The 71,301-nt window shown below is 46.9% G+C and overlaps 2 protein-coding genes and 1 pseudogene across 6 annotated transcripts; all 3 read left to right on the top strand.

Annotated features, from left to right (window-relative positions):
• Positions 1 to 21,724: 21,724 nt before the first annotated feature.
• LOC123079528 (beta-glucosidase 2) lies at positions 21,725 to 31,348 on the top strand. Of its 2 annotated transcripts, XM_044502304.1 has the most exons (27): positions 21,725 to 22,175; positions 22,300 to 22,834; positions 22,922 to 22,985; positions 23,301 to 23,359; positions 23,434 to 23,509; positions 23,597 to 23,668; positions 23,817 to 23,904; positions 24,010 to 24,268; positions 24,648 to 24,763; positions 24,857 to 25,071; positions 25,443 to 25,471; positions 25,623 to 25,773; positions 25,812 to 25,899; positions 26,053 to 26,254; positions 26,964 to 27,020; positions 27,595 to 27,658; positions 27,997 to 28,055; positions 28,130 to 28,205; positions 28,293 to 28,364; positions 28,566 to 28,653; positions 28,800 to 29,058; positions 29,421 to 29,536; positions 29,651 to 29,865; positions 30,056 to 30,084; positions 30,273 to 30,375; positions 30,453 to 30,540; positions 30,691 to 31,348. In XM_044502304.1, exons 2-27 carry the CDS (start codon positions 22,688 to 22,690, stop codon positions 30,920 to 30,922), a joined length of 3,024 nt encoding a protein of 1,007 aa, XP_044358239.1. In that variant the 5' UTR covers positions 21,725 to 22,175; positions 22,300 to 22,687; the 3' UTR covers positions 30,923 to 31,348. The 2 variants fall into 2 exon arrangements, with proteins under 2 accessions (XP_044358239.1, XP_044358237.1); XM_044502302.1 differs by lacking the exons at positions 21,725 to 22,175; positions 22,300 to 22,834; positions 22,922 to 22,985; ... (10 more) ...; positions 26,053 to 26,254; positions 26,964 to 27,020 and adding an exon at positions 27,032 to 27,496.
• Positions 31,349 to 33,415: 2,067 nt separating this feature from the next.
• Positions 33,416 to 40,134, top strand: LOC123079525 (beta-glucosidase 2). Of its 4 annotated transcripts, none has more exons than XM_044502301.1 (15): positions 33,416 to 33,877; positions 34,431 to 34,528; positions 34,630 to 34,996; positions 35,081 to 35,144; positions 35,613 to 35,671; positions 35,757 to 35,832; positions 35,919 to 35,990; positions 36,139 to 36,226; positions 36,355 to 36,613; positions 37,103 to 37,218; positions 37,312 to 37,526; positions 38,986 to 39,014; positions 39,222 to 39,324; positions 39,423 to 39,510; positions 39,654 to 40,134. In XM_044502301.1, the coding sequence occupies exons 3-15, from the start codon at positions 34,859 to 34,861 to the stop codon at positions 39,883 to 39,885; spliced, it is 1,539 nt and encodes a 512-aa protein (XP_044358236.1). In that variant the 5' UTR covers positions 33,416 to 33,877; positions 34,431 to 34,528; positions 34,630 to 34,858; the 3' UTR covers positions 39,886 to 40,134. The 4 variants fall into 4 exon arrangements, with proteins under 4 accessions (XP_044358236.1, XP_044358234.1, XP_044358235.1 ...); XM_044502300.1 differs by lacking the exon at positions 33,416 to 33,877 and adding an exon at positions 33,921 to 34,269; XM_044502299.1 differs by having other exon boundaries at positions 34,431 to 34,996.
• Positions 40,135 to 42,379: 2,245 nt separating this feature from the next.
• LOC123079527 (beta-glucosidase 2-like) lies at positions 42,380 to 53,293 on the top strand (annotated as a pseudogene).
• The last annotated feature ends 18,008 nt before the right edge of the window (positions 53,294 to 71,301 follow it).

Raw genomic sequence — 71,301 nt, 5'->3', positions numbered from 1 at the left:
CCAAGTGAGGAAAGGATGATGGAGGCTATGATTCCCCCACAAGTCGGGATGAGACTCTGACAATGAGAGAGAAAAAAGAAAAAAAGAAAGAAAGAAAAAGAAAAAAAGAAAAAAGAAAGAAAAATAAAAAGAGAGAGAGAAGGGGCATGCTAATTCCACACTTGTGCTTCAAAGTAGCACCATGTTTTTCATATGGAGAGTCTCCTATGTTGTCACTTTCATATACTAGTGGGAATTTTTCATTATAGGATTGGATGCACACCCACTTAGTTTTCATATTGAGCTTTCATACACTTATAGGTCTTAGTACATTCATTGCATGGCAATCCCTACTCCTCACATTGATATCGACTGATGGGCATCTCCATAGCCCGTTTGTCGGTGGAAACGACACCTATGGGATCACTGGAATCCCTTCTATGGTTGGCGGGCGCGGGGTTGTGCAAAGAGCAGGTCTAGAAGCCAGCACAAGGATCGTTTACCCAGGTTCGGGCCGTGAGGATGCGTAATACCCTAGTCCCGCTTTGGTGTATATTTGAGTGTTCTTGAGCTCTTGAAGTAGCTACGGTGTGTGCGTCGTCCAAAAGATCCGAATCCCCCCTCAGTACGTCGCGGGCCTCCTTTTATAGTCAAAAGGGGCTGCCACAATGGCACATAGGAGGTGGAAAGGTATACAGTGTACAAGCTTATCGCCTGTCATTACAGGACAAGGCGCATTAAATGCGCTACTTAGGTGTCCTCTCGCTTTATTGGGGATGATAACGAGGCCCGTTCCGTCCGTCGCCACTCTGTTTCACCCTGACACGCGTCCAGGCCAACAGAGCATGCAGTGCCATGTAGGCTGGCAAGCTGCTGAGTTGTCGTGGTGGTAGGGTCTTCACGAAGATCTGCATGCCACCACGTAGGTGCTTGACTAGTTGGATTAGTACCCACGTACCGCCACGTGGGTACTTGCTTTAGTTGGTGGGTCGGCCGCTGAGCTAGGGCGGCGATGGGGCGGCAAGGCCTTGCCGCGGTCTTGTGTATATTCCCGGCAAGGGTCTTGTCGGGGCCTTGCGAGCGCCCTCGGCAAGAGCCTTGCCGAGGCCTTGCGGGTGTCTTCGGCAAGGAGCCTCGTCGGGGCCTCGTGGGCATCCTCGTCAAGGAGCCTTGCGGTTGTCTTGTCTTCTGGTTCTCATCTAGGCTTCGTAGGCCTTTTGTCTTCACAAAGATCTGCATGCCTCCATGCAGGCACTTCCCAAGCCTTGGTTCCAACGTTGTCGATGGTGTCGGAACTCTCAGGCTCAAGGGTGGCTGTGATGTTGGCATTGGGTAGCTGCCCCGACAAGGGTCTTGCCGGGGAGAAGCCTGTTTTGCTGCTCCGTCTTCTGCGCCCCTGGTTGGAGCGCTGCTCTGGTATTCTTGTGCCTTTGCTTCCCTCTTCTGCCCTGCTAAGTGTGGTCGCAAGTGCGGCTCTGACTGCTCGTGTACAAGTAAAGGGGTACAAAGAGAGCCCCTACTTTTGTACACCGACAGGAGCCCCCGAGCCTGGGCCACACATAAGCGCAACACATTGTTGGGCTAGGCCCAGAACGGTGCACGGGCATGTGGGGTGCTACCTCTTGAGCACTGCGTTGGTTTTCCCTTGAAGAGGAAAGGGTGATGCAGCAAAGTAGCGTAAGTATTTCCCTCAGTTTTTGAGAACCAAGGTATCAATCCAGTAGGAGGCCACGCACAAGTCCCTCGCACCTACACAAACAAATAAATTCTCGCAACCAACACAATAATGGGTTGTCAATCCCTTCACGGTCACTTACGAGAGTGAGATCTGATAGATATGATAGGATAATATTTTTGGTATTTTTATGATAAAGATGCAAAGTAAAATAAAAGCAAAATAAAAGGCAACAAAAATAGCTAAGTGTTGGAAGATTAATATGATGGAGAATAGACCCGGGGGCCATAGGTTTCACTAGTGGCTTCTCTCAAGAGCATAAGTATTTACGGTGGGTGAACAAATTACTGTTGAGCAATTGACAGAATTGAGCATAGTTATGAGAATATCTAGGTATGATCATGTATATAGGCATCACGTCCGAGACAAGTAGACCAACTCCTGCCTGCATCTACTACTATTACTCCACACATCGACCGCTATCCAGCATGCATCTAGAGTATTAAGTTCATAAGAACAGAGTAGTGCTTTAAGCAAGATGACATGATGTTGAGGGATAAACTCATGCAATATGATATAAACCCCATCTTGTTATCCTCGATGGCAACAATACTATACGTGCCTTGCTGCCCCTACTGTCACTGGGAAAGGACATCGCAAGATTGAACCCAAAGCTAAGCACTTCTCCCATTGCAAGAAAGATCAATCTAGTAGGCCAAACCAAACTGATAATTCGAAGAGACTTGCAAAGATAACCAATCATACATAAAAGAATTCAGAAGATTCAAATATTGTTCATAGATAAACTTGATCATAAACCCACAATTCATCGGTCTCAACAAACACACCGCAAAAGAAGATTACATCGAATAGATCTCCACGAGAGAGGGGGAGAACATTGTATTGAGATCCAAAAAGAGAGAAGAAGCCATCTAGCTAATAACTATGGACCCGAAGGTCTGAGGTAAACTACTCACACATCATCGGAGAGGCTATGGTGTTGATATAGAAGCCCTCCATGATCGATGCCCCCTCCGGCGAAGCTTCGGAACAGGCCCCAAGATGGGATCTCACGGGTACAGAAGGTTGCGGCGGTGGAATTAGGTTTTTGGCTCCGTATCTGGTAGTTTGGGGGTACGTAGGTATATATAGGAGGAAGGAGTACGTCGGTGGAGCAACAGGGGGCCCACGAGGGTGGAGGGCGCGCTTGGGGGGGTAGGCGCGCCCCCCTACCTCGTGGCCTCCTGGTTGAAGTCTTGACGTAGGGTCCAAGTCCTCTGGATCACGTTCGTTCCGAAAATCACGTTCCCGAAGGTTTCATTCCGTTTGGATTCCGTTTGATATTCTTTTTCTGCGGAACTCTGAAATAGGCAAAAAACAACAATATTGGGCTGGGCCTCCGGTTAATAGGTTAGTCCCAAAAATAATATAAAAGTGTACAATAAGGCCCAATAATGTCCAAAACAGAATATAATATAGCATGGAACAATAAAAAATTATAGATACGTTGGAGACGTATCATGGGGCGGAGTTTTTCCTGCAGTAACTTCCTCGTCTGTTGCACTTCCCCACGACCCGCGTTGAATGCGTGACGTGGGGGTTGTGCGTGGGGCGGTTGCTGCCTGATACGTCTCCGTCGTATCTACTTTCCCAAACACTTTTGCCCTTGTTTTGGACTCTAACTTGCATGATTTGAATGGAACTAACCCGGACTGACGTTGTTTTCAGCACTTTCCATGGTGTTATTTATGTGCAGAAACAAAAGTTCTCGGAATGACCTGAAACTCCACGGAACATATTTTTGGAAAATATTAAAAATACTGGAAGAAGAATCCACGTCAGGGGGGCCTCCACCTGTCCACGAGGGTGGGGGCGCGCCTGCCCCCCAGGGCGCGCCCCCCTGCCTTGTGGGCCCCCTGACGCTCCACCGACCTCAACTCCAACTCCATATATTCGTGTTCGGGGAGAAAAAAATCAGAGAGAAGGATTCATCGCGTTTTACGATACGGAGCCGCCGCCAAGCCCTAAACCTCTCGGGAGGGCTGATCTGGAGTCCGTTCGGGGCTCCGGAGAGGGGAATCCGTCGCCGTCGTCATCATCAACCATCCTCCATCACCAATTTCATGATGCTCACCGCCGTGCGTGAGTAATTCCATCGTAGGCTTGCTGGACGGTGATGGGTTGGATGAGATTTATCATGTAATCGAGTTAGTTTTGTTAGGGTTTGATCCCTAGTATCCACTATGTTCTGAGATTGATGTTGCTATGACTTTGCTATGCTTAATGCTTGTCACTAGGGCCCGAGTGCCATGATTTCAGATCTGAACCTATTATGTTTTCATGAATATATGTGAGTTCTTGATCCTATCTTGCAAGTCTATAGTCACCTACTATGTGTTATGATCCGGCAACCCCGAAGTGACAATAATCGGGACCACTCCCGGTGATGACCATAGTTTGAGGAGTTCATGTATTCACTATGTGTTAATGCTTTGGTCCGGTACTCTATTAAAAGGAGGCCTTAATATCCCTTAGTTTCCATTAGGACCCCGCTGCCACGGGAGGGTAGGACAAAAGATGTCATGCAAGTTCTTTTCCATAAGCACGTATGACTATATTCGGAATACATGCCTACATTACATTGATGAATTGGAGCTAGTTCTGTGTCACCCTATGTTATGACTGTTACATGATGAACCGCATCCGGCATAATTCTCCATCACCGATCCAATGCCTACGAGCTTTTCACATATTGTTCTTCGCTTATTTACTTTTCCGTTGCTACTGTTACAATCACTACAAAACCCAAAAATATTACTTTTGCTACGTTACCGTTACTTCCATATTACTTTGCTACTAAATACTTTGCTGCAGATACTAAGTTATCCAGGTGTGGTTGAATTGACAACTCAACTGCTAATACTTGAGAATATTCTTTGGCTCCCCTTGTGTCGAATCAATAAATTTGGGTTGAATACTCTACCCTCGAAAACTGTTGCGATCCCCTATACTTGTGGGTTATCAAGACTATTTTCTGGCGCCGTTGCCGGGGAGCATAGCTCTATTCTTTGAGTCACTTGGGATTTATATCTGCTGGTCACTATGAAGAACTTGAAAGACGAGAAAACAAAAATTTATCCCTCAACTACGAGGGGAGGTAAGGAACTGCCATCTAGCTCTGCACTTGATTCACCTTCTGTTTTGAGTAAGCTTGCGACACCTAAACCTGCTTCTGCTATTAATTCTGATATGTCGCATGTTATTGATGATGCCACTTCTGCTATGCATGATACTTATGATGAAACTACTTCTATGCTTGATACTACTGTGCCACTTGGTGAATTTCTTGATGAACAACTTGCTAGGGCTAGAGAGAATGAAATTATTGAAACTGATAATATTGAAGATAGTGATGATGAAGACTCTCCCCCTAATAAATATGAATTACCTGTTGTGCCTGAGGGTTATGTTCTGGATGAAGAATCTGCTAGAGCCATTTTAGCTTGCAATGATAGAAGTGATCTTAAGAAGTTATTAGCTAAATGGAAGCAGCAATCTCTTAATGCTAGAATGAAACCTGACCCTGCTTTTGCTACTTCACCTATCTGTGTTACTGATAAGGATTATGAATTCTCTGTTGATCCTGATATAATTACTTTGGTTGAATCTGATCCTTTTTATGGCTATGAATCTGAAACTGTTGTGGCACATCTTACTAAATTAAATGATATAGCCACCCTGTTCACTAATGATGAGAGAACTCGCTACCTTTATATCCTTAAAATATTTCCGTTCTCATTAAAGGGTGATGCTAAGATATGGTTTAATTCTCTTGATCCTGGTTGTGTGCGTAGTCCCCAGGATATGATTTATTACTTCTCTGCTAAATATTTCCCTGCTCATAAGAAACAAGCTGCTTTAAGGGATATATACAATTTTGTGCAAATTGAAGAAGAGAGTCTCCCACAAGCTTGGGGGAGGCTTCTCCAATTACTTAATGCTTTGTCTGATCATCCTCTTAAGAAAAATGAAATACTTGATATCTTTTATAATGGACTAACCGATGCTTCCAGAGATTACCTGGATAGTTGTGCTGGTTCCGTTTTCAGGGAAAGAACACCGGATGAAGCTGAAATTCTATTGAATAATATGTTGACAAATGAAAGTAATTGGACACTTCCTGAGTCAACTCCTGAGCCTATTCCTAAACCAACTCCGAAGAAGAGAGGTGTTCTATTTCTCAGTCCTGAAGATATGCAAGAGGCAAAGAAATCTATGAAAGAAAAAGGTATTAAAGCTGAAGATGTTAAGAATTTACCTCCTATTGAAGAAATACATGGCCTTAATTTACCGCCTTTTGAAGAAACATATGATCCTAATCTATTACCTATTGAAGAAACTCATGGTCTTGATAACCCGACACAGGTAGTAAAGGTAAATTCTCTCTATAGATATGATAAAGCTGAAATCCCTCCTACTAAGTTTGCTAGCCAATGTTTGGATGAGTTTGATAACTTTATGGTTAAGCAAGAAGATTTTAATGCTTTTTTGGTAGACAATTAAAACAGAATGCTTATATGATTGAACACTTGAGTGATTATATGTCTAGAGTTAAAGGTGAACTTAAACTCATTAGTAAACATGCTTCTATGGTTACCACTCAAGTAGAACAAGTACTTAAAGCTCAAAATGATTTGCTCAATGAATTAAATAGTAAGAATAATGATTATGCTGTTAGAGTGGCTACTAGAACTGGTAAAATGACTCAGGAACCTTTGTATCCTGAAGGCCACCCTAAGAGAATTGAGCAGGATTCTCAGAGAAATAATATTAGATGCACCTAGTCCTTCTAAAAAGAAGAAAAAGAAAAATGATAGGACTTTGCATGCTTCTAGTGAACCTATTGCTGAACCACCTGAGAATCCAAATGATATTTCTATTTCTGATGCTGAAACACAATCTGGTAATGAACATGAACCTAATGAAAATGTTAATGATAATGTTCATGATGATGCTCAACCTAGCAATGATAATGATGTAGAAATTGAACCTGCTGTTGATCTTGATAACCCACAATCAAAGAATCAACGTTATGATAAGAGAGACTTTGTTGCTAGGAAGCATGGTAAAGAAAGAGAACCTTGGGTTCAGAAACCCATGCCTTTTCCTCCCAAACCATCCAAGAAAAAGGATGATGAGGATTTTGAGCGCTTTGCTGAAATGATTAGACCTATCTTTTTGCGTATGCGTTTGACTGATATGCTCAAAATGAATCCTTATGCTAAGTATATGAAAGAAATTGTCACTAATAAAAGAAAGATACCGGAAGCTGAAATTTCCACCATGCTTGCTAATTATACTTTTAAGGGTGGAATACCTAAGAAACTTGGAGATCCAGGAGTACCAACTATACCATGCTCCATTAAAAGAAACTATGTTAAAACTGCTTTATGTGATCTTGGAGCCGGTGTTAGTGTTATGCCTCTCTCTTTATATCGTAGACTTGATTTGAATAAGTTGACACCTACTGAAATATCTTTGCAAATGGCTGATAAATCAACTGCTATACCTGTCGGTATTTGTGAGGATGTGCCTGTTGTGGTTGCAAACGTTACTATTTTAACGGACTTTGTTATTCTTGATATTCCCGAGGACGATAGTATGTCTATTATTCTTGGAAGACCTTTTTTGAATACTGCAGGGGCTGTTATTGATTGCAACAAAGGCAATGTCACTTTTCATGTTAATGGTAATGAGCATACGGTACACTTTCCGAGGAAACAACCTCAAGTCCACAGTATCAATTCTATTGGAAAAATTCCATCGATTATTTTTGGAGGTTTTGAATTTCCTCTTCCTACTGTCAAGAAGAAATATGATATTCTTATTATTGGGGATGTGCATATCCCCGTTGAGGTAACATAGTGTCATTCGAAATTTCTCCGGTTCCATGTTAGTCGGAATGAGTTTGTTAACAAGACCTGATCAACCTTGTTAGTGGATTCCTTTTGATGAGCATGAGATGGATGAAATTAGAAAGCACAACCTTCTGTACCCTCCTTTTACTTTCTGTTATTTAGTTGAAATAAAGTAAAAATAGCATTTTCCTGTCTGTTTCTGAATTATCCGTGCAATATAAAAATACCCCGAAAATAAAAGTTCTCCAAATGCCCTGAAAATGGAATATGATTTTTTCTGGAATATTTGAGAATATCTGGCACTGAGAACACAGCAGGGGGAGCAAGCACCTGGCCACGAGGGTCCAGGGCGCGCCCCCTGCCTCGTGGGCCCATGGTGGCTCCCCTCCACTTATTCCTGCACCCACACACTTCTTCTTCCTCCCAAAAAAATCACCATCCAGCTCAAGCACGAGTTCTAGCTCATTTTGCTGCGATTTTCGATCTCCTTGCTCAAAGCACCTCTCACAAAACTGCTTGGGGAGATTGTTCCTTGGTATGTGACTCCTCCATTGGTCCAATTAGTTTTTGTTCTAGTGCTTTATTCATTGCAAATTTGTGCTGCCTAGGTGACCATGTTCTTGAGCTTGCATGTCAAATTTATATGGTTCCAAGTAGTTCTAATGCATGATATAGTCTCTAGGCACTTGTAGGAGTAGTTGCTATCAATTTTGTTGAGCTTGGTTCACTTTTATTTGAAGTTACTAAAAATTTCAGAAATTTTTCAGAGGAAGAAATATGCTTAGGAAAATATACCAAGGTGGTCCTTCAAGGAAGCAAGGACCCAGGCTCGCAATGCGCGATGCCGATGATGAGCCACCAAGGAACGCTCCAGTGCGGCCTTGTGAATGGCCTTCAGAAGGCTTTATGGATCGAGCGGGAATCAAGGAAGAATTTAACGCGTATTTGCGTAACGCTGATCTTGTGAGCTTCGAGGGAGAAAAGTGCCGCCAGTACCACTATCTCACTAGTTCCTTTGTGAGGAGGTTTGAATTTTCATCTTCACGCAATTCTCAAACTGTCCTGTTTGATCTCTATGAAAAATCTTACACTATGGACTTAGAGGATTTTACCACTGCTTGCAAACTTCCACAATGGGGTAGTACTAGTGAACCCCGCAAATCTGAATTTAGAGAATTTCTTGCTAGTATAACTGTGGGGGAATCTAGAGACATAACACAAGCTACCATAGGGAGCATTCATTTTCCTGCTATACATTATTTTGCTCTCTTCATAGGTAGGTGCATAAATGGTAAAGATGAAGCATGTCACATGTGTGTCCCTGACCTCAGTATTCTTAGGAGTGCTGTGTTAGGAGATAAATCTTATAACTTGGGAGCCATTGTTGCACGTAGGTTGCATCATAATAGATTTAATGGAGATTTCTTTGGTGGAATTTATGCAACCCGCTTAGCTGATTTTCTTGGCGTAACCATACGTGATGATGATATTGAACTGCCTCCTACTTATCTAGACTTTAATTCTATGGTTCATCATCAGGTTGTCGAGAGGAATGAACCACTTCTCTAGTACAGACTAATCTTTGACAGGCGTCACACCGTCAATATTGTTCTTCCTGCCCCTACTCTCTTTGACTTTCAGGAAAAGGGAGACATTACATAACCAGAGAGGAGGCGGAGGAGTATAGGAGGAGGGCTGAGATAGCTCGCCTCCAAGCTGCAGCACATGATGCAATGACCTCTGCATCTCAGTACGACCCCGGCTACAACTTTGGATATCCGCCAGGCCATCCGTGGCAATAAACCAACTTAGGCCAAAAGCCTAAGCTTGGGGGAGTACGTATTTCTCACCGACATTACATTCATGTTCACACACTCATTGCTAGTTGTCGGTGCTCATACTCTTTCACTGTAATATCCATGCTAGTTTATTTTCCTTTTTCTTGCTTTCTTCTTGTGTGTTTAATAAACCTTAAGAAAAACCAAAAAAATTAGTTGTAGCTTTTAGTTAGTTTACTTTCTTGCTGTAGTAGTAATAATTAAAAAGAAAACCCAAAAATATTTCCCGTTCTTCTTTTGCTTGTTGGGAGCTTTCCCGTCTAAATAGTTTTATTTCTTTTCTTTTCTTTGGGGGTCGATAGGAGAAGACCATGATTAAATTGTTGAAGTGGCTCTTATATGCATTATTGTTGATTTAACCAAGAGCCCATATTGCCTTGTCTTCTCCTGTTTATTGAATGCTCGCAGATTCCAGCTTAGTCCAATGCACGTGCACTCTTATTATTTTCACATCGTTCGGTCGTGCAAGTGAAAGGCAATTATGACGATATATGATGGACTGACTGAGATGAGAGAAGCTGGTATGAACTCGACCTCTCTTGTTTTTGTAAATATGATTAGTTCATCGTTCCTGATTCAGCCTATTATGAATAAACATGTTTGCAATGACAATTAGAGATCATAGTTGCTTATGCCATGCTTGATTAGCTATGAGTTATAATGGTTTACCTTGCGTGCCAACATGCTATTAAAATGGTTGTGATGTGGTATAGTGGGGTGGTATCCTCCTTTGAATGATTTAAGTGACTCGACTTGGCACATGTTCACACATGTAGTTGAAACAAATCAACATAGCCTTCACGATATTTATGTTCATGGTGGATTATATCCTACTCATGCTTGCACTCAATGTTTATTAATTTTAATGCATGTTCATGACTGTTGTCGCTCTCTAGTTGGTCGCTTCCCAGTCTTTTGCTAGCCTTCACTTGTACTAAGCGGGAATACTGCTTGTGCATCCAATTCCTTAAACCCCAAAGTTATTCCATATGAGTCCACTATACCTTCCTATATGCGGTATCTACCTGCCGTTCCAAGTAAATTTGTATGTGCCAAACTCTAAACCTTCAAATGAAATTCTGTTTTGTATGCTCGAATAGCTCATGTATCAACTAGGGCTGTCCGTATCTTCCATGCTAGGCGGGTTATTCTCAAGAGGAGTGGACTCCGCTCCTCACTCACGAGAAAATGGCTGGTCACCGGGATGCCCAGTCCCATGCTTTATGCAAACTAAATCAAAATAATTGCAAACAAAACTCCCCCTGGGACTGTTGCTAGTTGGAGGCACTCGTTGTTTCGAGCAAGCCATGGATTGATGCTTGTTGGTGGAGGGGGAGTATAAACTTTACCATTCTGTTTGGGAACCGCCTATAATGTGTGTAGCATGGAAGATATCGCCATCTCTTGGTTGTTATGTTGACAATGAAAGTATGCCGCTCAAAATATTATTTATCTCTACTTCAAAATCGAGCTCTGGCACCTCTACAAATCCCTGCTTCCCTCTGCGGAGGGCCTATCTATTTACTTTTATGTTGAGTCATCACCCTCTTATTAAAAAGCACCAGCTGGAGAGCACCGCTGTCATTTGCATTCATTACTATTAATTATATTGGGTATGACTATGACTGGATCTCTTTTACCATGAATTACAATGTCTAGTCAGTCCTTGATCTTTAAAGGTGCTCTGCATTTATGTTTTGCGGTCTCAGAAGGGGCTAGCGAGATACCATCCTGTTATATCATATTATGATTGTTTTGAGAAAGTGTTGTCATCCGAGATTTATTATTATTGCTCGCTAGTTGATTATGCCATTGATATGAGTAAACATGAGACCTAAGAGTTATTGTGAATGTGGTTAGTCATAATCTTTGCTGAAAACTTGAATGCTGGCTTTACATATTTGCAACAACAAGAGCAAACAGAGTTTGTAAAAGTTTTTCTTTATCACTTTCAGTTTATCAACTGAATTGCTTGAGGACAAGCAAAGGTTTAAGCTTGGGGGAGTTGATACGTCTCCGTCGTATCTACTTTTCCAAACACTTTTGCCCTTGTTTTGGACTCTAACTTGCATGATTTGAATGGAACTAACCCGGACTGACGCTGTTTTCAGCAGACTTTCCATGGTGTTATTTATGTGCAGAAACAAAAGTTCTCGGAATGACCTGAAACTCCACGGAACATATTTTTGGAAAATATTAAAAATACTGGAAGAAGAATCCACGTCAGGGGGCCTCCACCTGTCCACGAGGGTGGGGGCGCGCCTGCCCCCTGGGCGCCCCTCCTCGTGGGCCCCCTGACGCTCCACCGACCTCAACTCCAACTCCATATATTCGTGTTCGGGGAGAAAAAAATCAGAGAGAAGGATTCATCGCGTTTTACGATACGGAGCCGCCGCCAAGCCCTAAAACCTCTCGGGAGGGCTGATCTGGAGTCCGTTCGGGGCTCCGGAGAGGGGAATCCGTCGCCGTCGTCATCATCAACCATCCTCCATCACCAATTTCATGATGCTCACCGCCGTGCGTGAGTAATTCCATCGTAGGCTTGCTGGACGGTGATGGGTTGGATGAGATTTATCATGTAATCGAGTTAGTTTTGTTAGGGTTTGATCCCTAGTATCCACTATGTTCTGAGATTGATGTTGCTATGACTTTGCTATGCTTAATGCTTGTCACTAGGGCCCGAGTGCCATGATTTCAGATCTGAACCTATTATGTTTTCATGAATATATGTGAGTTCTTGATCCTATCTTGCAAGTCTATAGTCACCTACTATGTGTTATGATCCGGCAACCCCGAAGTGACAATAATCGGGACCACTCCCGGTGATGACCATAGTTTGAGGAGTCCATGTATTCACTATGTGTTAATGCTTTGGTCCGGTACTCTATTAAAAGGAGACCTTAATATCCCTTAGTTTCCATTAGGACCCCGCTGCCACGGGAGGGTAGGACAAAACATGTCATGCAAGTTCTTTTCCATAAGCATGTATGACTATATTCGGAATACATGCCTACATTACATTGATGAATTGGAGCTAGTTCTGTGTCACCCTATGTTATGACTGTTACATGATGAACCGCATTCGGCATAATTCTCCATCACCGATCCAATGCCTATGAGCTTTTCACATACTGTTCTTCGCTTATTTACTTTTCCGTTGCTACTGTTACAATCACTACAAAACCCAAAAATATTACTTTTGCTACTGTTACCGTTACTTCCATATTAATTTGCTACTAAATACTTTGCTGCAGATACTAAGTTATCCAGGTGTGGTTGAATTGACAACTCAACTGCTAATACTTGAGAATACTCTTTGGCTCCCCTTGTGTCGAATCAATAAATTTGGGTTGAATACTCTACCCTCGAAAACTGTTGCAATCCCCTATACTTGTGGGTTATCACTGCCCACCCGCATCACATTGCGATTAATGGAAAAGAGGCGGCCCGCGCCTTCCCCATAAAAAAGGGAAAACTGCAGGCGCGCTGCTCATTTACCCTCCATGTCTCTTCAATCTCGGAGCCGTCGTTCCTCCCTTCTTCCTCAAGCGAAAAAGCCGAAGCTCCCGCCTTTGTCAGCTGCCGCCGCGCTCCCATTGCCCTCAATCTCACCTCTTCCCTGGCCGCCATGGCACCCAAAACTAGCAAACGCAAGGGAGTGGCCGAGGAGCTAGGGTGAAGGAGGTGCCGGAGAGCGAGCTGGCGGTGCTTCGGACGCAGCTTGCCTACTTCCCCTCGACGGTCGATGCGGTCCACCTCAGGGATTACTTCAGGCCTTTGTGGGGGAGGAAGACGACGGGCCATCTAGCCACGCACATCATCCCCGCCGATTTCGCCAAGGCCGGCCCGAATCGGTACCCCTTCTTCGTTGACTACTTCTCCTACGGGCTCTGCCCCCCTTTTTCCGATTTTTTCAATGATGTCATGCACACCTATGGCTTCCATCTCCTTGATTTCACGCCAAATGCGGTGGTGTGCATGGCTTTCTTTGCCCACCTCTGCGAGGGCTTCGCCGGAATGCTTCCCAGTACGGCGCTCTTCCGCCACTACTTCTATCCCCGCATCTAGGCGGGGGGTGCCATCTCCGGCTGCATCACCTGGATCCCACGGACCCAGGAGAATGGGACATATCCGGAGGGCGCCCAGAAGGAGAGGTGGGAGGAGTGGCAGAGCCGGTGGTTATGGATCGAGGAGAAGGACCCACCGGAGTTCTGCCGGGTTCGCCAGAGTCCGTCGGTCCGCCGCAAGGATTGGGGTGACGTCGATGTCAATGAAAAGAAGCTCACGGTCGCCACCACTAGGATCCACCGTCTCACCAAGGCCGGGCTCACCCTTGAGATGATTGTGGCTGATTTTATCCGTCGCCGAATCGCCCCACTGCACAACAAGGGGAGGTCGGCTTGGCTCTTCAGGAATGCGGCTGATATCATGAGGCTTCGTCCTAGCCTGAAGCACAACTTCACAGTGATGGGGCATGCCCACTTCTTTTAGAGGCTCTTTCAGCTCAATGTGGATGATGATGGCAGGACTGAAAGGACCGGCAAGGCCGTGAAGATCGGCAAGGCCGTCAAGGGGCCTCTATTTGGGTTGCCGGCGGGAGTGGTCCCGCTAAGCAACAATTCTCGCCAGTCCGCCATCATTGCTATGATGCCGGAGTTCAACGCTCATGGCCTTGACCTTGCCTGGGCTGAGCCGCCAGCGAAGAAGGTGCAGGAGTTTTTCGACAACTTGTCGGAGGGCTATGTCCGCGACGAGCCGGTGCTCATCCGCGACACCACCAAGGAGGAGCTGGACGACATTGCCGCCAGGGTGGCAAAGGCGGCGTTTGCCACGTGGAGGATGAGGCCGACACGGTCGCGGAGGAGAAGGAGCTCGCCGGATGGGCGGAATCCGTTGGGGAGGCCAACAACGCCGGTGCCGGGGATCCTCTTATTGAGGATGTGGTCGAGGAGTCGACCGAAGAGGAGGCCGAGGCCGACGACCCCCCGGCCACGGAGAAGAGACGCGTCCTGCGGCGGGCTAGCTCCGGCGAGCCGGTCCGGCCCGGTAGGATCGTGTAGCGGCAACAGGTCCCAGAGGAGTCCGTGCGCCAGACGAGGGCCGCGGCAGCGAAGAAGGCGGTGAAGGTCACAGTGGTGAAGAAGAAAGCGACTGCCTCTTCTTCGTCCAAGCGTCGCCGGACTCTATCCCCTTCCCCTCCTCCCACAGATGTCGACCTGGAGGTCGACTTCGATCTTGGGTCTCTCAGCCCAAGGAGGAAGAGGAAGGCAGCGGAAGAGGAGGTGGAGGATGAGTAAGCACCCTGGCCTTCATCATCCCCGATCCTTCAGACTGTGCCGTTTTTCTTGACTTGCTTTCATCTTTGCAGGGACAGGGAGACGTTGGCCCAGAGGGTGGCGAAGAGGGCCAAGTCCTCGATAGGCGGCCAGCCCCCGGCGGGCACTTCGCGCACGCTGGTGGTGGTGGAGATCAGTCCGGACAGCAGCCCCCGACACAGTCCCCGTCTCAGCCCCCAGCGTGCATTCATCACCCACTCCCCATCGACGTGCATTGGGGTACGATTCCTTGGTGCTGACCTTGCCGTGATTGCAGGAGGAGGACGGCGGCAGGAGGAGCCGCCGAGGGCCACACCCAACACGCCGCCCCCATCAACCACGCCGCCCTGAGGGGCGTCCCCGGCAAGGGCGCCAAGCACCGAGCCCATGAGCACGGAGGAGGAGGAGGCGAACTTGGGCGGCTCTGTCCCGACAATGAAAGTTGGCGGGGAGGGGAACACTTCTTCCCAGCCCGGCACGGGTAAATGGACGGCTCTTCATCCCTATCTTTCCTCCTTTTTCTCCCTCTGTGCTATAATTTTGACCTCATTCCATCCTTTCTTCTGGTCTTCAGATCCTCCCTCGATGGACCAGGAAGATGTTGACCGCGTCATCGAGGAGGTCGCCAAGGACGCTGAGGCCGAAGCTGACAAGATCGCCGCCGAGGAGGCCACCCGGACTGCCACTGAGGAGGCCGCCACGGGGCCTACCGGAGAGGCCGGCAAGGCTGCTGTCGGAGGAGCCGGCGAGGCTGCCGCAGGGGAGGCGCCGCAGGGGAGGCCGGCAAGGCTGCCGTCGAGGAGGAGGAGGTGGTCGACGACCAACCCCCTTTCCCTCCGGCCTCCGCCCCAGGCATGTACCTGAAAGTGGGCGATGGCCTGTTCGTTCCCCTCCCAGGGGTGGCAGGCACCAGGGCGCCGACCGAGGGGGAGGTGTTTGACGACGAGGTGCTCGCCACCGCTGGCCTTCAAGTTGTTGACGAGCCGAGCCCCGGTGATGGCGGTTCCCAAGAGGAGCAGCTTCTCCGGGCCATGAACGCTAACTTCCAGAAGCTCCAGGCGCTCCACCATGCGCGCTCCGACAAGGCGAAATACAAGATGGCAGTGGTGGACAAAGCGGAAGCAGATTTCAAAGAGCGCGTCACTGAGACGCAAGCCTGGCTCCGCGACACCCACCAGGAACTGAAGGATATCAAAGGCGAGCTGGCTGAGCACAAACAAGAGCTCCTCCTGAAGCAGGCTAACATCGAAAGGGGCCCAGGAGCTGGCGAAGGAGCAGGCCGCCAAAGATGAGGCCGCTCGACAATAGCACCAGGCTCTGCTGAACTCCCAGGAGGAGGACCTTGCCGCCCGTGAGGAGGCGCTTGCTGCCACGCTCCGCGGCAAGGATGAGGAGATCGAGAAGCTCGTTGTACAGCGGACCCAAGAGCTGGAGCAGAGGCACAAGGAGGCACTCAATGCTCAGGCCCTGGTCCACGCCGACAAGGTGAAAGAGCTGGAGGTGGAGCGGGACGGGCTGAAGGAAAAGGTCCTGGAGCTGACGAAGGAGAAGGACACGCTCAACGACGCTTTGGTGGAGGCGTAGGCCGCAGTCCTCAACAAAGCCGAGCTGCTCTCCAAGGCCAATGATTCCATTAACGATCTGAAGATGAAACTGGATGGCTTGGAGGGAAAGCTCTCGGAGGCTAGGGCCCGCGAGGAGATCCTGAGCAAGGCCCTGGAGGACGAGAAGCAGTTGCGGAGCAACGACGCCGCCAAGCACGAAGATTATGCAAAGGGCGAAAACCTCTGGATCGGCCGCCTTGTTGGCATTGCGGAGAGGCTCACCACGCAGCTGGCCACCATGGGCATGCCGAAATTCAGGTATTCCTCTGAAGCGGGTGGCAGCCCTAATGCCAGGCTGACCCTGTTCTTCGAGGGCGTTCTTGAGGCCCTAGAACAGCTCCGTTCCAACAGAGCAGCCTCTCTGGCCAATGAGGCCCGGAGGCTTTGCCGGGGTGCCCTGACCAAGGTCCTCACCAAGATGGCGTACTGGAACCCCAACATCGACTTCGACGCTGCGCTGGAGAGCTTGCCGGAGGGTGTGGACCTCGCGGCGCTCGAGGAGCGTATCGAACCCATCATCAGCCGTGTCGACGGAGTTCGGAGGATCGAGGGCCAGCGCCGGGACTAGGCACCCCGTTTCTCATCGCTGCTGCAGGTTCATGACCAAGCCAATTTTTATCTTTAGTTAGGACCGCAACACCATTTGATGTAATATAACTCTGCAGTACCCTGAAGCGATGCATGTTACTTTCCTGTTTGATCTCTCTTTGTATGTTCACCCTACGTTTAATTAGATAGGCTTGCCGGCGCGCAAACCCAAGCCGCGGCGCCTTGAGGACGGATCCTCAACAGCCTGTCGAGTGTGCTTGCTGCCAGGCAAACCACCTTACCGCTCTCAGCGCGGCTGCTTGAACTGTTGAGTGGACTCGAAACAGGGCAAGAGCGTTGCCAGTAGCGGAAAGGCCACCCTGCCGATCTCGACGCGGCCGTTCGAACTGTTGAGCGGACTCAAAATAGAACAAAGGCGTTGCCAATAGAGGAAGGGCCCCATTGCGTACAAGTTTCCCATACAAAGAGCAAGATCTCCGAGGAGAATAACCTTATATAAAGGGAATTACTCAAAGTTTTATGTGACTTAGCTTCTCTGTCGCCATACGGGTGGTTGTTGCGTCTGTAGATGATGTCGCTCGCTTGGTCATCTTCTTCCTTGGAACCCATGGCGACGAAGAACCGCCAAACTAGATGCTAGGCCGGATTTCCACAACTGCGCCCCCTACCTGGCGCGCCAAAGATGTCGGCGGAAACTACACCTATAGGATCACTGGAATCCCTTCTATGGTTGGCGGGCGCAGCGTTGTGCAAAGAGCGGGTCTAGAAGCCAGCACAAGGATCGTTTACCAGGTTCGGGCCGCGAGGATGCGTAATACCCTAGTCCTGCTTTGGTGTATATTTGAGTGTTCTTGAGCTCTTGAACTAGCTACGGTGCGTGCGTCGTCCAAAAATGCGAATCCCCTCTCAGTACGCCGTGGGCCTCCTTTTATAGTCAAAAGGGGCTGCCACAATGGCACACAAGCGGTGGAAAGGTATATAGTGTACAAGCTTATCGCCTGTCATTATAGGACAAGGCGCATTAAATGCGCTACTTAGGTGTGCTCTCGCTTTATTAGGGACGATAACGAGGCCCGTCCAGTCCGTCGCCGCTCCGTTTCACCCCGACACGCGTCCAGGCCAACGGAGCATGCAGTGCCATGTAGGCTGGCAAGCTGCTAAGTTGTCATGGTGGTAGGGTCTTCACGAAGATCTGCATGCCACCACGTAGGTGCTTGACTAGTTGGATTAGTACCCACGTACCGCCACGTGGGTACTTGCTTTAGTTGGTGGGTCGGCCGCTGAGCTGGGGCGGCGATGGGGCGGCAAGGCCTTGCCGCGGCCTTGTGTATATTCCCGGCAAGGGTCATGTCGGGGCCTTCCGAGCACCCTCGGAAAGAGCCTTGCCGAGGCCTTGCGGGTGTCTTCGGCAAGGAGCCTTGTCGGGGCCTCATGGGCATCCTCGTCAAGGAGCCTTGCGGTTGTCTTGTCTTCTGGTTCTCATCTAGGCTTCGTAGGCCTTTTGTCTTCACAAAGATCTGCATGCCTCCATGCAGGCACTTCCCGAGACTTGGTTCCAACGTTGTCGATGGTGTCAGAACTCTCAGGCTCAAGGGTGGCTGTGATGTTGGCATTGGGTAGCTGCCCTGGCAAGGCTCTTGCCGGGGCTACGTAGGCCGCCCCGGCAAGGGTCTTGCCAGGGAGAAGCCCGTTTTGCTGCTTCGTCTTCTGCACCCCTGGTTGGAGCGCTGCTCTGGTATTCTTGTGCCTTTGCTTCCCTCTTCTGCCCTGCTAAGTGTGGTCGCAGGTGCGGCTCTGACTACCCGTGTACAAGTAAAGGGGTACAAAGAGAGCCCCTACTGCTGTACACCGACACCGTTGGTTAGCCGCGTCGATGTGAGACTTTCTTACTTTTTTGTCTTCTCTATATTTACCACTATCATCATACTCTATTCCACCCATAGTGCTATATCCTTGGCTTGCGCTCATGTATTGCGTGAGGGTTGAAAAAGCTAAAGCGCGTTAAAAAGTATGAACCAATTGCTCGGCTTGTCATCAGGGTTGTGCATGATAAATACTTTGTGTTAAGAAGACAGAGCATGACAAGACTATATAATTTTGTAGGGAAAGCTTTCTTTAGCATTGATATTTTGAAAGACATGATTGTTTGTTGGGATGCCTGAGTATTGATGTCTTTATGTCAACTTAAAGACTATTGCTTTGAATCACTCGTGCTTAATATTCATGTCATGATAGACATATGATCAAGTTTATAGGTAGCATTCCACATAAAAAATTATCTTTTTTATCATTTACCTACTCGAGGACGAGCAGGAATTAAGCTTGGGGATGCTGATATGTCTCCGTCGTATCTATAATTTTTGATTGTTTCATCCCAATATTATACAACTTTCACATATTTTTGGCAACTTCTTATATGATTTATTGGACTAACCTATTGATCCAGTGCCCAGTGCCAGTTCCTGTTTGTTGCATCTTTTTTGTTTCATAGAAAGTCCATATCAAATGAAGTCCAAACGCGATAAAAATTTACGGAGAATTATTTTTGGAATATTTATGATTTTTGGGAGGTAGAATCAATGCAAACGGGGGCCCACAGTGACCACAACCCACCAGGGTGCGCCGGGCACCCCCTGGCGCGCCCAGGTATCTTGTGCCCTCCTCGAAGGTCGGTTGGGGCCCTTCTTCTAGCGCAAGAAAGATAGTTTATGGAAAAAAATTGTGTAAAAATTTCAGCGCAATCGGAGTTACGAATCTCTGGGAATTTAAGAAACCATGAAGGGCCAGATCTGGGGAACGCGAAACAGAAGAGAACAGAGAGGGAGATCCAATCTCGGAGGGGCTCCCGCCCCTCCGCCGCCATGGAGGCCATGGACCAGAGGGGGAACTCTCCTCCCATCTAGGAGGGAGTCCTAGGAAGAAGAAGAAGGAGGAGGAGGAGGAGGAGGAGGAGGAGGAGGGGGGACTCTCTCCCCCTCTCTTCCGGTGGCGTCGGAGTGCCGCCGGGGCTAGGATCGTGACGGCGATCTACATCAACAATCTTGCTACCGTCAACACCAACTCTCTCCTCCTCTATGCAGCGGTGTAACACCCCTTCTCCCCGCTGTAATCTCTACTTAAACATGGTGCCCAACTCCATATATTATTTCCCAATGATCTATGGTTATCTTATGATGTTTGAGTAGATCCGTTTTGTCCTGTGGGTTAATCGTGATCTTGGTTGGTATGATTGTACATTTTATTTATGGTGCTGTCCTACGGTGCCCTCCGTCTCGCGCAAACGTGAGGGGCCCCCACTGTAGGGTGTTGCAATATGTTCATGGTTTGCTTATTGTCGGTGTTGCGGGGGTGACAGCATCCTAAACGCGGATAAGTGGGTTATGTCGTATGGGAGTAAAGAGGACTTGATACTTAATGCTATGGTTGGGTTTCACGACCTTAATGATCTTTAGTAGTTGCAGATGCTCGCTAGAGCTCCAATCATAAGTGCATATGTTCCAAGTAGAGAAAGTATGTTAGCTCATGCCTCTATCTCATATAAAATTACAAGAATGATTACTGGTACTTGTTATCGATTGCCTAGAGACAAATGACTTTCTTATTGACAAAAGCTATCTACTTTTATTACCTTGCAATTTATTCGTAGTTTTATTCTCACAAAGTACTTGTAGTTTTATTCTTGCAAAATAGTTACATACTTGTTCCAGGTAAAGCAAACGTCAAGTGTGCGTAGAGTTGTATCGGTGGTCGATGGAACTTAAGGGAATATTTGTTCTGCCTTTAGCTCCTCGTTGGGTTCGACACTCTTATTTATCGAAGAAGGCTACAAACGACCCCCTACACTTGTGGGTTATCACCAAGCATCTCTGGGAAGTCTCTGCTGACATTCATCGCCAACAAGCAGGAAGTATCTTCAGCATTTGGCTCTCTCAAGTACTCAGGGCCAAACACTACAATCACAGCCTTGTAGAACTTGTACATGAAGTCTAGGCACGTAGACTCGCTCATACAGACGTATTCATCAATGAGATCACCAGGCACTTCGTATGCAAGCATCCGGATAGCTGCAATGCATTTCCGATAAGAGGATAATCCAATCTTTCCAAGGGCATCCTCCTTGCACTTGAAATACTTGTCTTATCCGACCACCCTCTCCCGAATACGGTTTATAACATGCCTAGCCATACGAAAACGACGCCGAAATTGGTGATGTTTGAAGAGCGGGTTGGGTGTCTCAAAGTAGTCCTTCCAAAGAAGGAAATTGTGGAAAAAGAACTCGTCGGCGGAGTCTTGTACCTTGGGGGCAAATTGTCGAACAACTTGCGGACGTCGTCGAAGAAGCTGGTCGACGAAGAGACGCACGCCTCCCCTGGACCAGGTAGCTGGCCTGGCGGCGTCCGACGAGCGTGGTGGCGTCGCTGGGGGCACGGGGGGCGACTTCGTGCACGCGGCGACGTCGGGCGATGGGGGGAAGCTGTGGTAGCTCAGTGACAGGCTGGTAGTGGCGGCGACATGAGAGGTGGCGGCGTGCGAGGGAGGTGTATGGGCGCAGACTATTGACAGGGGCACCGGAACTGGATGGCGGCAGGGGATGGGGCGGGCAAGGGCTTGTCGTCGATGGAGTGGAAGAGAATGGCCTATGTGCCATCGATTGGCGGGCCAGGGAGGAGTAGGCGGGCGTCGCGCGCGTTCGCTTCGTGTCCGCGCCGACGCAAATGAGGCCCAGAATTAAACTAGAAATGGGTCGCCCGACGAACGAAAAGCAGGCGTGTGTCCATTTAAACCGACTACCCATGAACGAAATGGGTCTGCGCGTTGCAGTTGCTTTTAAAACGCGCGAAAGAAAACAAAAAGCCTGACGCCTCATGAGGATATCTCGAGCGGCCCAACACAAGCGTGGAATCAGGGAGAGTGTGCGTGCTCGTGCCAACAAATCACCAGACGGCTCGACGGTGTCTTCTCAGTCGACCGGCGGGGTCATCGACTCATCGTCTCTCCTGCGGCGGCAAGATCAGAAGCTACTAAGCTAGCGACGGATCGCCTTTTCTCCTCCGCACAAGTTAAGCATTTCTTCCTCCGCTCCACCCGGGGGCCTCGATTCCTCCGTTAAACCATGGGCTCTTCAATCTCGGCGGCGGCGCCGCCGCCAAGCTCTCCGTTCCCCAGCTGGCTGCAGCTTTCCATCTAGCCGGAGGCGCTATGGACGCCGATCTCTTCCACCGGTTGCTTCCGAGATTCCCTCAGAGCCCACTTAACCCGGGGAAGAGGGGCGGGTCCTGAACTGCTGATGCTTCTCGGTACACGGCCCAAGCCCAACTGTGCAGCCTCATCATTTTTCCTGCCATTCTTGTGGCATTAGTTTCCAAATAAGCACGTCTTTTCTTAATTGGATGCTGTCGCTATTCCGTGTTTATCCATCAGATCTGTGGCGTGTTTGGCCAAGTTGCTGATGCTGAAGGGAGCAGTTGAACACGCCCACCTCAGAGCGGCAAATAAATGGGATGCTGAAGGGAGCAGTTGAACACACCCACCTCAGAGCGGCAAATAAATGCAGTACAGTATCAAGAAAGACCCAACTGTATTTATTGGAAAAGGAAATGCCATGTGCGTTCAGATAAAAATGTCTCGATCGAAGCGTGCAGGCATTGTAGCTGCACATGTCCACGAGGATCGCCAGGTCTGACTGCAGAGAAACATTATTAAGTCTTGTTGCGTCCCATGAAAGAGGTTGCTGCTGAGATTAATTCGGGCATAAATCCCCTCGCAAGGGAGCGAGTCAACGACTATGCACACAAAGGCACAAGCATAGATGGGTATGGGTGCTACTGCCTTCTTCTACCTCCTGCTGTCCCTCTGGCTCTGGGTTCAGGATGCTGCTGCTGCGACCGGTCTTGGCTTCACAAGAAGTGATTTCCCACGGGAATTCGTCTTTGGAGCTGGAACCTCGGCATACCAAGTAAGTAATCTTTATCTTGTTTGGGCTGAAGTTCATCGGGTGCCGTCGCCAGTTTAATCAATCTTGACTTGTTTCTTTTGCGTGCAGTATGAGGGTGCTGTCGCTGAGGATGGCAGGAGCCCAAGCAGTTGGGACACTTTCACTCACGCAGGTTGGTTCTAAATTTGTCTCTAGTTTTCCAGTGCTGCAACTACATTTTCTTTTAGCATGGGTGCATATGACCTGACCATGGATATTTCACAATGTGTAACAAATGACACCTTGAGCAATTTGTGATCAGTTTTGCCTGGTGCGTCGAGTGGATATTTGAGACGACTGCCCTCTTGGTGGAACAATTTACACAACATTTATGTTGCTGAGCATAACTAAATTTAGAGTGTTATTGGCAATAGCCAAGACCTGAACCTCATGTGGTTGACCAATCACAGTTAGGTCAATTTTGACAGCTAGATTTTTTACATTGCAGGCAAAATGCCAGACAAAAGCACGGGAGATGTTGCTGCAGATGGGTACCACAAATACATGGTAAATAATATGGGGCCTTGCAAAATCTTGAGCGTTTCTCTTATGAAAGAAATTTGGCTTATCTGATTTTGCAGGAGGATGTGAAGCTCATGTCTGAGACGGGTCTAGAGGCCTATAGGTTCTCCATCTCCTGGTCAAGGCTCATTCCAAGTACAGAAACTATCATGGCCTTCATCAGAACAAATTGCTTTAGTTTTCTAATTTATCTCGTTGTTTCTGGAAATTTCGGGTTTGTAGATGGACGTGGAGCTGTCAATCCCAAAGGGCTACAGTACTACAATAACCTCATTGATGAGCTAGTGAATCATGGCAAGTATTTTTATTAGATCTTTGAGCATTTAAATGTTTAACTGCAATCAATTTTTAGGTTCATACTTCATACAATCGATGTTCCTTCTCAAGAAATACATGCAAAATAAAAGTTTGAACCCTCTGGTCTCCGTGCTATTTATCCCAGGAATTCAAGTCCACATCACACTTCACCATCTAGATCTTCCCCAGATTCTTGAAGATGAGTATGGTGGATGGTTAAGCCCCAGAATTATGTAAGTGTACATATGATTTCACTGCAGTGGCGATTTTATATGGCATTGGCATACTTAGGACATAATCATTTGTTCTATTCATATTTTTGAATCTACAAAATGCAGCGAAGATTTCACAGCATATGCAGATGTTTGCTTCAGGGAGTTTGGAGATAGGGTTGCATCTTGGACGACAGTGAATGAGCCAAACATTGGTATATTGGCCTCTTATGATGTTGCTATATTCCCTCCTGGCCGTTGCTCGAATCCATTTGGAGCAACAAAGTGCACCGCTGGGGACTCTAGTGTCGAACCATACATAGCAGCTCATAATACAATTATGGCGCATGCATCGGTTGCCAGTCTGTACAGAAAAAAATATCAAGTGAGTGGACGATCTTGTATTTACAGTTTTGGTGATGCTTATTGTTCATGAACTGTGATATTATAAACCATTTTAGCTTTCCTCAAGGGTGGAGGCACCATTTCAGTCATTATGCATTAACCACATCGTAATTCATCTATTTCATAATACATTGTTTCAGCATTGGCTACACACTGAGGGTAGTATTTCTTGGGGGAGTATTCGATTTATTTTGTTTAGGTTCCTGGGCCTGTCCCCTTTAAAACAGGAACATCATGTACGTAGACGCTTGTTCTCCGTTATCTAAAAAAGATATTACATTCTTCTTATTTCCTTGTCATGGTGCAAATGTTTCCGAAGTATAGGCTCATAAAAAAGTAAGGAACCTTTTTGGATGTAGGCCATGCAAAAAGGAGTTATTGGCATAAGTATCTACTCCTTCTGGAGTTATCCATTGACAAATTCCACTGTGGATTTAGATGCAACTTGGAGATGTAAAGATTTCTTCTTCGGCTGGTATGATATTGTGCCTCCATTTTGTCACTGGAAGCATTTAACCTGCATAATACGTGCATTGTTGAGATCTTAAGTTAAGTGTGGTACTGGCAGGATACTAGATCCATTGGTGTTTGGGGACTACCCACAAGTAATGAAGAAGAATGTTGGGTCTCGCCTTCCACCCTTCACGGAAGTTCAGTCTGAACTTATCAAGGGTTCTTTAGATTTTATTGGAATAAATCACTACTACTCTCTCTACGTGAATGATCGCCCTCTAGAAACAGGCGTTCGAGACTACAGCGCAGACATGTCAGTTAGTTTAAGGGGTAAGTATCTTTTCTGGATAGTGATACTAGGATTGTTGCTTAACTGCTCATAGTTGTGTACTATATGTGGATGTGCAATTCGATTAGTTTTTGGAGTCCCTTTTTCTAGGATATGCATTCTTCATGTAACGGTTAGTTATGTGGTTGCACTAGAAATTGTGTGCAACAGTAGGCCTGATATTCATTTTTCTGGCAACGGTCACACAAGCAAACAAGGGGATTCCTGCATCCTGCTTACCAAAAACAAAGGAGGGGGGGGGGGGGGGGGGTATTCTTGATATGCGACATCTGAAAGCATGCTTTTCTACACCAATGTAACAGAGAAGAGTTGAACGTACTGTACTAACTAGTGATTCCTTTGTATGATGCAGGTTCTAGGATAGACCCACCATCTAGTCAGGTAAAAAAAACGCCGTCAGTGTTTTACAAAAGAAGTCGCCAGTTTTTAGCTAAAAATGCAGTTTCAAGAGACTAGAAAAGAAATACCCACTTAAAAACTGATGTCAAAAGCTTGACAGTAACTGTCAAAGATGATCTTGATTGGAGTGCAGGGCTTCCCAGTAAATGTTCCAAGTGATCCCAAAGGGTTGCAACTTCAACTGGAGTACCTGAAAGAAACCTACAGGAACCTTCTGGTCTATGTTCAAGAGAATGGCAAGCAGAAATTCCCAGCCAGAAGCAAGCCTCTGTTGGCGAACAAAGGTGCATCCTTACTCATGTAGTTACCTGATTTGTTTCAGGTATGGGGTCTGCCGATGATAGCCTAGATGACACGGGCAGGGTCGGTTTCCTGAGCAGCTACATGGAAAGCACACTAAACGCGATGAGGTGCGTCGGAACAGCAGGGCTGCAGTCTGCCCGTTCGTTCATTCATGTCAACGGCAACGGAATTCGGAAGTTAAAATTTCCAGCTTACGGTTCCCAGGGACAAAAGGAAAGCATTCCACCATGCATTTGCGTGATGCTCTGTTTGTTGTGCAGGAACGGGGCCGACGTGAGAGGCTATTTCGCCTGGGCATTCATGGATTTGTTTGAGCTCCTGTCCGGGTACCAGTTGAGGTACGGGCTGTACCGGGTCGACTTCGCTGACGAGAGGCTGCCACGGCAAGCTAGGCTCTCGGCTCGCTGGTATTCCGGCTTCCTCAAGCACAACAGAACCTCTGCCCTGCTGTCGAGAACGCCGGTGAACCAGGCACTGAACTCGGTGTCCTGACTCCCGTCTTTGAGTCCAGTGCAACCGTGCATGCGTGCGCGAGATGTTTCGATCAGAAAGCGTGATTCTTGGATTACATTAGTACTATTAGAAACCAATACTCCTGTGACCACTATTTTCTTAAGTATTTTCTTTAGGACACCAGTGATATGAGAGCATGATATGGCGCTGAGAAATGTCACATTTGGTAAAATATGAGAAGGTCATGGTAAGCTTGGTCTCGGTGACCATGAGAGCTTGTTTATCATCTCGAGATGATCATGACAGCCACTTGAAACATTGAAATTATATGTGTATGCTTTACTGTGTTCTACTTTCTAGAATTGTTGCCATGAAATCAGAGATGTTCGTCTGATGCTATTCCAGCCAGTTACCTGTGGATTTGGCCTGAACATAAGTTCAGCGTTTTTTTTTCTCCTCCAGCGGGGTCATCGACTCATCGTCTCTCCTCCGGCGGCGATACCCGGTCTCCTTTGTTTTCTCCTCCGCACGACTTAAGCGTTTCTTTCTCGGCTCGACTGCGCCGCCAAGCTCCCCGTTTCCCAGCCGGTTGCGGAGCCACTATAGATGCTGTTCGTCTGTCACTGATTGTCTTCCCGATTCCGTCGCGCATTTAACCTGGAGAAAAGGGGCAGATGCTGATGCTCACCATCCCTCCTGCTCGTTGTTTCTGTAACAGTGCAGCCTCGTCCTTTTTCCTGCCATTCTTGTGATTCACATGGCACTAATTTTCCAAGTGAGCATGCATGTCTTTTCTTTCTTAATGGGATGATGCCGCTGGTCTGTGGCGTATTTGACCAAATTGGTGATGGTGCTCGTGAGATGCTGAAGGGGCAGTTGAACACATCCACCTCAAGAGGACAAATAAATGTACTATGAAAACAAAGACCTCGGGTATATTTATTGGAAAAGGAAAGGCGTGTGCATTCAGATAAAATGTTTCCATCGAAGTGTGCAGTGCAGGCACACACAGTGTTTAAGCTGGTGCTTTCCAGGACCATGAAGGTGGTTGAGGTTGCTATTGAGATCAACAACTCTGATATAAATCTCCTAACTATGCACAGAAAGGCACAAACATAGATGGGTGCTACTGCCTTCCTCTACCTCCTGCTGTCCCTCTGGGTTCAGGGTGCAACTGCGGCTGATCTTGGCTTCACAAGAAGCGATTTCCCACGGGAATTCGTGTTTGGAGCTGGAACCTCGGCATATCAAGCAAGGAATCCATCTCGTTTGAGCTGAAAGTTCCGGTGTGTTTAGTTCATCGGGTGGCGCACGGATTTAATGAATTTTGATTCTTCTTTTGCATGCAGTATGAGGGTGCTGTTGCTGAGGATGGCAGGAGTCCGAGCAGTTGGGACACTTTCACTCACGCAGGTTGGTTGCTACATACTGTACATGTTTGTGAAATTTGTATCTGGATTTCCCATATGAATGTCAGACTCTGGATACTTCCCATATGCATAAGAAATAGCACCTTGAGCAACTTGTGATCAGGTTACCTGATGTTGAGTGGATATTTAAGACGACTTCCCTCTCGGTAGAACAATTTACACAGCATTTCCGTTGCTGAAGCATAACTAAATTTAGAGTAATTGAACATGACAAATTGGTGTTTGCAATAGCCAAGACCAGAATTTGACGCCGTTGACCAAGAAGACAAGAAGTGTTTGTTGCAGTTAGGTCATTTTTGACAGTTTGATTTGTTCTTGCAGGCAAAATGGCAGACAAAAGCACGGGAGATGTTGCTGCAGATGGATACCACAAATACATGGTAGATAATATAAATCTTGACCGTCTCTCCGCTTTAGCAGTTCTTAAACTAATTAGGCTTATCTGATTTTGCAGGAGGATGTCAAGCTCATGTTTGAGACTGGCCTAGAGGCCTATAGGTTCTCCATCTCCTGGTCAAGGCTCATTCCAAGTACAAAAATCCGCATAACCTTCATCAGAACAAACCGGTTTTGTTTTCTAATTTATCTCATTTTTTCGGGAAATTTTGGGTTTGCAGATGGACGCGGAGCTGTCAATCCCAAAGGGCTAGAGTATTACAACAACCTCATTGATGAGCTAGTGAATCATGGTAATTACTCCCTCCGTCCATTATGGGACGGAGGGAGTATATTTTTAAGACCTTTAACATATTTAAATGCAGTCAATTGTTAGGTTCATACGTCATATAATCAAAATCAATGTAAATGTCGGTTCATTTCAAGAAAGCATACAAAATAAAAGCCGAAGGCAATAATCATTTGAACCACTGGTGTATTTGATATTCATCCAGGAATTCAAGTACACATCACACTTCACCATGTAGATCTCCCTCAAATTCTCGAAGACCAATATGGTGGATGGTTAAGCCCCAAAATTGTGTGAGTTCATGTCTCAATACTAAATAAACAAACAACTACATTGCAGCGGTGATTAGGGGAATCAAGTGGCATATTTATATTATCATTATATTACTTATGACATAATCTTTTTGTCATATTCATATTTCCGTATCCACAAAATGCAGTGAAGATTTCACAGCATATGCAGATGTTTGCTTCAGGGAGTTTGGAAATAGGGTTGTATCCTGGACGACTATCGATGAGATAAACATCGGTGTAATTGGCTCTTATGATAGTGCTCTATTCCCTCCTGGCCGTTGCTCAGATCCATTCGGAGTGACAAAGTGCACCACTGGGGACTCTAGCATCGAACCATACATAGCCGCTAAGAATGCCCTTATGGCGCATGCATCAGTTTTCAGCCTGTACAGAGAAAAGTATCAAGTGAGTGAATGACCTTTTTACTCAAAAATGTTTTTGGTGCTACTTAGTTTCTTCGAAAAGTGCGACACTGAGAAATCTTAGCTTTGCTCAAGAGTGGAAACCCCATTTTCAGTCATATACACACTAACCGTACCTCAATTCCTTTTTGACAGCAGTATATCATGGAAGAATAGTCGGTTTATATTGCTTAGGTTCTGGCCTTGTTACGTTCAAAATAGGGGTGTATATAGACTCTTATTCTTCTAATGGAGTGGGCAGTGCCCCTGCTCTTTTTTCCTAAAATATGATTCTATTCTTTCCTGTTGTGATGCAAAATTTTCAGAGGTGTAGGCTCATAAAAAAAAGTAACCTTTTGGATGCAGCACAAGCAAAAAGGAATCGTGGGAATAAATATCTACTCCTACTGGAGTTATCCACTGACAAATGCGACGGTGGACCTAGAAGCAACTCAGAGATGTAAAGATTTCTTGTATGGCTGGTATGTTTCTCTCACTTACATATTTGTCACTAATCCGATCTGAAAGTGCTGGCATTTTTATCTAGAAGCATTTGACGACAAGTAATGTTGAGATCGTAAGTGTGGTACTGGCAGGATACTAGGGCCATTGGTGTTTGGGGACTACCCACAAGTAATGAAGAAGAATGTCGGCTCTCGCCTTCCACCCTTCACAAAAGTTCAGTCTGAACTTATCAAGGGTTCCTTAGATTTCATTGGAATAAATCACTATTTTTCTGTCTACGTGAATGATCGTCCTCTAGATACAGGTGTTCGAGACTATAAGGCGGACATGTCAGTTAATTCAAGAGGTAGTTATCCTTTTTTGATAGTAATACTAGGATTGTTGCTAAACCACTCGTAATTGTGTGCCATGTGGGTGTGCAATTTGATTCGTTTTTCATGCCATGAATCACGATGATGTGCTGTGCATACAAGCAAACCTTGCCAAGCCAAGAGTTTCTGTACTGTTCTAACAAGTGCTTCTTTTGTATGATGCAGGTTCTAGGACCGACCCGCCAGCTGGTCAGGTAAAAAATTATGTCATCAATGTCTTTTGCAAAGAAGTTGCCAACTCCAGTTCTTTGGGCCATTTACTATCCATCCATTGGGTTATATGTTCCGAGTTGAATAAAGAGTTTGTACAAGAAAGACTAGCATATACAAAACTGATATCAGAAACTCGACGATAACTGACACAGTCTTTGTTGGTCTGCAGGGTCCCCCAACAGACGCTCCAAGTGATCCCAAAGGGTTGCAGCTTGCACTGGAGTACCTGAAAGAAACCTATGGGAACCTTCCAATCTATGTCCAAGAGAATGGCAAGCAGAATTCCGAACCAGCAGCAATTCTCCGTTAACAAATAAAGCTGCATCTTTAATCGTGCGGTTTGTTTCAGGTATGGGATCTGCCGACGACAGTCTAGATGACACCGGCAGGATCGGTTACCTGAGCAGCTACATGGGGAGCACACTAAAGGCGATGAGGTGCGTCGAGACACACATGCAGTTTCTTCAGCATTTCGTTTCAAAACAGTAGTAGTATAAGAAATCAGCTCTCCCCGTTCATTCATGCATGCACTCAAGCAAATGGAATTCGGAAGTTAAAAAATTTCCGGCTTACGGTTGTGCATGCAGGAATGGAGCCAACGTGCGAGGCTACTTCGCGTGGGCGTTCATGGACCTGTTCGAGCTCCTGTCGGGGTACCAGTCGAGGTACGGGCTGTACCGGGTCAACTTCACCGACGAGAGGCGGCCGCGAGAAGCCAGGCTCTCGGCTCGCTGGTACTCCGGCTTCCTCAAGCACAACGGAACCACTGCGCTCGCGTCGAGAGCGCAGGTGAACCAGGCGCTGAACTTGGTGTCCTGACTACCCGCAAAAAAAGAAAAAAAGAAAAAAAAAGAACTTGGTGTCCTGACTCCCGAGTCCAGTGTAACCGCGTATGCGTGCGTGCGCGTGAGGTTTCGATCAGAAACCGTGATTCTCGGATTACATTAGTACTACCACCTCCGTTCACTTTTATAAGTCGTTTCAGACAACTGAAAATGACTACTTTGCACCATGTTTGAAATATCTTCAAGCCTTATAAAAGTGAACAGAAGGAATACTAGACTAGAAACCAATGCTGCTGTGACCACTACTATCTTCTTAGTTACTGTAGTATTTTCTTTTGAAAACCATCACTTTCAGAGTAAGTTGAAGAAATGAAAGGCTCGAATTATTAAGTTTCATATATATTGATTTGTATTTTCAAACTGCCATATTTATCACTACACCTCTGAACATGTTCACCATGATGCTCATGAGTAGTTATGCAGTGTTCTTGAGGATATGGGAGAAAACTACTCCATTTATTAAGTTTCATATATATATTTGCAGTAAAGATTATTGTGTGATCATGTTGTGGTGTAATTCTCCAGTGATGGTATGCGAATGTTGACTGTATATCACTTTGCCTATATGAACCTAGAGGAGAGTATTATGTTATAATAAGTTTAGTATGAAAGGCTAAGGTGATAGAGATGACAGTTCAGTTAGTTAATGAATTATAATATGAGGGGTGATAGAGACCCTAGAGGAGATGGTTATGGTTGGGCTTTATGCCTTAATTTTTCTTAGTAGTCCCGGAGCATTGCTAAGAGGGCAGTCATAAATATGTGTGATTCGATGGTTTTGCAGCATAGTACTCCCTCCGTCCCAAAATTCTTGTCTTAGATTTGTCTAGATACGGATGTATCTAATACTAAGACGTGACTTGATACATCCGTATTTAGACAAATGTAAGACAAGAATTTTGGGACGGAGGGAGTATATAAGTAGGCTCTATCCACATGACACCGACCAAGCGACAGTAATCAATGCAAATCATCATGTGATATTCCCACAGTCCTTAGGAACGTTTGATCACCATAAGTAACACAATCGGCTTGTACTTAGCCTTATTCTAGCTAGGTGACTAAAGGTATCGTTTCAGTTTTAATTTGTTTTTATCTTTTTTCTCTTTTTCTTGTAGTCGTAGAAAAACCCAGAAAAAAATATCATGACAAAGAAACTTGGGGAGTTTGCAACTTCCAATGAGAATTTTATGCGCACTCCTATCACTTTACAAACGTTGTTGCCGAGTGATTTGAGATTAAACCACACTTGATCACGTTGGTTCAACATAACCAATTCAGAGGCCACGCTTCTGAAGATGCCATCATGCATTTTCATACTTTCACTAAATTGTGATATGAAACGTATAAAAGACTATGAGCCACACGCTGTCACACATTGACTTTGTGTCTATTTTCTTTGTCTCTAAGAGGAAAAGCTAAGGAATTGCTTCTAGCCTTGAGTAGAGGAACCATTACCTCATGGAACTTGTGTTCCAGCATGACAAAGTTTTGCCCACCTGCTAAGATTATGCAATTGCGCTCTAACATTACAGATTTTAAGGAGGAAGATCGTGAGCTACTAACACTTGCTTGTGATAGGATGCAAGAGGCACTAAAAAATGTTTGAATTGTTTTTAAATTTTGTTTGTGTTTTCAAAAAATGCTCAGAAGATTCAAAAACCGTTCGTGTTTTCAAACTTTGTTCACAATTTCAAAAAATATTGTGTTTTTCAAAAAATTCCCCGTTTTAAAAAATTATTTGGATTTTTTAAACTTTGTTCATGTTTTCAAAAAATGTTCAGAAGATTAAAAAATGAGTTTTTTTTCATATTTTTAATTTTTTTGTTTGTGGTTTCAAAAAATCTTCACGAATTTCATTTTTTGACATTTAATATTGTTTGGGACGTTGAAACTTGTTTGTGATTTCAAAATTTTATTCGGGAACATTTTTTTGTGTTCGCGTGGTATATTTTTTGAATTTGCGAACTTTTTTGAATTAACGAACAGTTTTTTAATTCATTAACTTTTTGTGAATTCACAAACTTTTTTGAATTCTTGATCATTGTTTTTGAACCGGTGAACATTTTCTGAATACGCGTGAACTTTTTTTAGAATTCACAATGTTTTTTAATATTTGCGTACTTTTATTTCAAATTTATAAATTAAACAGACCGGAAAATAACGAAAAGAGAAAAAAAAGATTAAAAAAAGCAGCGCACTACCGGTACACTCGTTAGAGCATCTCTAGCAGACCCCGCATCTCGCCGACCCGCAAAACGCGTTTGCAGTTCACGGAAAAACGGTTTTGCAGGTCGGCACGGACGGCCGCAGAGACAGACCCTGCAAAACGGACTCGTATAAAAGGATATTCGCGGAATATGCTCTTTTACGGGTTGGTTTTAGCTGCGGCGGAATAGACCCCTCAAACTTAAGCTATAAAATGGAATATTCGCTTATATTCTTTCCCATGTCTTCTTCTTCCTCTCGTCCATGTCCATGGTCAGTTAGCTTGCTCCTGCGAAATCGATGGATAGCACACGAAGTTGTCATAAATGAAGCCGCAGACGACCAAATACGAATGGCATGAAGGGCCGAGCCAGCAAGCTCCTCCGTCGGGGCTCGAATCGATCCAGAGCTAGCTAGCTAGCTAGCTCAGCTCGAATCCATCCAGGAGCGAGCTAGCTAGCTCAGCTCCGATCCATCCAGGGGCGAGCTAGCTAGCTCCTCCAATCCATCCAGGAGCGAGCTAGCTAACTAGCTCAATCCATCGATTCACAACTAGCTAGCGTGGCCGGGCGCGGCGGGCAGACGGCGGACGGGCGCGACGGTCGGGAGCGGCCGACGGGCGCGGCGGGTAGGCGGCGGGCAGGCGGCGGACGGGCGTGCGGCCGGGCGAGCTTCATGGTGTTGGCGGGAGCAGAGATTCCTCAACCGCCAACGTTGACCGGTATGCAGGGCCCTGGTAAAGTTGCCTTCAAACCTGTAGATATAAGGATTTCGGCTTCGCGTTTACAGGGCCCCTTAAAATTTTTTAAGGGTCGGACAATTTCAAGGGGTCTGTTCGGGCCCGTTTTTTCGACTGAAACTGCAAAAAGCGGTTATTTTGCGGGTTTGACCACTTATGCGGGGTCGAGATGCTCTTAGCAGCGCCCCCCTCCACTTTGGCACATCGATTCCTCCGTGTAACCCTTGGCTCCTCCATCTCCGCGGCGCCGCGAGCTCTCCGCTGTCCGGCAAGCTGCCGGCGTGTCAGCGGAGGCGACCGCCGCTGCCCGTTCATCCTCAACTGGTGGTTTCCGCAGCTCCATCAGCGCGCGAGAACCTGGAGAAGAGGGGCAGGTGCTGATGCTCACTATCCATCCCATTCCCGCCCTTAGTTTTTGATGCACGCAACGCAGCCAGTCCTTATCAATTAGGGGGGATTTTATCTTCTACTCTAATTAACGCGGTGTGTCTTTTCTTAATCTGTGTACTGATCTGTGCTCATCCATCGTATACAGATATGACACATCTGTCCAATTTTTTAACCGGGGCTGGTGGTGGTGGAGCGCTGATGGGGCAGCTGAACCCAACCAATTCAGCGAGCCGATCACGAGCGGTAAAAAATTATATACCTCAACAAGGCCCAGGTATATGTCTTGAAAAGAAATGCCATGTGCATTCAGATTTTCCGACAAAGGTTTCCACTGAAACGTGCAGGCACGCATTGCAGCTGCACACATCCCCACCAGGTCTGAACTCTGAAGGCAGAGAAATGTTGTTTAATCTTGTTGATTTCTTTTTTCGAGAGTACCATAGCTTTATAGAGTACGCCTAGGTTGATTTCCACGAGGTAAGCTTGAGGTTGCTGATGAGATTATTTCTCTGGCTAATATAAATCTCCTCGGAGGGGAGCGAGTCAACTACTCACAGAAAGGCACCAGCATAGATGGGTATGAGTGCCACTGCCTTCTTCTACCTGCTGCTGTCCCTCTGGGTTCAGGATGCAGCCGCGGCTGGCCTTGGCCTCACAAGAAGTGATTTCCCACGGGAGTTCGTCTTTGGATCTGGAACCTCGGCATATCAAGTAAGCAAGCAGTCTATCTTGTTTGAGCTGGAAGTTCTGCCGTGTTTAGTTGATGATGAATCTTGATTCTTCTTTGGCATGCAGTATGAGGGTGCTGTTGCTGAGGATGGCAGGAGCCCAAGCAACTGGGACACTTTCACTCACGCAGGTTGGTTGCTACTCCCTCCGTTCGGAATTACAAGATGTTCTAACTTTTTTTGAATCGGATGTATATAGACGTGTTTTAGTATATTTGTTCACCTATTTCAGTCTCTATCTAGTCCATATTGAAATATCAAAAACAACTTGTAATTTGGAACGGAGGTACTACTTGTTTGTAAAATCCAACTCTAGTTTTCCGGTGCTGCAACTACATTTGGTTTTAGCATGGATATTTCCCTATGTGCAACAAATAGCACGTTGAGCAATTTGTGATCAGTTTTCATGATGAGTTGAGTTGATATGAGTTGATATTTGAAACGAGTGCCCTCTTGGTGGAACAATTTACACAGCATTTTTGTTGCTGAAGCATAACTATATTTGGAGTAATTATTGGCAATAGCCAAGACCAGAACTTGATGTGGTTGACCAATCACAGTTAGGTCAATTTTGACTGCTAGATTTTTTTATTTTGCAGGCCAAATGTCAGACAGAAGCACGGGAGATGTTGCTGCAGATGGATACCACAAATACATGGTAACTAGTATGGGGACCTGCAAAATCTTGAGCATTTCTCTGCTTTACTAATTATGAAAGAAATTTGGCTTATCTGATTTTGCAGGAGGATGTCAAGCTCATGTCTGAGACAGGCCTAGAGGCCTATAGGTTCTCCATCTCCTGGTCAAGGCTCATTCCAAGTACAGAAATTATCATGACCTTCATCAGAACAAATTGCTTTAGTTTCTAATTTATCTCATTGTTTCTGGAAATTTCGGGTTTGTAGATGGACGCGGAGCTGTCAATCCCAAAGGGCTACAGTACTACAATAACCTCATTGATGAGCTAGTGAATCATGGTAAGTACTTTTATTAGATCTCTGAACATTTAAATGTTTAACTGCAATCAGTTCTTAGGTTCATACTTCATATAATCAATGTTCCTTCTCAAGAAATGCATGCAAAATAAAACTTTGAACCTTCTGGTCTCTGTGATATTTATCCCAGGAATTCAAGTCCACATCACACTTCACCATATAGATCTCCCTCAGATTCTTGAAGATGAGTATGGTGGATGGTTAAGCCCCAGAATTGTGTGAGTTCATATATAATTTCACTACCAAATAAATAAATTCTACTATAGTGGCAATTTTATATATCATCGTCATAATTCTTACGACATTATGTTTTGTCCTTTCATATTATCAAATCCACAAAATACAGTGAAGATTTCACAGCATATGCAGATGTTTGCTTCAAGGAGTTTGGAGATAGGGTTGCATCATGGACGACAATGAATGAGCCAAACATTGGTGCATTGGCCCCTTATGATGTCGCTATATTCCCTCCTGGTCGTTGCTCGGATCCATTTGGAGTAACAAAGTGCACCTCTGGGGACTCTGGTGTGGAACCATACATAGCAGCTCATAATACCCTTTTGGCGCATGCATCGGTTGTCAGTCTGTACAGAAAGAAATATCAAGTGAGTGGATGATCTTTTACTTAAAATAGTTTTGGTGGTGCTTAGGTTCTTCATGAACTGTGACAGTCTAAACCTTTTATTAGCTTTCCTCAAGGGTGGAGGCACCATTTTAAGTCATTACACATTTACACATTAACCCACATTGTAACTCATCTTTTTATTGATACATGTTTCAGCATTGGCTACACAATGAGGATAGTATTTCTTGGGGGAGTTGTCGATTTATGTTGTTTAGCTTCCTGGGCATGTTCCTTTAAAACAGGGACATCATGTACTTAGACTCTTATTCTTCGTTATCTAAAAATAGCATTCCCTCCGATCCATATTAATTTTCGCTGATTCAGTACAAAGTTGTACTAAATCAGCGACAGTTAATATGGATCTGAGGCAGTATTACATTCTTTGTTAATTCCCTGTCACGGTGCCTATTGTCCAATATCTTAACCAGCTATAGGCTTATAAAAAACTAAGGAAACTTTTTGGACGTAGGCCATGCAAAAAGGAGTTGTTGGCATAAGTATTTACTCTTTCTGGAGTTATCCATTGACAAATTCCACTGTGGATTTAGAAGCAACTAGGAGATGTATAGATTTCTACTTCGGCTGGTATGATATTGCACCTCCATTTTGTCACTGGAAGCGTTTAACCTGCATAATACATGCATTGTTGAGATCTCAAGTTAAGTGTGGTACTGGCAGGATACTAGATCCGTTGGTGTTTGGGGACTACCCGCAAGTAATGAAGAAGAATGTTGGCTCTCGCCTTCCACCCTTCACGGAAGTTCAGTCTGAACTTATCAAGGGTTCTTTAGATTTTATTGGAATAAATCACTACTACTCTCTGTATGTGAATGATCGCCCTCTGGAAACAGGCGTTCGAGACTACAAAGCAGACATGTCAGTTAGTTTAAGGGGTAAGTATCTTTTTTGGATAGTGATACTAGGATTGTTGCTTAACTGCTCATAGTTATGTGCTATGCAGATGTGCAATTTTTTTCGAAAAGGAGGATGACCCCGGGCCTCTGCATCTGGGCGATGCATGCAACTATTTTATTAATTATTCACAATGACCTTACAAAGTAATACAACAGTAAGTCTGAAGTCACCATCTTGGCAACATCTGTCGCTACTCCTATCGAGTTGATGAAGGGTTGCCGATTGTCCGAGCCGAATACCAAACAGACCTCGCACCAAAGCCTAACATCTAAAGCCGGAGGCCCCAACCAGGCCACTTGTCAGATCTGAGGCACACACCGGTCCAGCGCACTCTCAAAGGCCGCCGCCGCCGTCTTCCATCGATCCATCTTCAGAGTATATACTGACGCATCGACCTTGCCAGGCCTGCCGTCGGCGCCACCACGGCGGCAGACAACACCACCTCCCTACGCGCGCCCATCTTCACACATCCGCCGCCGAGACCCTGCTGCGCCACGCCGCCGAGATTCTTCGTCTTCGATGCGGTAAATGGAACGCTGCTCCACCACTTGTCACCCCCATCCGGCAGCTGCTCCAAAAACGATGCCTCTATGACGGAGAGCGACGCCTAAAGCGCCGCCATCGTCCGATCCGATAAACCCGGGTCTAGGTTCTCACCCGGAGCAGCGCAAGCAAGTCACCACTAGCTGCAGTGGTGATGTCTTCAACAAGATAACGACGCGAAAACGCCGCCATCGCCCGCCCTGACCGGAGTCATAGCACAGTTTTCACTGGCAACATCGCCTCCCCACTCGACACCGGGTCTGGATGCAAGATACCACAACCAGTCGGCCAACCACCTCCGGCGAAGGAGATGGTCACCACCGCCACGCCCAGGGCCAGAGCCCCTGACGTCCTCGTGTTGCGGGTCTAGCCCAGAAGTTGCTTGCCGTCGCCGGATCAGAGGAGATGCATGACACCCTGAGACGTGACCCGTTGAAGCCCATCTGGGGCCAGATCGGGTACCCTAACCGCCGTCGCGGAGATCTCGTCGTCGCTGCCTCCAGCACGCCGACCCGTGCCACTGCCCTTGATCTGGCCGGAGTGGACCGCCGCCACCCAGATCAGATCGCCGGCTGAGGAGAATTGCCGCCGCCGCCGCCGCGTCCCGCAGACTTAGCCTGCGACGGCGGCGGGAGGGGGGAACCTTTGCTGGCGGCGGCCATAAATTGGGCATTTCTCTGAGTGGAGTCTTGAGTCATCCCTCGAAACACGTTTCATTAGTGTCTACTATATATATATATATTGAAAAGGAGGATAGCCCCGGCCTCTGCATCAGAGTGATGCATGCAACCATAGTATCTACTATATGCATCTCAAAGCATGCTTTTCTACACTAATGTAACAGGGAAGAGTTGAGAGTAATGTTCTAACTAGTGATCCCTTTGTATGATGCAGGTTCTAGGATAGACCCACCATCTAGTCAGGTAAAAAAAAAATGTCATCATTGTGTTTTGCAAAGAAGTCGCCAATTTATAGCTAAAAATGCAGTTATTTTGGTCATTCAATGCACATCCATCTCTTTGGTTATATGTTCTGATCTTGTTCAAGATATTAGAAAAGAAATACGCACTTAAAAACTGATGTCGAAAGCTTGACAGTAAGTGTCAATGATGATCTTTATTGGAGTGCAGGGCCCCCCAGCAAATGTTCCAAGTGATCCCAAAGGGTTGCAGCTTCAGCTGGGGTACCTGAAAGAAACCTACGGGAACCTTCCCGTCTATGTCCAAGAGAATGGCAAGCAGAAATTCCCAGCCAGAAGCAAGCCTCCGTTTCTGTTGACGAACAAATTAAAGGTGCGTCGTTACTCATGTAGTCATGTGGTTTTGTTCCAGGCATGGGAACCTCCGCCGACGGTCTGGATGACACCGAAAGGGTCAGTTACCTGAGCAGCTACATGGAGAGCACACTGAACGCGATGAGGTGCATCGAAATCGAACCTATATATATAATATATATCCCCTTCTTTCAGCACTGACTTGTCAACAGCAGCGGAATTCACAAAGTTAAAAAAAGGAAATAATCATTCCACCATGCATTTGCATGATGCTCTGTTTGTTTTGCAGGAATGGAGCCAATGTGAGAGGCTATTTCGCCTGGGCATTCATGGATTTGTTCGAGCTCTTGTCCGGGTTCCAGTCGAGGTACGGGCTGTACCGGGTGGACTTCACCGACGAGAGGTTGCCGCGGCAAGCTAGGCTCTCCGCTCGCTGGTACTCTGGCTTCCTCAAGCACAACGGAACCTCTGCCCTGGTGTTGAGAACGCCGGTCAACCAGGCGCTGAACTCGGTGTCCTGACTCCCGTCTCTGAGTCCGGTGCAACCGTGCATGCGTGCGTGTGATGTTTTGATCAGAAAGCGTGATTCTTGGATTAAATTATAATTACTAGAAACCAATACTCCTGTGACCACTATTTACTTAAGTATTTTCTTTAGGACAAAAGTGATATGAAAGAGCATGATATGGCTCTGAGAAATGTCACATTTGGTAAAATATGAGAAGGTTATGGTAAGCTTGGTCTCGGTGACCATGAGAGTTTGTTTGTCATCTCGAGATGATCATGACAACCACTTGAAACATTGAAATTATATGAGTATGCTTATGCTTATGTTGATGCTATATGAAAGCTAGAATTGTGATGTTAAATGTAATGCGGTGTTATGCTTTGTCTAGTGATATACGTTGTATTTTGGTTCTTGCGAGTGCTTTTCGAAGTATTCACTAGCTTTGTTGATCTGGCTAGATCCCAGTTGAGGTGCGTCTTCCACTAGCGTGAAATCGGAGATGTTCTTCTGATGCTATTCCAGCCAGTTCCCTGTGGATTTGGCCTGAACATATGTTCACCGTTTTCTTTCTCCTCCAGTGGGCCATCGACTCATTGTCTCTCCTCCGGCGACGATACCCTGTCGCCTTTGTTTTCTCCTCCGCACGAGTTAAGTGTTTCTTTCCCCGCTCGACGGCGCCGCCAAGCTCTCCGTTTCCCAGCCGGTTGCGTAGCCGCTATCGATGTTGTTCGTCTGTCACTGATTGTTTTCCCGATTCCATCGGAGCGCATTTAACCTGGAGAAGAGGCGCAGATGCTGATGCTCACCATCCCTCCTGCTCATTGTTTCTTGCTAACTGTGCAACCTCGCCCTTTTTTTTTTACGCGTCAACGGCGGGCTTACGCCGGCCTGAACATATATTAATGACCAAAGAACCAATTACAACAGTATAGGGGAGATAGGGGGGTACAAGGGGGAGAGGGGTAGTTAAGCTGCAATCTCGCAGCTAGGTGATACAACATGGAGCCCCAATCTCGAAGAAGACTTTTTTAGAAGAATTATTACATCGATGGGCCCAGAGGGCAAGGTCATCAGCCGCGTCCCGGATAATGCAGTGAATGCCTTGGTTGCATTGCCGAAAAACTTTGGTGTTGCGTCGTTTCCAAATGTTCCACAGGACAGCAAGGATTACTATGGACCTGACTTTGTTCGAAGTAGCCCCCTGCCAAATATGGAGGAGGTTATTGGTGCGTCCTTCATGCAGGCTGCCGAGCTCATCCCAAAGCGGCTTGAGAGGAGCGCAGTGGAATAGGAGATGGTCGATGCTTTCGCACTGCCCGCAAAGTGGGCAAGCATCAGAGGTGGCTAGCGCTCGGCGGAAACGGCGTTCATTTGTGTATAGTCGGTCTTTGTGAGCCAGCCATAGGAAAATCCGACACTTGTTTGGGGCAAAGTTCTTCCAGATCCCCGTAGCCAATTGATCGTTCGGACTAGAAGCCCAGATTGCCTCGTATGCCCTTTTGGAGTTTTGGTGGTAAGGGGTTTGCCCGAGAGCCTGCTTATTCTAGAGTCAGGTAAACCTCGCCCTTTTTTTCGGCCATTAATTCTTGTGATTGGCAAGGCAGTAATTTTCCAAGTGAGCATGCCTTTTTCTTTCTTAATCGGATGATGTGGCTGGTCCGTGTTTATCCATCAGATTTGTGGCGTATTTGGCCAAATTGGTGACGGGGCCCATTGGATGTTGAAGGGGCAGTTGGACACATACAGCTCAAGGCCAGAAATAAATGTTACTATGAAAACAAAAACCCCGGGTATATTTATTGGAAAAGGAAAGGCATGTGCATTCAGGTAAAATGTTTCCATCGAAGCGTGCAGCACACACAGTGCCAACGTTGTGCCTCCGCACGGAGTGAATTGCAGAAAACCACCACATTTGGGACTTTGTTTGCGGAAAACCACCGGGTCACTAATTTTTTTACAAAGATCACCGCGGATTCGATAAACTTGTTGCAAATAGCACTAATCGGGTGATTAGCTGCGTTTGATCACTTTCTGACAAGTGGGGCCGGGTTGTAAGGAGCTGACTTGGCAAAACAATTGCATACACACCCTTGAATTTCACAAGTACACCCTTATTAAAAAATTAAAAAAGCAATCAGCCCCTTTCACCCCCGTCGTCTGCCTCCTCCCAGGCAGCGGCGGCGAAGCCGGACACCAAATCCAGCGAGGCCTTCAACGCGGCGCTTCTTGGGGACATCAGGGTGGCCGCGCCGGAGCTGGTGCCGTCGTCTTCCTCGCACGCAGCAGCGGGTGGGCACAACGGCCGGCGAGCCGCGCGACGGAGCAGGAGGCCGTGGGGCTGTGCCGCGGGCGCGCCGACCCGCACGCGGTCACCGTACGCCACCGCGACGCGCTCGGGGGCGGGCACGCTGCGCTCGACTGGTCGCTCCTGCCCATCTCCTCCCTGCTCCACCTCCTTCTCGTCTCCGTGTCCGCTCTGCCGGGGCTCACGCTCCCCGCCACGGCAACCCGACGGTCGGTAGGGTCAGGGCGCCGCCGTATCGGCCGAGCCACGCCACCTAGTGAAGAAAAGCAGCGGGGTTGCATGGGCGGTGCTGCGCCCCGACGGCGTCATGTTCGGCCACGACTACTTCACCGCCGCCGACGACCGCGGCGTCCGGCGCGCCGTTACGCTGTTCGCCAAGGTGAAGGGATTCACCGTCCGGCCCCAAGGCTAGCACTGGATCCTCTCCCCGAAGCCGCGCGGCGACGGCCGGTGACGCGTTCTCTCGGTCGGTCTCTGCGGTGTGCGTTCGCGTGCTTGTCGCGGTCACGGCCTCCGCATGCTGTCGAGGCAGGGGCGAGCAAAAGGGCACGAAGCCGGCGGAGGAGCAGCCAGGATCTGGTTGGGGCGAGGTGCAGGAGGGCCGGGAGCACGGATCCACACACACCGGTGGGTCAGAGGCTCTTCCTTGCGACGACGGCGGCTCTGGCTCCGGCGCGGTCACCCTTCCATCCATAGAGACGAAGGTGAGAGGGAGTTCGAGATCCCGGCAGGTTCGCCGGTGGCAGGTATCCCACCCTCAGCCGTCACCCCTTCCATCCTCCATCCCGCCCACGAGCGCCAGCAAGGGACGACCTCCCTCAGCCGAGCACCCGGCGAACCAGCGTCCCTCCTCCCCCGCGTGACAGCTCCGGCCAGGGCGCGGCATCCCGACGGGTTTGGTCGATTCGGTCCTTACAGTTTGTGCACAGGGATTTGATTGAGTTTGTTTTTTAGATTCAGGGGTGTGTATGCAATTGTTTTGCCAAGTCAGCTCCTTACAGCCCAGCCCCACTTGTCAGAAAGTGATCAAACGCAGCAAATCACTCGATTAGTGCTATTTGCAACAAGTTTACCGAATCCGCGGTGATCTCTGCAAAAAATTAGTGACCCGGTGGTTTTCCGCAAACGAAGCCCCAAATGTGGTGGTTTTCTGTAATTCACTCCTCCGCACGAGGTCTGACTGAGTGGAGAGACATGTTGTTTAAGCTGGTGCTTTCCATGAGCATGAAGGTGGTTGAGGTTGCTGCTGAGATCAATTCTGATATAAATCTCCTAAGGACACATAGCAACACACACACACATGCACTTCTTGATACTTCGTCCCCTCCAAAATAATTGATGCTCTAGGATTGTCCTAAGTTAAACTTCGTTAGATTTGACCGAGTATATACAGAAATATATCAACATCTATAAAACCAAATTCAGCTAATTAGATTCATTATGACATATATTTTCATATTATATATATATTTGATATCATAGATATTTGCGGATTATTCTAGAAACTTGGTCAGAATTTAAAAATTGACCTTGAAAAATCCCAAAACTTCAATTATTTTAGAATGGAGGGAGTAATTAATTGATCAGACCAAGCCTTTGTATGTGGACTGTGGGCTGCTCCAGCCATCCAGTAGTAAGTAGTAAGCTGTTCCAGGCTAGAAAGAAAGAAAGAACGGCTGCAAGAAAACTGAGCCGGCTGCTGCTGCCTTTAGAAAAAAGATTCGACTGTAACAAAACTTTTTTCAGGCACCTGACTGTTAGCAAAACCGGATTTCTATCTAGCTGAAGCCACTATGGATGCCGGTCGTCTTCCACTGATTGTTTCCGCGGTTCTGCTAGAGCGCACTTAACCTGGAGAAGAGTGGCAGATGCTTACGCTCACCATCCCTCCTGTTCGTTATTTTTGGGTGCACAATCTCATCCTTTTTCCTGCCATTCTTGTTATTTGCAGGGAATTGATTTTCCAAGTGAGCATGTCTTTTCTTAATTGGATGGTGTGGCCGGTCCATCAAATTGCCGATGGGGCCCGTGGGGTGCTGAAGGGGCAGTTGAACACACACACACCTCAGAGCGGCAACTGAATGCAGCACAGTATGAAGAAAGTCCCAGGTGTCGTTATTGGAAAAGGAAAGGCAATGTGCACTGAAGCGTGCAGGCACGTGCATTCAGATTGATTCCCACGAGGTTGCTGTTGAAATTAATTCTCTGTCTAATATAAATCGCGTCCGAAGGGAGCGAGTCAATTATGCACGGAAAGGCACAAGCACAGATGGGTGCTACGGCCTTCTTCTACCTCTTGCTGTCCCTCTGGGTTCATGATGCAACTGGGGCTGCTCTTGGCTTCACAAGAAGTGATTTCCCACAGGAGTTCGTCTTTGGAGCCGGAACCTCGGCATATCAAGTAAGTAATCTACTACTCCCTCCGTCCCATAATGTAAGACGTTTTTGACACTAGTATAGTGTGAAAAAACATACATTATGGGACGGAGGGAGTAGTATCTAGTCCATCGGGTGCCGTCGTCAATTTAATCACTTTTGATGTTTCTTTTGCATGTAGTATGAGGGTGCTGTTGCTGAGGATGGCAGGAGCCCGAGCAGTTGGGACACTTTCACTCACGCAGGTTGGTTGCTACTATGTACATGTATGTTTGTGAAATCTGCCTCTGGTTTTCCATATGACTGTCAAGACTCTGGATATTCCCCGTATGTGTAAGAAAAAGCACCTTATCAGTTTTGCCAGATGCGTTGAGTGGATATTTGAGATGAGTGCCCTCTTGGTAGAACAATTTACACAACATTTCTGTTGCTGATGCATAACTAAATTTATAGAGCAATTCAACATGACAAATTGGCATTGGCAATAGCCATGGCCAGCACTTGACACGGTAGACCAAGAAGTGTCTGTTGTATTTTAGGTCAATTTTGACAGTTTGATTTGTTCTTGCAGGCAAAATGCCAGACAAAAGCACGGCAGATGTTGCTGCAGATGGGTACCACAAATGCATGGTTAATAAGACGAGGGACTGAAAAATCTTGACCGTTTCTCTACTTTAATAGTTCTACAAAGTAAATCAGGCCTATCTGATTTTGCAGGAGGATGTCAAGCTCATGTCTGAGACTGGCCTAGAGGCCTATAGGTTCTCCATCTCCTGGTCAAGGCTTATTCCAAGTACAGAGATTCTCATGACCTTCAACAGAACAAACTGCTTTAGTTTTCTAATTGATCTGATTGTTTAATTTTCGGGTGTGCAGATGGACGCGGAGCTGTCAATCCCAAAGTGCTAGAGTACTACAATAACCTCATTGATGAGCTAGTGAACCATGGCAAGTATTTTTTTCTTAGATCTTTGAGCATTTAAATAATTTAATTGTGATTGATTGTTAGGGTCATATTTCATATAAGTTGGTGTAAATATTGTTCCTTGTTAAGAAGTTCATGCAAAATAGAAATTTGAACCATCCAATCTCTGTGGTATTTATCCCAGGAATTCAAGTCCACATCACACTTCACCATCTAGATCTCCCTCAGATTCTTGAAGACGAGTACGGTGGATGGTTAAGCCCCAGAATTATGTAAGTGCATATATGATTTCACTACCAAATAGACAGGTCAACTGGAGTGGCAATTTTATATGTCATTTTGGCATACTTACGACACAATCTTTTATCCTGTTCATATTCTCAAATCTACAAAATGCAGCGAAGATTTCACAGCATATGCAGATGTTTGCTTCAGGGAGTTTGGAGACAGGGTTGCATCTTGGACGACAATGAATGAACCAAACATTGGTATAATGGCCTCTTATGACGTTGGTATATTCCCTCCTGGTCGTTGCTCAGATCCATTTGGAGCAATAAAGTGCACCGCTGGGGACTCTAGTGTGGAACCATACATAGCAGCTCATAATACCCTTATGGCGCATGCATCGGTTGCCAGTCTGTATAGAGAAAAATATCAAGTGAGTGGATGATCTTGTACTTACAATTGTTTTGGTGATGCTTATTTTCTTCATGAACTTCGATATTCTAAACCATTTTAACTTTCCTCAAGAACTAAGGAACCTTTTTTACGTAGGCCATGCAAAAAGGAGTTGTTGGCATAAGTATGTACTCCTACTGGAGTTACCCGCTGACAAATTCCACTGTGGATTTAGATGCAACCCAGAGATGTAAAGATTTCTTATTTGGCTAGTAAGATATTCTGCCCCTATTCTGTCAATGGAAGCTTTAACCTACATGATCCGTGCATTGTTGAGATCTTGAGTGCCATACTGGCAGGATACTGGATCCATTGATGTTTGGGGACTACCCGGAAGTAATGAAGAAGAATGTTGGCTCTCGCCTTCCGTCCTTCTCGAAAGTTCAGTCTGAACTTATCAAGGGTTCTCTAGATTTTATTGGAATAAATCACTACTATTCTCTCTACGTGAATGATCGTCCTCTAGAAACAGGCGTTCGGGACTACAACACGGACATGTCAGTTGATTCAAGGGGTAAGTATCTTTTTTGGATGCTGATACTAGGATTGTTGCTTAACTGCTCATAGTCCTGTGCTGTGTGGATGTGCAATTTGATTCCTTTTTTGGTGCCTCTTTTTCTAGGAATTGATTCTTCATCTAACGGTTAATTAAGTAGTTGCACGTTTCAGAAACTGTGTGCAACTGTAGGCTTGATGATATTCTTTTATCTAGACCATATTGCCCTGAAAAATGAATGGTTGGTTGAGACTTATATTACTCTCCTCCTCTGATAGTAAAATGTACCGTAGAAAAGGTCATGCAAAAAATAGGCTATCCAAGATGCTGTGAGTGGCGTCCTACACTAATGATAAATTGGTAAGACAAACCGGCTAGCAACCTTTCCAAATTCACCAGTCATGTAAATTGTGTATTTCTCTGAGTGAGTGCAGTATTCAGTCATCCCTTTAAACATGTTTTGTTAGTGCACTACATTACACAAAGTATATATGCTATTTGTTCACCGCATTCTGCACTAGTGTAACAGAAAAGAGCTGAGCGTACTGTTGGTTCTAACTAGTGATTCCTTTGTACGAATGATGCAGGTTCTAGGACAGACCCACCACTTAGTCCGGTAAGAAAAATGAAGTTATTTTGGTCATTCACCATACATCTTGTTGGATAAATAACAACTTATATTCACTGAGGGCCAAAAGCCATTACATATATATGTGTGACAAAGTGCAGAGAACCCCTTATACAATGGGGATATACCGAAAATGGACTATACACATCTAACACCCCCTCCTCAAACTCATGGTGGATCAACAACACTGAGTTTGAGAGGAAGAAGCCATGCTGCACTCGAGTCTGTGCCTTCGTGAAGAAGTCCGCCAACTGTAACTCAGAGGGCACATAGCGAAGAGCGAGAGTCTGATCTTGCACAGCAGCACGCACAAAGTGGGCATCCACACCGATGTGCTTGGTGAGCTCATGCTTCACCGGGTCACGTGCAATACTGATAGCACCAGTACTGTCTGACAGTAAGGGAGTCGAAGTAGTAGCAGACACACCAAAGTCCTCAAGTAACCACCGTAACCAGATCACCTCAGCCGTCAACATAGCCATGGCTCGCAACTCAGCCTCTGTACTCGAGCGAGAAACTGCAGTCTGTTTCTTTGTCTTTCAGGCAATAAGAGAGCCACCAAGAAAAACACAATAAGCAGACATCGAGCGGCGATCAGAGGGATCACTAGCCCAGGTAGCATCAGAGTAGGCCTGGAGCTCAAGAGAGCTGGAGCGGGGAAAGAAAAGGCGCTGAGAGATCGTGCCACGAAGGTATCGTAGAACACGGAGGAGATGACTATAGTGGACAGAGGTGGGGGCTGAAACAAACTGACTCAGGATGTGGACAGGATAGGAGATGTCAGGACGCGTAACAGCAAGATAGACAAGACTGCCAACAAGGTGACGATAGCGAGTGGGATTAGGAAGAGGGTCACCATCAGAGGCACGAAGCTAAACGTTGAGCTCCATAGGAGTCACAACTGTGCGCTCATCACCAAGAGCAGCGCGAGCAAGAAGATCCTGAATATATTTTTCTTGGGAGATGTAGAAGCCATCAGAGGTCGAGGAGATCTCAATCCCAAGAAAATAGCGAAGTGGACCAAGATCAGTCATGAGAAACTGGTCGCGAAGGCGAGCCTTAACGAAGGCAATGTAATCAGAGTCGTCACCAGTGATGATCATGTCATCAACATAGAGAAGGAGAAGAGTCCGACCACGAGGAGACGTGTGAACAAACAACGCGGGATCATGATCACTGGGCAAGAAACCAGCGGCAGTCACCACAGAGGCGAAGCGCTCAAACCAGGCGCGAGGGGCCTGTTTGAGACCATAGAGGGAGCGGCGAAGTCTACAGACCATACCATCAGGAGCATAGTACCCCGGTGGTGGCTGCATATAAACCTCCTCACGCAACTCGCCATTGAGAAAAGCGTTCTGAACATCAAGTTGAGAGATAGACCACTGACGAACAGAAGCCACAACAAGAAGAGTGCGGACAGTGGTCATGTGGGCCACAGGAGCGAATGTCTCATCATAATCGCGCCCCTGCTCCTGCTGAAAACCACGGGCCACAAGACGAGCTTTGTAGCGCTCAAGAGAACCATCGGAGCGAGTCTTAATCTTGTAGACCCACTTGTAGGTGATGGGACAGACACCGGAAGGAAGGGGAACCAGATCCCATGTGCTAGAGCGCTCAAGAGCAGCAAGCTCTTCGGCCATCGCAAGCTGCCATTCAGGCTGAGTCATGGCAGTCCGATAGGAAGTGGGCTCAGCAATAACAGAGAAACCGTACCGATCAGGGGAGTAGCGATCAGGCGGGGGCGAGGCCGAGCATGGAGGTTGTGAACCGGGGGAGGCGTGGGAGGAGGTGCACCAGAGGTGGGAGGATCGTCAGAGGAGACATCCTCAGTACGAGATCGACGAGTATAGTGGAGAGGAAACGGTGAGAGAGGGCGACGGACTGGAGATGATGGTGGAGAGGTGGAGGAGGAGGATGGAGAAGACGGGGTCGGTGGTGAATGAGAAGAAATGAGAGGTGCCGGAGGAAGAGGTGACACATGAGGCACATAGCAGGGTGTATCGGGAAGGAGAAGGAAAGAAAGGTCGTCCACAGAGAAACTCGAGGAAGAAGAACGTGGGTAGTAGGAACGAGACTCGTCAAAATTCACATCACGTGAGATGCGCAAGCGACGACCCACAGGATCCCAACATCGATAGCCCTTGTGCTCATCACTGTAGCCAAGGAAAACACACTCAACCGACTGAGCAGACAGTTTGGTGCGTTCTCGGGGGGCAAGAAGAACATAGCACACGCATCCAAACATACGAAGAGCTGAGTAGTCAGGAGAGCGACCAGTGAGACACTCCATAGGAATACCACCCTGCAGAGCAGTCGATGGCTGAATGTTGATGAGGTAGGTGGATGCTGAAACAGCCTCAACCCAAAAATGGGGTGGAAGGGAAGCAGCAATCATCAGCGCACGAGCCGTCTCAAGCAAATGACGATGCTTTCGTTCGGCAACGCCATTCTGAGCATGAGCACCAGGACACGAGAACTGGGCAAGAGTACCCTGTTCCGCGAGAAAACCACGCAGCAGCTGAGAGATATACTCTCCAGCGGAGTCAGCACGAAAAGAACGAATGGGCGTGACAAACAGGGTGTGAACCATGGCAGCAAAACGTTTGTATATAGGGAGAACATCGCTACGAGATTTCATGAAGTAGAGCCAAGTGTAACAAGAGAAATCATCAATAAACAAAACATAGTAGCGATGACCACCTTTCGAATCAAAGGGAGCAGGACCCCAGACATCAGAATGAACTAAGTCAAAAGGACGCTGAGATACATACTCACTAGTAGGATAAGGTAACTGAGTCTGTTTGCCAAGTCTGCAACCATTACAATGTAAGGAGACATCTCCAGATACAGACCTTAAGAGGCCCTGACGAACTAAAGAAGACAAGCGAGAGCCACAGATGTGACAAAGGCGATGATGCCACTGCTGGAAGGACGCAGACGAAGAGGCAGCAAGAGCATGAGAGCTGGTTGAAGTGGTGGCAGCGGAAGGAACACAAAGCCAGTCAACCTCCCAAAGGCCCTCTGACTCACGGCGCCGGGGGCCAGCACCAACCAAAGCCTTGGTGCAACGATCCTGAATGGAACAAGAGCCGGTATCAAGAATGACACGACAACCAGAATCAGTGAGTTGGGCAGCGGAAAAAAGATTCATGGTAAGGCGAGGAACATGTGAAACACTCGGAACAGAAAAAGATGGAGTGAAAAGAATACCACGACTAGCAACAGAGAGAGATGTGCTGTCGGTAGTAAGAACATTAACAGGCGAATCAAGAGGTCGTAGGGAAGACAACGCGGAAGAATCAGAACACATATGAAAGGAGGCTCCAGAATCCAGAACCCACGAAGATGTACCTGACTGTGTAGATGCCGGTGATGGTAAGGAAGGGGATGCAGTCACAGCAGCAGCGGAAGCAGTCTACGAGGAGCCTGAGGAAGCAAGGAGACGCTTGAGGCGAACAATATCCTGGTCAGTGAGTGACGGGGTTGAGGAAGACACAGGAGTCCCACTGGAGGAGGAGGAGCGCCTCTGGTCTCGCTTCTTCTGGCAACAATCGGACTCTGGGTGACCTGACCGAGAGCAATAACCACAGACGGTGTCACGGCGCGACGTGCCCTTCTCAGCATAAGGAGGACGGCTCACCCCCCCTGGAGGAGTAGGCAGGAGCGGCGGAGCAGTGAAGCAAGCAGACAACACAGGAGCCCGGGCGGCCAATATTGACGGAACCAGAAGCAACCCAGTAGAGCGAAGGCGTGTCTCCTCAGCACGAAGCTCAGCAAGTATCTCGGAGATAGGAACACGACCACGAGCAAGAAGGTGAGCATGTCGAGGCTCAAACTCAGACCGGAGACGAGATAAGAACTCATGGACCCTATGAAACTCGAGATCTGAACGAGTAGTCTGATAGCAACGACAGGTTCCACAAACAACTATCCGAAGAGAGTCAAGCCGGCGCCAGATAGCAGAGCACTGTGAATAGAACTCATCAACAGAAGAATCACCTTGCTGGAGTACATGCTCCTGGCGCACCACGGATAGGTAGAGAGCATCACCAGAGGGCTGATAGCGCTGACAGAGGTAAGACCACATCGCTGCAACGGTGCCAAGGCCCATGAACTCTGAGGCAAACTGAGAGAGGACACACGCAGTGAGAACAGCAGCAGCTCGAGCATCATCATTGCACCACTGAGTGTAAGCACACAGATCATCCCGGTACACAGAGAGAGCATCGGAATAAGCGGATACCTGCTGATCATAAGCATCAACCGCAACATCATCCAGAGCCTTGGCAGCATCCCGGTCAGCCTGAGAAGCATCAGCAGCAAGGACCGGCGGCACTGGTGGGATTGGGGCCACTGGCGCAACTGGGCATGGTGGACAGGAGACCTCGCCAGAGAGAACACCCCACAGAAGGAGTCCACGCATATGGATGCGCACGAAGCCCACAAACTCAGAATAGTTGGTGCCATCAAAGATCACCGAGCACCGAGGAACCGCGACATAGCCCGAAGATGACATACTGAGATATCCCTCCTTTTTTTTGAAGTCAACGAAGGCAGAAGAACCGATCTAGATAGAACGGGATCGAGCGAGAGCTGACGCACTCGCGCATACACCCGAGGCGAGGGCCAGCGGCTGGCTAGCAGGGGCCCGCTCTGTCGGCCGAATGAGAGCGGGCGGCGCAGGAGGGGGCAGCCGAGCGAAGCAGCAGCCTCACCAGCAGCACACGCTCGGGGGCCGAGCGGAGCAGCTGCTCAGCAGCAGGCCAGGCGGAGCAGCAGCTGAGCGAAGCAACAACCTAGCAGCAGCACACGCGCGGGGCTGGGCGGAGCAGCAGCCCAGCAGCAGCACACGCGCGGGACAGGGCGGCGGGTAGGCGGAGTAGACGACGGGACCAGGCAGCGGAGCGGACCGGGGCGGCCGGAGTCCCAGCGAGGAGGACCGGGGCGGCCGGATCCGCGGCGAGGACAGCTGGGGCGGCCGGATCTGCGGCGAGAAGAGCCGGATCTGGCAATGGGTGGATCAAGGGAGGAGCTAGCACGGAGTTGCAGCGTGCGGGAGAGAGGGGAACCTAACATCTGATACCATGTTGGATAAACAGCAACTTATATTCACTGAGGGCCAAAGGCCATTACATATACATGTGTGGCAAAGTGCAGAGAACCCCTTATACAATGGGGATATACCGAAAAGGGACTATACACATCTAACACATCTATTATCAAGAGATTAGAAAAGAAAAACCCACTTAAAAACCTGAGATCATTAGCTTGACAGTAACCATCAAAGACGATCTTTCTTTATCGGAGTGCAGAGTGCCCCACCAAATGTCCCAAGTGATCCCAAAGGGCTGCAACTTGTACTGGAGTACCTGAAAGATACCTACACTGTTCCGGTCTATGTCCAAGAGAATGGCAAGCATACTCCCAACCAGAAGCAAAAGTCTCAGTTGAAGAAGAAAGGTGCATCGTTACTCATGTAAGCAGTCATGTGGTTTGTTTCAGGCATGGGATCTGCCGATGACGGCCTAGATGACGCCGACAGGATCGTCTACCCGAGCAGCTACATGGAGAGCACACTGTACGCGGTGAGGTGCGTCGAAATCGAACATATATCCCATTCTTTCAGCATTGCCTTGTCAACAGCAGCAGAACTCAAAGTTAAATTTCCAGCTTACGGTTCCCAGGGATAGAAGGAAAAACATTCCACCATGCATTGCGTGATGCTCTGTTTGTTGTGTAGGAACGGAGCGGACGTGAGAGGCTACTTCGCGTGGGCGTTCCTGGACATGTTCGAGCTCCTGTCAGGGTACCAGTCGAGGTACGGGCTGTACCGCATCGACTTCGCCGACGAGAGGCGTGTTGGGGAACGTAGTAATTTCAAAAAAATTCTACGCACACGCAAGATCATGGTGATGCATAGCAACGAGAGGGAAGAGTGTTGTCCACGTACCCTCGTAGACCGATAGCGGAAGCGTTTAACACAACGCGGTTGATGTAGTCGTACGTCTTCATGATCCGACCGATCAAGTACCGAACGCACGGCACCTCTGAGTTCAGCACACGTTCAGCTCGATGACGTCCCTCGAACTCCGATCCAGCCGAGTGTTGAGGGAGAGTTTCGTCAGCAGGACGGCGTGGTGACAATGTTGATGTTCTACCGACGCAGGGCTTCGCCTAAGCACCGCTACGATATTATTGAGGTGTAATATGGTGGAGGGGGGCACCGCACACGGCTAAGAGATCAATGATCAATTGTGTGTATAGAGGTGCCCCCCTGCCCCCATATATAAAGGTGCAAGGGGGGGGGGGTTCGGCCGGCCTAAGGGAGAGGCGCGCCAGGAGGAGTCCTACTCCTACCGGGAGTAGGACTCCCCCCCTTTTCCATGTTGGACTAGGAGAGAAAGGGGGAAAAGGTGGAGGGGAGGAAGGAAGGGGGGGGCGCCGCTCCCCTCTCCTTGTCCTATTCGGACTGGGGGGGGGGCGCGGCCCTGCCCTGGCCTCCTCTCCTCTCTTCCACCTAGGCCCACTAAGGCCCATTAAGTTACCGGGGGGTTCCGGTAACCTCCCGGTACTCCGGAAAAATCCCGATTTCACCCGGAACACTTCCGATGTCCAAACATAGGCTTCCAATATATCAATCTTTATGTATCGACCATTTCGAGACTCTTCGTCATGTCTGTGATCACATCCGGGACTCCGAACAACCTTCGGTACATCAAAACATATAAACTCATAATATAACTGTCATCGTAACGTTAAGCGTGCGGACCCTACGGGTTCGAGAACTATGTAGACATGACCGAGACACCTCTCCGGTCAATAACCAATAGTGGAACTTGGATTCTCATATTGGTTCCCACATATTCTACGAAGATCTTTATCGGTCAGACCGCATAACAACATACGTTGTTCCCTTTGTCATCGGTATGTTACTTGCCCGAGATTCGATCGTCGGTATCTCGATACCTAGTTCAATCTCGTTACCGGCAAGTCTCTTTACTCGTTCCGTAATACATCATCCTGCAACTAACTCATTAGTCACAATGCTTGCAAGGCTTATAGTGATGTGTATTACTGAGTGGGCCCAGAGATACCTCTCCGACAATCGGAGTGACAAATCCTAATCTCGAAATACGCCAACCCAACAAGTACCTTTGGAGACACCTGTAGAGCACCTTTATAATCACCCAGTTACGTTGTGACGTTTGGTAGCACACAAAGTGTTCCTCCGGTAAACGGGAGTTGCATAATCTCATAGTCATAGGAACATGTATAAGTCATGAAGAAAGCAATAGCAACATACTAACGATCGAGTGCTAAGCTAACGGAATGGGTCAAGTCAATCACATCATTCTCCTAATGATGTGATCCCGTTAATCAAATGACAACTCATGTCTATGGCTAGGAAACATAACCATCTTTGATCAACGAGCTAGTCAAGTAGAGGCATACTAGTGACACTTTGTTTGTCTATGTATTCACACATGTATTATGTTTCCGGTTAATACAATTCTAGCATGAATAATAAACATTTATCATGACATAAGGAAATAAATAATAACTTTATTATTGCCTCTAGGGCATATTTCCTTCAAGGCGGCCGCGGCAAGCCAGGCTCTTGGCTTGCTGGTACGCCGGATTTCTCAAGCGCAACGGAACCACTGCGCTCGCGTTGAGAACGCAGGAGAAGCTAAACACCGTGTCCTGACTCCTGCGGGCCTAGAAGATGAGGCGCCTGCCTGCGCGTATGCTCTTGCGTAGTCTTTTTGAGGGATGTGTGCAGGTTTCGATTGCATGTGCTGCATTTGTCTCCTCGTCGCGGATAGTTTCTCTGTACAACGTACCCATGTGAACATGATAGCGGGACTGAGGTTAGGGAAGGATTACGCCCCTAAGGTGGAATCTGCAAGTACCAGCGAGCAGGTTTAGCATTTTCGTTACAGATCAAGATCTTTAGAAAAGTTTGTCGAAAACGCTGATTTTCAGTAATCGCGTTGCCGAAAGCACTAACCGGTCGATTGAGAGTTGTTTGATGCAAAATATGACAAACGGGGCTGATTTTCAAGACTGACATGGCACCAAAATTTAACGCCGCCGGTTGAAACGTTAAGTTAACAACCGTGTGTGCCTGATGCGGCCATGCGGGCCTGGGAGATGAGGCGTGCGCGTGTGTGTATGCTCCTTCGTAGTTTTTTAACGGATGTGCAGGTTTGGATACGCGGCTCGAGCACATGATGTCAAAACTCAACGTGCAACGCTCTGAACCGCAAAGTGCAAAGTTCTTCTCACGACAACCCGTGCCTAGTTATGCATGTTGGGGAACGTAGCAATAATTCAAAATTTTCTACGCATCACCAAGATCAATCTATGGAGTAATCTAGCAACGAGGGGAAGGAGAGTGCATCTACATACCCTTGTAGATCGCTATGCGGAAGCGTTGCAAGAACGCGGATGAGGGAGTCGTACTCGAAGCGATTCAGATCGCGGTTGATTCCGATCTAAGCACCGAAGAACGGTGCCTCCGCGTTCAACACACGTGCAGCCCGGTGACGTCTCCCACGCCTTGATCCAGCAAGGAGAGAGGGAGAGGTTGGGGAAGACTCCATCCAGCAGCAACACGACGGTGTGGTGGTGATGGAGGAGCGTGGCAATCCCGCAGGGCTTCGCCAAGCACCGCGGGAGAGGAGGAGGAGGGAGAGGGGTATGGCTGCGCCGAAAGAGAGACGTTCTCATGTGTCTTGGGCAGCCCAAACCTCAACTATATATAGGGGGGAGGGGGCTGCGCCCCCTTTAGGGTTTCCACCCCCAAGAGGAGGCGGCCAGCCCTAGATCCCATCAAGGGGGGCGGCCAAGGGGAGGAGAGGGGGGGCGCCCCACTAGATGGGCCCTAAGGCCCATCTGGACCTAGGGTTTGCCCCCTCCCACTCTCCCATGCGCCTTGGGCCTTGGTGGGGGGGGCGCACCAGCCCACCTGGGGCTGGTCCCCTCCCACACTTGGCCCACGCAGCCTTCTGGGGCTGGTGGCCCCACTTGGTGGACCCCCGGGACCCTCCCGGTGGTCCCGGTACATTACCGATTTCACCCGAAACTTTTACGGTGACCAAAACAGGACTTCCCATATATAAATCTTTACCTCCGGACCATTCCGGAACTCCTCATGACGTCCGGGATCTCATCCGGGACTCCGAACAACATTCGGTAACCACGTACATACTTTCCCTATAACCCTAGCGTCATCGAACCTTAAGCGTGTAGACCCTACGGGTTCGGGAACCATGCAGACATGACCGAGACGTTCTCCGGTCAATAACCAACAGTGGGATCTGGATACCCATGTTGGCTCCCACATGTTCCACGATGATCTCATCGGATGAACCACGATGTCGGGGATTCAATCAATCCCGTATGCAATTCCCTTTGTCTATCGATATGTTACTTGCCCGAGATTCGATCGTCGGTATCCCGATACCTTGTTCAATCTCGTTACCGGCAAGTCTCTTTACTCGTTCCGTAACTCACATCATCCCGTGATCAACTCCTTGGTCACACTGTGCACATTATGATGATGTCCTACCGAGTGGGCCCAGAGATACCTCTCCGTTTATACGGAGTGACAAATCCCAGTCTCGATTCGTGCCAACCCAACAGACACTTTCGGAGATACCTGTAGTGCACCTTTATAGCCACCCAGTTACGTTGTGACGTTTGGTACACCCAAAGCATTCCTACGGTATCCGGGAGTTGCACAATCTCATGGTCTAAGGAAGTGATACTTGACATTAGAAAAGCTCTGAGCAAACGAACTACACGATCTTGTGCTAGGCTTAGGATTGGGTCTTGTCCATCACATCAGTCTCCTAATGATGTGATCCCGTTATCAACGACATCCAATGTCCATAGTCAGGAAACCGTAACCATCTATTGATCAACGAGCTAGTCAACTAGAGGCTTACTAGGGACATGGTGTTGTCTATGTATCCACACATGTATCTGAGTTTCCTATCAATACAATTCTAGCATGGATAATAAACGATTATCATGAACAAGGAAATATAATAATAACCTATTTATTATTGCCTCTAGGGCATATTTCCAACACAGAACTGCGTCCTCTCTCCAGCGACTCGCCTACGGCAAGCTGGTGCTGACCTCGTAGCCTTCTCCCCATCTCTGGCTCCAGGAGCAGCTCTCGGGCGTGCTCCCTTACTCCTCCCCCTCACGATCCAGATGCAGCAGCAGCTCGCCGGCGGCAAGCAGGTGGTGGGCTCCTAAACTCCTTCCCCCTCATGTTCAACAACAAGGTATACTGCTCCACTCCCCTCCCCCATCTCTCTCTTACAGATTTGTATGTAATGGTTGCTTGCCTCTTCGCTAGCTATAGATCTCACGGGAACTACTAGCATAGAATCTGGGCTTCACGTACAAAAATAGAAAAAAAAGGTTCTGAGCCATTGGATTGAAGATAGACGGTACAGGTTATAGTGGAGCGATCCGCGCGATCTATTAGCAAAAAAGGACCCTCACTTATAGTTAATTTGCTTCTGATATCATTATCCTCCAAACCTGAATCAGATGGCTCGCCAATCTCTCACCGGCAAGAAGAGTAGCAGACGGTGGTGACGGTCCAGAATGTTGGGTAACGTAGCAGAAATTCAAAATTTTCTACGCATCACCAAGATCAATCTATGGAGTAATCTAGCAATGAGGGGAAGGAGAGTGCATCTACATACCCTTGTAGATCACGATGCGTAAGCGTTGCAAGAACGCGGATGAGGGAGTCGTACTCGAAGCGATTCAGATCGCGGTTGATTCCGATCTAAGCACCGAAGAACGGTGCCTCCGCGTTCAACACACGTGCAGCCCGGTGACGTCTCCCACGCCTTGATCCAGCAAGGAGAGAGGGAGAGGTTGGGGAAGACTCCATCCAGAAGCAACACGACGGCGTGGTGGTGATGGAGGAGCGTGGCAATCCCGCAGGGCTTCGCCAAGCACCACGGGAGAGGAGGAGGAGGGAGAGGGGTAGGGCTGCGCCGAAAGAGAGACGTTCTCATGTATCTTGGGCAGCCCAAACCTCAACTATATATAGGGGGGGAGGGGGCTGCGCCCCCTTTAGGGTTTCCACCCCCAAGAGGAGGCGGCCAGCCCTAGATCCCATCAAGGGGGGGCGGCCAAGGGGAGGAGAGGGGGGCGCCCCACTAGATGGGCCCTAAGGCCCATCTGGACCTAGGGTTTGCCCCCTCCCACTCTCCCATGTGCCTTGGGCCTTGGTGGGGGGCGCACCAGCCCACCTGGGGCTGGTCCCCTCCCACACTTGGCCCACGCAGCCTTCTGGGGCTGGTGGCCCCACTTGGTGGACCCCCGGGACCCTCCCGGTGGTCCCCGTACATTACCGATTTCACCCGAAACTTTTCCGGTGACCAAAACAGGACTTCCCATATATAAATCTTTACCTCCGGACCATTCCGGAACTCCTCGTGACGTCCGGGATCTCATCCGGGACTCCAAACAACATTCGGTAACCACGTACATACTTTCCCTATAACCCTAGCGTCATCGAACCTTAAGCGTGTAGACCCTACGGGTTCGGGAACCATGCAGACATGACCGAGACGTTCTCCGGTCAATAACCAACAGCGGGATCTGGATACCCATGTTGGCTCCCACATGTTCCACGATGATCTCATCGGATGAACCACGATGTCGGGGATTCAATCAATCCCGTATGCAATTCCCTTTGTCCAACGGTATGTTACTTGCCCGAGATTCGATCGTCGGTATCCCTATACCTTGTTCAATCTCGTTACCGGCAAGTCTCTTTACTCGTTCCGTAACTCACATCATCCCGTGATCAACTCCTTGGTCACATTGTGCACATTATGATGATGTCCTACCGAGTGGGCCCAGAGATACCTCTCCGTTTACACGGAGTGACAAATCCCAGTCTCGATTCGTGCCAACCCAACAGACACTTTCGGAAATACCTGTAGTGCACCTTTATAGCCACCCAGTTACGTTGTGTCGTTTGGTACACCCAAAGCATTCCTACGGTATCCGGGAGTTGCACAATCTCATGGTCTAAGGAACTGATACTTGACATTAGAAAAGCTCTGAGCAAACGAACTACACGATCTTGTGCTAGGCTTAGGATTGGGTCTCGTCCATCACATCATTCTCCTAATGATGTGATCCCGTTATCAACGACATCCAATGTCCATGGTCAGGAAACCGTAACCATCTATTGATCAACGAGCTAGTCTCCTAGAGGCTTACTAGGGACATGGTGTTGTCTATGTATCCACACATGCATCTGAGTTTCCTATCAATACAATTCTAGCATGGATAATAAACGATTATCATGAACAAGGAAATATAATAATAACCTATTTATTATTGCCTCTAGGGCATATTTCCAACAGTCTCCCACTTGCACTAGAGTCAATAATCTAGTTCACATCACCATGTGATTAACACTGACAGGTCACATCACCATGTGACCAACATCCAAAGAGTTTACTAGAGTCAACAATCTAGTTCACATCACTATGTGATTAACACTCAATGAGTTCTGGTTTGATCATGTTATGCTTGTGAGAGAGGTTATTAGTCAACGGGTCTGAACCTTTCAGATCTGTGTGTGCTTTATGAATATCTATGTCATCTTGTGGATGCTACCACGCGCTATTTGGAGCCATTTCAAATAATTGTTCTACTATACGAATCCGGTTTACTACTGAGAGCCATCCGGATTAGTGTCAAAGTTCGCATCGACGTAACCCTTTACGACGAACTCCTTTTCACCTCCATAATCGAGAAAATCCTTAGTCCACTAGATACTAAGGATAAGTTCGACCGCTGTCATGTGATCCATTCCCGGATCACTATTGTACCCCTTGACCAACTCATGGCAAGGCACACTTCATGTGCGGTACACAGCATAGCATACTGTAGAGCCTACGTCTAAAGCATAGGGGACGACCTTCGTCCTTTCTCTTTCTTCTGCTGTGGTCAGGTCTTGAGTCTTACTCAATACTCACACCTTGTAACACAGCCAAGAACTCCTTCTTTGCTGATCTATTTTGATCTCTTTCAAAATCATGTCAAGGTGTGCGTTCTTTGAAAGTATCATCGGGCGTCTTGATCTATCTCTATAGATCTTGATGCCCAATATGTAAGCAGCTTTTATCCAGGTCTTCCTTTGAAAAACGCCTTTCAAACAACCCTTTATGCTTTCCAGAAATTCTACATCATTTCGGATCAACAATATGTCATTCACATATACTTATCAGAAATGTTGCAGCGCTCCCACTCACTTTATTGTAAATACAAGTTTCTAACAAACTTTGTATAAACCCAAAAACTTTGATCACTCCATCAAAGCGTATATTCTGACTCCGAGATGCTTGCTCTAATCCATGGAAGGATCGCTGGAGCTAGCATACCTTTTAGCATCCTTAGGATCGACAAAACCTTTCTGATTGTATCACATACAACCTTTCCTTACAAAAACAGGTAAGGAAACTTGTTTTGACATCCATATGCCAGATTTCATAAATGCAGCTAATGCTAACATGATTCCGACGGACTTAAGCATCGCTACGGATGAGAAAATCTCATCGTAGTCAACTCCTTGAACTAGTGAAAATACTCTTTTCCACAAGTCGAGCTTCATAGACGGTAACATTACCGTCCACGTCCGTCTTCTTCTCAAAGATCCCTCGGATTTCATGGCTTCTAACCATTTATCGGAATATGGGCCCACCATCGCTTCTCCATAGCTCGTAGGTTTAGTATTGTCCAACAACATGATATCTCAGACAGGATCACGTACCACTCTGAAGTAGCACACATCCTCGTCGTCCTACGAGGTTTGGTAGTGACTTGATCCGAAGTTTCATGATCACTATCATAAGCTTCCACTTCAATTGGTGTAGGTGTCACAGGAACAACTTCCTGTGCCCTGCTACACACTAGTTGAAGTGACGGTTCAATAACCTTATCAAGTCTCCACCATCCTCCCACTCAATTCTTTCGAGAGGAACTTTTCCTCGAGAAAGGACTCGTTTCTAGAAGCAATTACTTTTGCTTCCAGATCTGAAATACGAGGTATACCCAACTGTTTTGGGTATTCTTATGAAGAAGTATTTATCCGCTTTGGGTTCGAGCTTATCAGCCTGAAACTTTTTTCACATAAGCTTCGCAGCCCCAAACTTTTAAGAAACGACAACTTAGGTTTCTATAAACGGTGTCGTCTCAACGGAATTGCGTGGTGCCCCTTTTTAAGTGGATGCGGTTATCTCTAATGCCTAACCCATAAACGATAGTGGTAATTCGATAAGAAACATCATGGTATGCACCATATCCAATAGGGTGCAGCTATGATGTCCGGACACACCATCACACTATGGTGTTCCAGGCGGTATTAATTGTGAAACACTTTCCACAATGTCTCAATTGTGTGCCAAACTCGTAACTCAGATACTCATCTCTATGATCATATCACAGACATTTTATCCTCTTGTCACGACGATCTTCAACTTCACTCTAAAATTACTTGAACCTTTCAATAATTCAGACTTGTGTTTCATCAAGTAAATACACTCAGCATCTACTCAAATCATCTGTGAAGTAAGAACATAACGATATCCACTGCATGCCTCAACACTCATTGGACTGCATACATCAAAATGTATTACTTCCAATAAGTTGCTCTCTTGTTCCATCTTACTGAAAACGAGGACTTTCAGTCATCTTGCCCATGTGGTATGATTTGCATGTCTCAAGTGATTCAAAATCAAGTGAGTCCAAACGATCCATCTGCATGGAGTTTCTTCATGCATATATACCAATAGACATGGTTCGCATGTCTCAATCTTTTCAAAAACGACTGAGTCCAAAGATCCATCTACATGGAGCGTCTTCATGCGTTCTATACCAATATGACTCAAATTGCAGTGCCACAAGTATGTGGTACTATCATTACTATTTTATATCTTTTGGCACGAACATGTGTATCACTACGATCGAGATTCATTTTAGGTGCAAGACCATTGAAGGTATTATTCAAATAAACAGAGTAACCATTATTCTCCTTAAATGAATAACCGTATTGCGATAAACATAATCCAATCATGCTCAACGCAAACACCAAATCTCGATGGTAGAGGGAGCATGCGATGCTTGATCACATCAACCTTGGAAACACTTCAACACATATCGTCATCTCACCTTTAGCTAGTCTCCGTTTATTCCGCAGCTTTTATTTCGAGTTACTAACACTTAGCAACCGAACCGGTATCTAATACCCTGGTGCTGCTAGGAGTACTAGTAAAGTACACATTCATATAATGTATATCCAATATACTTCTGTCGACCTTGCCTGCCTTCTCATCTACCAAGTATCTAGGGTAGTACTGCTTCAGTGACCGTTCCCCTCATTACAGAAGCACTTAGTCTCGGGTTTGGGTTTAACTTGGGATTCTTCACTAGAGCAGCAAATGACTTGCTGTTTCATGAAGTATCCCTTTTGCCCTTGCCCTTCTTAAACTAGTGGTTTTACTAACCATCAACAATTGATGCTCCTTCTTGATTTCTACTCTCGCGGTGTCAAACATCGCGAATAGCTCAAGGATCATCATATCTATCCCTGATATGTTATAGTTCATCACGAAGCTCTACTAGCTTGGTGGCAGTGACTATGGAGAACCATCACTATCTCATCCGGGAGATTAACTCCCACTCGATTCTAGCGATTGTGGTACTCAGACAATCTGAGCACATGCTCAACGATTGAGCTTTTCTCCCTTAGTTTGCAGGCTTAAGAAACTTGTCAGAGGTCTCATACCTCTTGACGTGGGCACTAGTCTGAAATCCCAATTTCAGTCTTCGGAACATCTCATATGTTCTGCGATGTTTCAAAAACCGTCTTTGGTGCCACAATTCTAAACCGTTAGCATTACGCACTGAACTATCACGTAGTCATCGAAACGTGTATGTCAGATGTTTCGCAACATCTACAGACGACGCTGAGGTTCAGCACACCGAGCGGTGCATTAAGGACATAAGCCTTCTGTGCAGCAATGAGGACAATCCTCAGTTTACAGACCCAGTCCGCATAATTGCTACTACCAACTTTCAACTAAATTTTCTCTAGGAACATATCTTAAACAGTAGAACTAAAGCGTATGACATAATTTGCAAAGACCTTTTGACTATGTTCATGATAATTGAGTTCATCTGATTAATGAACTCCCACTCAGATAGACATCCCTCTAGTCATCTAAGTGATTCATGATCCGAGTCAAACTAGGCCGTGTCCGATCATCACGTGAGACGGACTAGTCATCATCGGTGAACATCTCCATGTTGATCGTATCTTCTATACGACTCATGTTCGACCTTTCGGTCTCTTGTGTTCCGAGGCCATGTCTGTCCATGCTAGGCTCGTCAAGTCAACCTAAGTGTTTCGCATGTGTTCCGAGGCCATGTCTGTACATGCTAGGCTCGTCAACACCCGTTGTATTCGAACGTTAGAATCTATCACACCCGATCATCACGTGGTGCTTCGAAACAACGAACCTTCACAACGGTGCACAGTTAGGGGGAACACGTCTCTTGAAATTTTAGTGAGGGATCATCTTACTTACTACCGTCGTTCTAAGCAAATAAGATGCATAACATGATAAACATCACATGCAATCAAATAGTGACATGATATGGCCAATATCATTTTGCTCCTTTGATCTCCATCTTCGGGGCACCATGATCATCTTTGTCACCGGCATGACACCATGATCTCCATCATCATGATCTCCATCATTGTGTCTTCATGAAGTTGTCACGCCAACGATTACTTCTACTTCTATGGCTAACGCGCTTAGCAATAAAGTAAAGTAATTTACATGGCGTTATTCAATGACACGTACTCATACAAAAAATAAAGACAACTCCTATGGCTCCTGCCGGTTGTCATACTCATCGACATGCAAGTCGTGATTCCTATTACAAGAATATGATCAATCTCATACATCACATATATCATTCATCACATCTTCTGGCCATATCACATCACATAGCACATGCTGCAAAAACAAGTTAGACGACCTCTAATTGTTGTTGCAAGTTTTTACGTGGCTTGTATAGGTTTCTAGCAAGAACGTTTCTTACCTACGTAAAACCACAACGTGATATGCCAATTTCTATTTACCCTTCATAAGGACCCTTTTCATCGAATCCGTTCCGACTAAAGTGGGAGAGACAGACACCCGCTAGCCACCTTATGCAACTAGTGCATGTCAGTCGGTGGAACCTGTCTCACGTAAGCGTACGTGTAAGGTCGGTCCGGGCCGCTTCATCCCACAATGCCGCCGAAACAAGATAAGACTAGTAGCGGCAAGAAGAATTGGCAACATCTACGCCCACAACTACTTTGTGTTCTACTCGTGCATAGAAACTACGCATAGACCTAGCTCATGATGCCACTGTTGGGGAACGTAGCAATAATTCAAAATTTTCTACGCATCACCAAGATCAATCTATGGAGTAATCTAGCAACGAGGGGAAGGAGAGTGCATCTACATACCCTTGTAGATCGCGATGCGGAAGCATTGCAAGAACGCGGATGAGGGAGTCGTACTCGAAGCGATTCAGATCGCGGTTGATTCCGATCTAAGCACCGAAGAACGGTGCCTCCGCGTTCAACACATTTGCAGCCCGGTGACGTCTCCCACGCCTTGATCCAGCAAGGAGAGAGGGAGAGGTTGGGGAAGACTCCATCCAGCAGCAACACGACGGCGTGGTGGTGATGGAGGAGCGTGGCAATCCCGCAGGGCTTCGCCAAGCACCGCGGGAGAGGAGGAGGAGGGAGAGGGGTATGGCTGCGCCGAAAGAGAGACGTTCTCATGTGTCTTGGGCAGCCCAAACCTCAACTATATATAGGGGGGAGGGGGCTGCGCCCCCTTTAGGGTTTCCACCCCCAAGAGGAGGCGGCCAGCCCTAGATCCCATCAAGGGGGGCGGCCAAGGGGAGGAGAGGGGGGGCGCCCCGCTAGATGGGCCCTAAGGCCCATCTGGACCTAGGGTTTGCCCCCTCCCACTCTCCCATGCGCCTTGGGCCTTGGTGGGGGGGCGCACCAGCCCACCTGGGTCTGGTCCCCTCCCACACTTGGCCCACGCAGCCTTCTGGGGCTGGTGGCCCCACTTGGTGGACCCCCGGGACCCTCCCGGTGGTCCCGGTACATTACCGATTTCACCCGAAACTTTTACGGTGACCAAAACAGGACTTCCCATATATAAATCTTTACCTCCGGACCATTCCGGAACTCCTCGTGACGTCCGGGATCTCATCCGGGACTCCGAACAACATTCGGTAACCACGTACATACTTTCCCTATAACCCTAGCGTCATCGAACCTTAAGCGTGTAGACCCTACGGGTTCGGGAACCATGCAGACATGACCGAGACGTTCTCCGGTCAATAACCAACAGCGGGATCTGGATACCCATGTTGGCTCCCACATGTTCCACGATGATCTCATCGGATGAACCACGATGTCGGGGATTCAATCAATCCCGTATGCAATTCCCTTTGTCTATCGATATGTTACTTGCCCGAGATTCGATCGTCGGTATCCCGATACCTTGTTCAATCTCGTTACCGGCAAGTCTCTTTACTCGTTCCGTAACTCACATCATCCCGTGATCAACTCCTTGGTCACACTGTGCACATTATGATGATGTCCTACCGAGTGGGCCCAGAGATACCTCTCCGTTTATACGGAGTGACAAATCCCAGTCTCGATTCGTGCCAACCCAACAGACACTTTCGGAGATACCTGTAGTGCACCTTTATAGCCACCCAGTTACGTTGTGACGTTTGGTACACCCAAAGCATTCCTACGGTATCCGGGAGTTGCACAATCTCATGGTCTAAGGAAGTGATACTTGACATTAGAAAAGCTCTGAGCAAACGAACTACACGATCTTGTGCTAGGCTTAGGATTGGGTCTTGTCCATCACATCATTCTCCTAATGATGTGATCCCGTTATCAACGACATCCAATGTCCATGGTCAGGAAACCGTAACCATCTATTGATCAACGAGCTAGTCTCCTAGAGGCTTACTAGGGACATGGTGTTGTCTATGTATCCACACATGCATCTGAGTTTCCTATCAATACAATTCTAGCATGGATAATAAACGATTATCATGAACAAGGAAATATAATAATAACCTATTTATTATTGCCTCTAGGGCATATTTCCAACAATGCAATCATAGTGTGATGGTAGTCAATATGTAGAGAAGATCCAAGTCCATGTTACACGAGTTACTGGAGCGGCGGTGGGGGTGATGTAGCGGGTTCGAGCAACCCGCTGATGGCGAAAGCAAATTAAGAAATCCGGTCGGAGAAGGGAGTATGCCTACCGATGATGGGATGCGTTAGAGGCGAAGGATGGACGGTGACCCCAAATTACCTCCAAGTGTCCAGGCGGACAGCCCGGACATCGCTCGGACCGAAAAAAAACGCTATCCAATCGGGACTCTCAAATCTTTATAATTCCCCAGTTACGTTGTGACGTTTGATAGCACACTAAGTGTTCCTCCGGTATTCGGGAGTTGCATAATCTCGTACTCATAGGAACATGTATAAGTTATGAAGAAAGCAATAGCAACAAAATAAACGATCATCGTGCTAAGCTAACGGATGGGTCTTGTCAATCACATCATTCTCTAATGATGTGATCCCGTTAATCAAATGACAACTCATGTCTATGGCTAGGAAACTTAACCATCTTTGATTAACGAGCTAGTCAAGTAGAGGCATACTAGTGACACTCTGTTTGTCTGTATTCACACATGTACTACGTTTCCGGTTAATACAATTCTAGCATGAATAATAAAAATTTATCATGATATAAGAAAATATAAATAACAACTTTCTTATTGCCTCTAGGGCATATTTCCTTCAGTCTCCCACTTGTACTAGAGTCAATAATCTAGATTACACAGTAATGATTCTAACACCCATGGAGTCTTGGTGCTGATCATGTTTTGCTCGTGAGAGAGGCTTAGTCAACGGGTCTGCAACATTCAGATCCGTATGTATCTTGCAAATCTCTATGTCTCCCTCCTTGACTTGATCGCGGAGGGAATTGAAGCGTCTCTTGATGTGCTTGGTTCTCTTGTGAAATCTGGATTCCTTTGGCAAGGCAATTGCACCAGTATTGTCACAAAAGATTTTCATTGGACCCGATGCACTAGGTATGACACCTAGATCGGATATGAACTCCTTCATCCAGACTCCTTCATTTGCTGCTTCTGAAGCAGCTATGTACTCCGCTTCACACGTAGATCCCGCCACGACGCTTTGTTTAGAACTGCACCAACTGACAGCTCCACCGTTCAATATAAATACGTATCCGGTTTGTGACCTAGAGTCATCCGGATCAGTGTCAAAGCTTGCATCAACGTAACCATTTATGATGAGCTCTTTGTCACCTCCATAAATGAGAAACATATCCTTTCTCCTTTTCAGGTATTTCAGGATGTTCTTGACCGCTGTCCAGTGATCCACTCCTGGATTATTTTGGTGCCTCCCTGCTAAACTAATAGCAAGGCACACATCAGGTCTGGTACACAGCATTGCATACATGATAGAACCAATGGCTGAAGCATAGAGAATGACTTTCATTTTCTCTCTATCTTCTGCAGTGGTCGGGCATTGAGTCTGACTCAACTTCACACCTTGTAACACAGGCAAGAACCCTTTCTTTGCTTGATCCATTTTGAACTTTTTCAAAACTTTATCAAGGTATGTGCTTTGTGAAATTCCAATTAAGCGTCTTGATCTATCTCTATAGATTTTGATGCCCAATATATAAGCAGCTTCACCGAGGTCTTTCATTGAAAAACTCTTGTTCAAGTATCCTTTTATGCTATCCAGAAATTCTATATCATTTCCAATCAACAATATGTCATCCACATATAATATTAGAAATGCTACAGAGCTCCCACTCACTTTCTTGTAAATACAGACTTCTCCAAAAGTCTGTATAAAACCATATGCTTTGATCACACTATTAAAATGTTTATTTCAAATCCGAGATGCTTGCACCAGTCCATAAATGGATCGCTGGAGCTTGGACACTTTGTTAGCATCCTTTGGATTGATAAAACCTTCTGGTTGCATCATATACAACTCTTCTTCCAGAAATCCATTCAGGAATGCAGTTTTTAATCCATTTGCCAAATTTCATAATCATAAAATGCGGCAATTGCTAACATGCTTCGGACGGACTTAAGCATCGCTACGGGTGAGAAGGTCTCATCGCAGTCAACTCCTTGAACTTGTCGAAAACCTTTCGCAACAAGTCGAGCTTTGTAGACAGTAACATTACCGTCAGCATTAGTCTTCTTCTTGAAGATCCATTTATTCTCTATGGCTTGCCGATCATCGGGCAAGTCAACCAAAGTCCACACTTTGTTCTCATACATGGATCCCATCTCAGATTTCATGGCCTCAAGCCATTTTGCGGAATCTGGGCTCATCATCGCTTCCTCATAGTTCGTAGGTTCATCATGGTCAAGTAACATGACCTCCAGAACAGGATTACCGTACCACTCTGGTGCGGATCTTACTCTGGTTGACCTATGAGGTTCGGTAGTAACTTGATCTGAAGTTACATGATCATCATCATTAGCTTCCTCACTAATTGGCGTAGGAGTCACAGGAACTGATTTCTGTGATGAACTACTTTCCAATAAGGGAGCAGGTACAGTTACCTCATCAAGTTCTACTTTCCTCCCACTCACTTCTTTCGAGAGAAACTCCTTCTCTAGAAAGGATCCATTCTTAGCAACGAATATCTTGCCTTCGGATCTGTGAGAGAAGGTGTACCCAACAGGCTCTTTTGGGTATCCTATGAAGACACATTTCTCTGATTTGGGTTCGAGCTTATCAGGTTGAAGCTTTTTCACATAAGCATCGCAACCCCAAACTTTAAGAAACGACAACTTGGGTTTCTTGCCAAACAACAGTTCATAAGGTGTCGTCTCAACGAAATTAGATGGTGCCCTATTTAACGTGAATGCAGCTGTCTCTAAAGCATAACCCCAAAACGATAACGGTAAATCAGTAAGAGACATCATAGATCACACCATATCTAATAAAGTGCGGTTACGACGTTCGGATACACCATTACACTGTGGTGTTCTGGGTGGCGTGAGTTGCGAAACTCTTTCGCATTGTTTCAAATGAAGACCAAACTCGCAACTCAAATATTCTCCTCCATGATCAGATCGCAGAAACTTTATTTTCTTGTTACGACGATTTTCCACTTCACTCTGAAATTCTTTGAACTTTTCAAATGTTTCAAACTTATGTTTCATCAAGTAGATATACCCATATCTGCTTAAATCATCAGTGAAGGTTAGAAAATAACGATACCCGCCGCGAGCCTCAATATTCATCGGACCACATACATCAATATGTATTATTTCCAACAAATCTGTTGCTCGCTCCATTGTTCCGGAGAACGGAGTTTTAGTCATCTTGCCCATGAGGCATGGTTCGCAAGTACCAAGTGATTCATAATCAAGTGATTCCAAAAGTCCATCGGTATGGAGTTTCTTCATGCGCTTTACACCAATATGACCCAAACGACAGTGCCACAAATAAGTTGCACTATCATTATCAACTCATCATCTTTTGGCTTCAATATTATGAATATGTGTATTACTACTATCGAGATTCAACAAAAATAGACCACTCTTCAAGGGTGCATGACCATAAAAGATATTACTCATATAAATAGAACAACCATTATTCTCAGATTTAAATGAATAACTGTCTCGCATCAAACAAGATCCAGATAATGTTCATGCTTAACGCTAGCACCAAATAATAATTATTCAGTTCTAAAACTAATCCCGAAGGTAGATGTAGAGGTAGTGTGCCGACGGCGATCACATCGACTTTGGAACCATTTCCCACGCGCATCGTCACCTCGTCCTTAGCCAATCTCCGCTTAATCCGTAGTCCCTGTTTCGAGTTGCAAATATTAGCAACAGAACCAGTATCAAATACCCAGGTACTACTGCGAGCATTAGTAAGGTACACATCAATAACATGTATAGAAACCACTGCGGTTAAATTTCCAGCTTACGGTTCCCAGGGACAGAAGGAAAAACATTCCATCATGCATTGCCTGATGCTTTGTTTGTTGTGCAGGAACAGAGCCGACGCGAGGGGCTACTTTGCATGGGCGTTCATGGACCTATTCGAGCTCCTGCCAGGGTACTAGTCGAGGTATGGGCTGTACCGCGTCGACTTGGCCGACGAGAGGCGACCGCGGCAAGCCAGGCTCTCGGCTCGCTGGTACGCTGGCTTCCTCAAGCATAACGAAACCACTGCGCTCGCGTGGAGAACGCGGGACCAGGAGAAGCTAAACGCCATGTCCTGACTCCTGACTCCCGAGCCTGGAGAGTGGAGCAACCGTGTGTGCCTTGATGTGGGCCTGGAAGATGAGGCGCGTGCCTGCGCGTGTGCTCCTACGTAGTTTTTTTTAGGGATGTGTGCAGGTTTCGATTGTATGTGTTTCATTTGTCTCCTCGTCGCGGATGGTTTCTCGGTACAACGTACCTATCTAAACATGATCACGAGACTGAGGTTAGGGAAGGATTACGCCCCTAAGGTGGAATCCGTAAGTACCAGCGAGCAGGTTTAGCATTTTCTTATAGATCAAGATCTTTGTTTGGCAGTTTCTCCGTGATCATCTCTCCTTGGAGACTGAGGTGGAGTTAAATTGCAAAAAAAACACCACAATTGTGTCTCTCATTGCGGAAATCTACCATTTTTATAAAAAATTGCTGAAAACATCGGTTTTCAGTAATCGCGTTGCCAAAAGCACTAACCGATTGACTGAGGGTTGTTTAATGCGAAATATGACAGACGGGGCCCACTTTCAAGACCGACATGGCACCAAAATTTAATGCCGCCGGTTTTTTTAACACATTTAACGCCGT

The sequence above is a fragment of the Triticum aestivum genome, chromosome 3D, assembly GCF_018294505.1.
Source record: "Triticum aestivum cultivar Chinese Spring chromosome 3D, IWGSC CS RefSeq v2.1, whole genome shotgun sequence".
Taxonomy (NCBI): domain Eukaryota; kingdom Viridiplantae; phylum Streptophyta; class Magnoliopsida; order Poales; family Poaceae; genus Triticum; species Triticum aestivum.
This window is presented reverse-complemented; position numbering and strand designations above follow the sequence as displayed.

Bases quoted from the DNA above. Each gene is read 5' to 3' on its own strand.
- LOC123079528 (XM_044502304.1), top strand. From the start codon at position 22,688: ATGGGTATGGGTGCTACTGCCTTCTTCTACCTCCTGCTGTCCCTCTGG. The intron at 25,900-26,052 runs GTGCGTCGGAAC...TTTGTTGTGCAG, and splicing joins AGCACACTAAACGCGATGAG to GAACGGGGCCGACGTGAGAG. The intron at 29,866-30,055 runs GTAGTTATCCTT...TGTATGATGCAG, and splicing joins CATGTCAGTTAATTCAAGAG to GTTCTAGGACCGACCCGCCA.
- LOC123079525 (XM_044502301.1), top strand. From the start codon at position 34,859: ATGGGTATGAGTGCCACTGCCTTCTTCTACCTGCTGCTGTCCCTCTGG. The intron at 37,219-37,311 runs GTATGATATTGC...TGGTACTGGCAG, and splicing joins ATAGATTTCTACTTCGGCTG to GATACTAGATCCGTTGGTGT. The intron at 39,511-39,653 runs GTGCATCGAAAT...TTTGTTTTGCAG, and splicing joins AGCACACTGAACGCGATGAG to GAATGGAGCCAATGTGAGAG.